We start from the raw sequence: 71,141 nt of genomic DNA, 5'->3' as shown, positions 1-71,141 counted from the left end.
CAGCACCCTGGGATTATGACCCAAGCCAAAGGCAGACGCTTAACAGTTGAGCCACCCAAGTGCCCAAAGTCAGTAACTTCTTATTAAATGAATGATGTTTTAGGGTTCATAGCTAGTCCTCCCAAGGCGTGGCTAGTAGACTGTTTCCCTCCGTTCCACAGCCCAGAAAGGAGTTCCAGCTTCATCCCCTTCTCCTCCTTACCCTCTGGCCCCAGAATGGAACTTGAACTTCTGGGGTTTAAAGACAAACATACCAACTGTGCTCCAATAATAGACACCTGCATAAACTCATGAAAGAGTCCTTGATTCAAATAGCTAGTTTTACATTCTTGGCCAGTTGTGGAACCCCACCCCACCCCTTAGCCGCTAGGCTGTGGCTGGGGGAAATCAGAGAAGGACTTGAAGTGATAGCACATTCCAGATGAAGCATGCGTGCTCACAGGGTCTGTCTTACGGCACTTACAACCTCTCCAGGACCAGGAGGGAACTAACTGCTAGGTTAGAATACCCATAAGACAGATGTGGAGATGGAGATACAGAAGGGGGCAGACCCCAGATGGGTGGACACAGTGAGCTCCTGGGAGTGCTGGCAAAACCAGGCACTCCCTATCCCCTGCTCCTGCATCCTGACCGAGTAGAGAGCTGGATTTACTAGAAAAAAGGGGGACATTGAAACCTCATCAATTAAGCCCAGCAAGGAATGCTTCCTCCTTCAAAAACCAAAATGCTTTTGTCGTCAAAAGACCTTTTCATTAAAGGAGTTATGTCAATAGCCATCTGGGCACGGTGAAAAGAGCTCATTTGAATGTTCGTAAATGCTGTTAGTGTCACAGTTATTCAAACTGTGGCTGACGGTTGTGTTTCAGCAAGTGCTACCTGCATTCCTACTTCTCCAGGTGCCTCTTGGAAACCGGATCATTGTAGCTCAACCTGGCCATTTCCCTAATGAAAAAGGAATTTATGAGGCTGCCTACTTTCCTCAGGCTTCTTATTCAAGAAGAGTTGATCTTTTGTCCTCTTCACCCTATTACTAAATATCAGTTCTGAGTAGAAGGAACTTCTGGAACAGAATTACTTACTAGTATGAGTATTTAAATTTATTTTTTCTGTAGTGCCTTTCAAAGAGCAGATTTTTGTGTTCAAAACTCTAGGATGGCTTCCAAATTAGGAATTTGTTTATTTGAACTCCTTTTCTCGAGAAGTCCACAGGTGAGTGTTCCGAGAAGGGAATAGTCTTCAAGTCTAAGATACTTCCTTACTGGAATGACAGTAGCGAGGGAGCTGGGAGCCAGTCTAGAACAGTCCTGCATGGGAGGAGGGCAAGGACACAGCCTCCCCTGAGATCTGCAGGATCCCAGGTCATTTCAACAACAACAAAAAAGGGAGTCGAAGATGGAGAAATGTTTTTGTCTTGTTCTCTTTTTAAACGAATGGACCCTTCTCGAAAGACATGGAGACCTGTCATCACTGACAATTAGATACTGTGCAAAATAAAACTCCAACAATTCCACACTTGACCAATAATCGCACAAATGCAGTTTAAAAAAAAAAAAAAGAGGGTTAAAAAGGGTTTTTTTAAAAAAGAGCATTTTTAGACATCTGATAAAGCATTGTAAAATGTATTTCATCCATACAGATCCCTAGACATGTCCTCTAACCCTGGAATTTGAGTTTTATGATCTGCCTGTGTAATCGAAGTTTTTGGTTAAGTTTCTAAGGGAGAGAAAATTAAACACCTTGAAAGCCAACACCTTGTTTCTCAAGACATAACCCGGGGCAGATTTTTATGGCTGCACTAGGCTTTTAGTCCCTGGCTGGCACTCTCTTCCTAATTCTCAAACTGCTCCTAGCACTTCCTCTTTATGGCAGGGGCTGGGCTTCCGGCTGCAAGTTCAGACCTGTCCCGCCAGGCTCCCTGCAGAATCTCGGGCAGTCAGGGCCTCCAGGTGGGGGGCTGACACTGAAGGGGACAAGCCCAGGCTGAGCGGTTGGCCAAATTATAAAGTCAAGGAAGTGAGAATGGGAAATACAATCACCATGTCTGAATAAATAACTAGTCTTTCTTAGGCCACAGTAGTCTTCCTGCCAGACACTCAGTGATGGGCCGGGCCAGCTGGTTCCGGCTCCCAAGGATCTCCCAGACCAGTGATTACACAGAGCCATTACTGGTCATTAAGTTATGGAAAGGCAAAGGTAAGACTACTTGAAGATGATCACTTCCCTAATTCGCTTTTACTACATTTTACATTTACTCTGTTCTATAGGTACTTTTTTGGTTTTTTGTTTTGTCCTTGTTTTTCATTTTTTTAAAATGATTTTATTTATTTACTTAAGAGAGAGTGAGAGAGAGAATGGAGGGAGAGAGAGGGAGAAGCAGAACCCCTGCTGAGCCCAGAGCCTGACATGGGGCTCCATCCCAGGACACACCACCCCATCAAGACCTGAGCCAAAGGCATAGGCTTAACCAACTAAGCCATCCAGCTGCCCTGTCCTGCAGGGACTTTGGGTTTCTGTGCCAGTCCGGGGACACACTCTTGGAGGGCATAAAACTGGGCATTGTTCCCACCTCCACATTCAGTGACGTCATGGCAGTCAACTGAAATCTGCCACGAGGGGAGTGTTTACACCATAAAAGTGGGCAAAATGTTATAAATCAGAGCTCAGTTTATTGTTTTGTTGATTGTCTGGACTTAAAGAAAAGGACAGAGAAAAATGCCAGTGATGCCGCCGATGAAACTTACAAGTGTGTCATGTGTTAGTTGCTCAGTTGTGAATAGCTGAAAAACTGAAAATATATTTTTCCAGGGTTTGCAGACATTAGCTGATTTAGCCATCACACACATCTTTGATAAATGGCTGAAGTTTCGGCATCGCCTTTGTCGTTCTATTTGGTCTTACTCTTAAAAATACCAACTAACATTTATGTCAGAACTACAGTTTGTCCTCAGTTGCAACTATAGCTTGGACACAGGATATGAGAACTCAACAAACATCTGCTGAAAGCGAGAAAGATAATTACCATATGATCTTTCTGATATGAGGAATTTGAGAGGCAGTGTGGAAGGGCTGTGGCGGAGAAGGGAGGGAAAAAATAAAACAAGATGGGACCAGGTAGGGAGACAAACCATAAGAGACTCTTAATCTCGGGAAATGGGCTGATGGTTACTGGAGGGAGAGGGGTGGGAAGGGGAGGGTGGTTGGGTGATGGACATTGGAGAGGGGATGTGCTATGGTGAGTGCTGTGAATCGCATAGGACTGATGATTCACAGACCTGTACCCCCTGAAGCAAATAAAACATTATATGTTAATAAAATAAAATAAAAAATAAAAATAATTTTTAAAAACCTCAAAAACATCCACTTAAAGCATTCTGTAAGGGTCATATGGCTGTATGGAATTTCCAATCAATGCTGTATATTGTCTTATTTGTACATTATGGGTCAGACATCTTCTACATCGGTAACATTTTGAATAAAGCTATAGATGAAACAGATCACACACACACACTACCCCTGAGTGTTGATTGCTAAATGTCTACTGGCACACCCACACATACTCAGTGCAATGGCAGTCCAGACTTCTGGGACAGTGAGTGGTCCAGAAACTTTCTGGACAACAACCCACTTTGACAAGCAAAAAATCATGGCCTCCTTACTTCAAACAGTTTCTGTATGGCATAAAAACAGACCTCGTCCTGTCCCTTCCCCGGCAGAGTTAGGCGCATTTCTGATATAGCAATAGGGGCATGGACGGATGATGTTTAAACACACGTGTATTGATGTGTTTCCGTGTAATTACGGGGGGAGTGGAGGCAGATGCTGCACCACTGCACACAGCAGGGCTAATCAAACAACCACAACAAACGGAACTGACAATAAAAAAGCGAAAGCAGCCGGTGAGTTCTAATTTAAAAGCAAGAGAAGCCAGCAATTGCAAAGCATGACCAACTCAAGACAGAGGTTGATAACCAAGTGCTCCTCCCCCCGAAATGCAGGAATCCCAACCACGCTGCTCAGGAAGGAACCCAAGTGAAATGGTCAGTTTCTTCCAGTCCCGGGCTCATTTTGGTTTGAGAAGGATAAATTGCACTGACTCCTAATGACTCACTGCTGAGGTCACAAATCATCAGGCATCAGTCATCTATAAAAATGTAAGTGTCTGGAAGTGCCTGTCATTTACACTTGGGAAAGTTTTCCTCTGTTCCCTGCTCAGCTCGTGGGCTGTACGTCAAGGGCAAGCCCAGGCAGCCCATGTCCTAGGGAGCTCTGTGGCATCCCTTCATGCACAGATGCTCTGTCCACTCTGTCCACCAAACATGACTCGGGCTTTGGAGTCCTTGGGCTAAAGAAGACCCATGCTGGTAGTTACTGGCCAGCAAGTGACGCATCAGATCTTTCATGTCCTCAGGGAGTCAGCTGGGGCAGGGGCGGAGTTGGTCCCAGAATGTCTGCAGGCTACCTTCTTCTCCAGGTGGATGGATGGGCTTCCCTGGCTCTGGTCACTACAAAGGCCCAGGTCCATGCCAGGCACTTAGGCAGACAGGCCCCCCGTCATCCAGATGAGGTCCGAGTAGCCGGTTATCTCTGAGGGGGAAATCCTGGGTCTGCTTCACCATGTGCTTTAAAGAGCTTATCTTTCTGTTTATTTGTTCTCCTGATAGAAACAGCGTTGGCCCAGCAACAGACGGCACCCGGAGCTGACCCAGCAGCCCGGCCTCCTCTGCCTCAGTCCAGGGTTGATTTGGGGGTTAAAGGTTATACTTTTGGAGAAAGGTAGTAAAACATTAATGATGAGTAAAGTTCTTTCTCTTCTCCCCCTTAAGTTAACTGGGTGATCCCGTCTGCTCTATAAAATGAACTGTGTTTGCCGAGGATAATTTGAATTCGGCAGCACGAATGACCTTGATTTCCTCCTGCTGCTGGGCTGTGGGTGGAGGTGAGCCCTGCAGGGTGTTATCAGGAGGCCCTGGTGCCCAGGACAGCTCTCAGTCAAGCCCCCCAGGCAGGAGAGATGCTGCAGGTTTTATGAGAACCCCTGGACTCAAGGCTGGAGTACCCAAAATGTGAGCAAGGCACAAACTTCTCAGAGCCTCCTCCTCACCTGCAAATGTGCTGACGGTGTGCATCACACACACTGGCGCCCAGTGACATTAAAAGCTGGGGAGTCTCACTCACTTTCATCACTGAAGGTTCTGATTTTATTCCCATCTCCAGCCCCCAGAGTCCCGGGTGACCTTGCAAACTGCTTCGGATTCTACATCTAGAATGTGATGAATTTCTTTTTTCATCGTCTTCCCACTGGAATCGAAGCTCGTGAGAGCAGGACCTTGGCCTGTTTTACTCACTGCTGACTTCCCAGGGCTTGGAGCAGTGCCCGGCACGGAGTCCGCGCTCGGTGCGTGTCTGTCAAGTGACCACATGGATCCCATCACCTGTTCTACACTTGTCGCCCGTTGCCTTTGTGGTATTTGGCACCACCCTGGGCAGATGTGGGTGATACGTGGCAGTCGTGAAAGAATGAGACAACAACATAAGACCCGCAGAGCCAGGATCTAACACACAGGCAAGGCGGGCACGCCTCGGCAGGAAGTCATGGGGCTCAGAGGCCCTCGTGGGCTAAGGGCTGAGGTCAGGCAGGCGCCTCTGTGTCTGCTGGGCAAAGATCAGGCTGGTGTGGGGTAAGGGCTGGGTGAGCATCGTTGAGCAGAAATTACATTCTAGGTTGCCCTAAGGACATGGAGAAAACTGCTAGTTTTTAAAAATCGAACTGAATTCTGTCTTCGTGGGCTGGAGAGCATGGTCAAAGTCATTTCTAGCAGATCACACCCCATCTGGTTTGGGGCGGTTCCTCCGTGCCTGGAAACTTCTATACCATGCCAGGGCTCATAGCTCCATTGTTTGTCGTCCTGAGACTTGGCTTTCCTAAACACGGCCCAGAAGTTCTCTTCCCAACGCTGGGCAAGTGGCTGAGAAGTTGCCCATCCAAGGAAACACATAGAGAAGGTGAGACAAACTTATTGGTCATCACATTTAAAAAAAAAAAAAAAAAAAACTGTCTCTTAGGACGACTGGGTGGCTGTCACTGAAGAATCCGACTCTTAGTCTCAGCTCAGGTCGTGATTTCAGAGTCATGAAATCGAGCCCCGCGGAGCTCGGCAGGGACTCGGCTTGGGATTCTCTCTCTCTCTCTCTCTCCCCCTCTGCCCCTCCCCCTGCTCGCGCTCTCTCTCACATAAGTTTAATCTTTAAAAAATAAACAAAAATTTTTAAAATGTCTCTCGCGGTGAGTATCCAGTGTGCTTATGTGGGGCCTGAGGTTTGTACGCAGAAAAGCACACGGACCTCCGCGGTCGCAGCTGACCCGGGCGCGAGACGCTCCCTCTGGGGGCAGGCTGTTGGAACGGCCGGAGGCCCAGGGCAAGACGCAGCCGCCAGCGGCCAGGCTCAGACAGCAGCTGGTCGGCGGTGGGCCCTCTGAACGCCTGTCCCCGACGCCTGGTGTCGGGCTCTGCGCCGTCTCAGGGGTCAGCGTGTGTCAGTGCTGTTTGGAATGTGAGAAAAGTCCCTCGCGAAATGACGGAGGCTTCCAGAAGACAAACCGATACTGCACACCTTGTACCGTCTCGGACAAATTAGGTTTATCCTCAGAACAGAGCAGTGGCCGCCTGGCACGTGGCAGCAATCGGGAGTTTCTTATTTTCCCACGACATAAAAATCAAAACCACGCAACTGAGGCAAAGAGCCAATCTTTCAGGATCACGGTTACCCAATTTGGCTGTTTACTTTAATCAAATCACAAACTAATGATCGAAATTGGATTGGATTATGTACCTATAAAGATAACCAAGGATCCCACGAAAGTGACTGTCAAAGCCTTTCAGACAATAGCATGACAACATGCCAATTACATTTTTATCAGGTAGTTAAGATAATTACCTGTGGTAAATGTGTTAGCGCGACAAGTCTAGATTGCTGTAAACATTTGCCGACCACTTTAAAATGCTGCCCGACCGTATGGGAGGAATCAAGGGTACAATAGTATGCAGATGTATTTACACCGGCTGAGGGCATAGAAAATGCAATGAAGTTTCTTCACCGGAAGCCTGTGTGTCCTTTTGCCACCACAAGATGGCTCTGTACCGTTTCTTCTGGGGAGCAACAGGGGCTCCAGAACCAAATCGCCTTAGCGAAGCATAGACAAGCCCTGGGGTGGTGGGGGGATCATCGAAACTGGACAAACAGCTTGAACCGGTGAACTTCAGCCCCCTTGTCCCTCCCTCTCTCTCAAGCCCCTGATGCCCTGGGTTTTCTTCCAAATGCTGGACCCATGGGGCATCAGCCTCCAATCGAGGGTGCACTGCCTGACGTTCTCCCCCACATGCAATGCTGGTGAAACTGCATACAATTTTTAATATACACTTTATTCCATTTGGCTCTTTGTATTAAGATGATCCTTTTGCCAAACCCCAAACTTAGGTGATTCAAGACTTGCTTTCTGTCAGGAATGTTAGCTGCATTCCCATTCCTTCCTCTCCCTATTTCTAGATGGTACCAACTCCTGCTGGTCCTTTTCTAAGGAAGTCTGGGCATTTATCTCATTATCTCCACAGCATTGTCTTTTTCTCCCACCCTAAGAGCCTCCAAAACGATTTCACTGCATTTGACTGTTCTGAGTGTTTACCACGTATCAACTCCTTCAGTTTCTTAACTCTGCTGTGTCAGTTACCAGCCAAATTTCTACTTTGCAGCCTCCAAAATTTTCCTGCTGCAATCTTGTCTCTTGTTCTTTTGTTCTTCTGGGATAATGTGCTTTGGGGGAACATATCCATTCAGTCTTTTTATCAGGGTTTCAGAAGCAAGCCGTCAATGCTCATACTTAGTCCACCATCTTTATTAAGAAGCCCAAAGGGAGCCCTCAGCGTGTGGGCGCTCATGTCCTTAAGTACTTATCACAATAACCTTGGCCTGTCAATGTCCCCATTTTTCAGATGAGGAAATGGAGGCACAGAAGACTCAAATAACTTGCTCAAGTCCACACAGCTAGGAAGTGGAGAGGAAGCTAGAATTAATTCCAGGCAGCCTGACATCAGCATTATGTCTACTTCTGGAAGAAACAGAACTGACAGTCTGCTAAGAACTGGTCAGACCCCAGGTACAGTGTTGGTGTGCCTGTGCGCATACAGGCGCCACACACACACACACACACACACTCTCTCTCTCTCTCTCTCTCTCTCTCTCTCCTTGCTGTGCAGTCTCCCCTTGCCTCTTCCCATCAGAAGCTTGGAGTTACTCCCAGTGAAGAGAGTGAAACACGAGGTCTTTGGATTGATGGGGGTCTAGCACAGTGGTGCGTAGGGGAGACAGAAAATGTATCTAACGAACAGGGAGATTCCCAGTCTCCTCCTCCGCAAAGCTTCTGGGATTCTAGAACCAGAAGCATTACCTTTTGCAGAAACCTGGTACATGCGACCAGCTGGAGAGGACAGCCCTCAAAACACCAGGGTTCCCAGTGACATGGTGCAGCTCTCAGTCAGCACTCACATGGATGAAACTGGCCTTGAAGGAAATTTGAGGGGGGCTGCCAAGGATCGCTGCACAGCTAAAGAAACTTTGTAACCTAAGACTAGGCTCAACACAAAGGGGAGAAAGCAGAGTGGAGTAACCAGAATCTAGGCAAGGAGGTGAAGATTTCAGAACTATGATCATTAATATCCTCAAATAGAGAAGAGAAGATACCAGATGCATGAAACAGGAACAGGATGCCATTTTGTGTGTGTGTGTGTGTGTGTGTGTGTGTGTGTGTGTGTTTTAAACAAACCCTGAGAACAAATTTTAAAAATTTCAAAACTTGATAGCAGGGGCACCTAGGTGGCTCAGTGGGTTGAGCCGCTGCCTTCGGCTCAGGTCATGATCCCAGGGTCATGGGATCGAGCCCCGCATCGGGCTCTCTGCTCAGCAGGGAGTCTGCTTCCTCCTCTCTCTCTCTCTCTCTTCCTGCCTCTCCATCTACTTGTGATCTCTCTCTGTCAAATAAATAAATAAAATCTTTAAAAAAAAAAAAACTTGATAGCAGAAGATATAAAAACATACAGTTATTGTAGAATATTAAGAAAATTCAGTGTATAGCTTAAAAAATAAAGGTAGGGAAATCTTCCAGAAAACAGAGCAAAATAGTCAAAGAACTAAAAAGTAGGAATGAAAATGTGGGCACAGGGGCGCCTGGGTGGCTCAGTGGGAAAACCTCTGCCCTCGGCCCAGGTCATGATCTCAGGGTCCTGGGATCTAGCCCTGCATCTGGCTTTCTGCTCAGCAGGGAGCCTGTTTCCTCCTCTCTCTCTCTCTCTCTGCCTGCCTCTCCCCCTACTTGAGATCTCTATCAAATAAATAAAGAAAATCTTCTTAAAAAAAAAAAAAAGAAGAAGAAGAAGAAGAAAAAAGACAAGGTGGGCACATAAGGGAACTGAAGGGCATCATTTAAGAATCAGTTAAGGAGAGGGGTGCCTAGGTGGCTCAGTCTGTTACGTGTCTGCCTTTGCCTCAGGTCCTGATCTCAGGGTCTTGGGATCTAGCCCCTCATTGTGCTCCCTGCTCAGCAGGGAGCCTGCTTCTCCCTCTCCCGCTCCCTCTGCTTGTATTCATTCTCTGTCTCTCTATCAGATAAATAAATTTTTTAAAAAATCTTTTAAAAAAGCAGACTCTTTCAACTGCAGGACACAGGTTTCCAGAACATGTGAGTGCACTCTGCCTGGTCCAGCGGTCAAAGAGACCACACCAAGACGCAGCACTGCCTACCCCTGGGAGATCTCAGGACACCAAGAAGGAGAGGATGCTGAAAGCTTCCGGAGTCCTCGAGGGAAAAACAAAATCAATTCATAAATGAGATACAGAGATATAGATAACATGTAATATACAAAGGATGAGGAGTCGAAATGTCTTCAGAATTTTCTAAAGAATGCTAGAGGCAAGAAGGCAATGAAACCACAAATTCCTGAAAAGAAAACATTTCAAACTTGGAATTCTATACTCAGCCAAACAATATAGTGGGAGGGTAGACAAAAGATTTTTTTAAGCACTTCCCGAGAGTTGTTTCTAGGGAAGCCACCAAGCGCTCCACGGATGACAAGCCAATGACACTGTAAAAATGTGATTCGGGGATGTAAATAAACATACCAAAAAAAAAAAAAAAAAAAGCTGAGAGGAACATAAAATGTTTGCTTCTGAAGACGAAATTGGAGGGAGCCTGGGGTGAAGGCGGGAAGGGCAGAAGTATGTTGTTTTTCGTAATAATCCTTGTCAAATGACTTAACTGTCGGTTCCCCAGAAGCAGACCCTGAGACAAGGATTTGGGGACAGGATTTAGCAAGGAAGGGCTCCCGTGGGAGATAGGAGGGGAGGGGAGAGAGGGCTGGGATGGACTCGGGCTGACTCTGCTGCAGGCAAGGTTGCTGGGCCAGCCGCTCCGCACCTCTGGCTGGGGGCCAGGTACACCCACAGGCCCACAGGTAAAGGAGGCTCCCGCCGCCCCAGGGCACCCTGCCTCTGGAGAGATAGTCCTGGGTGCCCGCTTGCAGAAGACTGGTGTCAGGCTTAAGAAATGTACAAAGAAATGTACAAATGGGTGGTGGCCTTTAGTTAGCTAAAGGTCCTAAAAATAGTGTTCAAAAATCTCCAGTTTGTATCTCCAGCCAAACTCTTCCAGACCTCGCTGGGATGGGCAATAAACCCAACTTGTTCAACTCTTAGAGGTCTGTGGCTGGAGGAGGCTGAGATAGCCTTCCAGGGATTCCCCCCCCCCCCCAGTTACCTAAGTTTCTCAGTGTGTACATTTAAGCATGGGGTAGGGTTCTTCCTTGAACCCCTGAAATCCCTCCACGTGGACTGGCACACCTGCCTTGTCAGTCTCAATGCTATGAGTGGGCGGCTGCTCAAGAAATATAACCTTATCATTTATTGGCATCCTCCCCAAAGCAATTTATATTATTTATGTATTTTTTATTCAAATTCAATTATTTAACTTATAATGTATTATTTGCTTAAGGGTGTAGGTCTGTCATTCATCAGTCGTATATCACACCCAGTGCTCATTTCATCACATACCCTCCCCAATGCCCATCACCTGGTTACCCCATCCCTCCACCCACCTCCCCTCCAGCAACCCTCAGTTTGTTTCCTAGGATTAAGAGTTCTGTATGGTTTGTCCACCCCTCTGGTTTCGTCTTGTATCATTTATTCTTCTCTTCCTCTATGATCCTCTGCCTTGTTTCTTAAATTCCATATATCAGTGAGAGCTGATTGTCTTTCTCTGATTGACTTATTTCATTTAGCATAATACCCTTTGTTCCAACCACATTGTTGCAAATGGCAAGACTTCATTCTTTTTGATGGCTGAGTAATATTCCATTATATATACACATATAATATATATAATGTGTATTATATACATATAATTCATATATATATACCACATATTCTTTATCCATTCATCTGTCAATGGACATCTGGGTTCTTTCCATAGTTGGGCTATTGTGGACATTGTTGTCATAAGCATTGGGTGCAGGTGCCCCTTCAGATCACTACATCTGTATCTTCCCCCCCAAAGCAATTTAGACAGAAACAACAGTGTTTAAGTAAACTTTAGGACAATTATAATATTCAAACAGCACTTTTTGGCAAATAAAGAACCAGTAACAAAATATCACCAAAGATTTTTAAATGCTCAAGATAACTTTGAAAGAAGAAAAAAACCAGTCCTTCAACTTTCTCCAGAGGACACTGCCCTACCTTTCTTCCAGATTTACATACTTTCACCGATTGCTAAATAGAAGCTTAATAAAAGAGTTTGTATATGATGACAGGATTAAAATCCATAGGAATTCTTTTTTTTTTTTTTTTTCCCAGCAATCCTATTGAAAACAAGAAGGGACCTCTCACTCCTGTTTTTATATTTCTTACCACCACAATGGCACTGGCCCAGGCATCCTGGTGGTCAGCTGGAAGGCTCTGTGGGACACACCCCAGCATCACGTGGGGCTGGCACAGCGTCTCACCCAGAGATCCCCAATAAATATCTGAAGGAACCAACCTGAAGCCGCTACATGCAGGCTCCCTCCCATTATCAAAGGGACCATAAACACATGTCTGTCTGTGGCAATCATATCATAATACATGGTAAATCTCTGTGGGAGGTGAATAAGCAAGCCATTGGTTTATGGACAAGATTTACAGTCACAAATGATCACACAGGAGAACATGCTCCCTTCTAAGTTGACAGTGCTTCCCTTCCTGGGCTGCCCACCCTTTGGGATGTTGGAGGACACCGCTGAGCTGGAGACAACCTGTTCAAAATCATTGCTAACTCTAGGATTTAAAATGATGACAGCAACCGCAACAAATCAACTGAAAGATCTAAAATTCTAAACCAAGTTGTTGGCTCCATTTCATTTTGGCTGTCCTAAGTGTTACTTATGAAAAATCTTTTTCTACTTACCTTCTGGAGCAGGAATTTTTTTTCTTTTCTTAGAGACAGAGTGTACACAAACAAGGGGAAGGTAGAGCAGAGGCAGAGGGAGAAAGAGAATCTTAAGCAGGCTTTACTCCCAGCACAGAACCCATCATGGGGCTTGATCTCTTAGCCCTAAGATCATGACCTGAGCAGAAACCAAGAGTCCAGTGTTTAACCTACTGAGCCACCCCATTGGCCCTAGAGCAGTAATTCTTAACGTGGGGTCCAAATCCACGAGATTGTTGGACAGTTTTTTTGCTTAGATGTGTATTTTCTAGGGAGAGGACCCTGGAGATGACCTCCCAGTTATAGCAGTAGGCTGGAAGGGTGACAAAGGGAGAGATTTTGGTGCACAGTGGAATATTTTTTTTGTACATTTGGCAGAGGAAGTATCTCCATTGGGGGAAAGAATGACAAAAGGCTAGGAAAACAGAAAAGCCAAACAGAAAAAAAGGAAAGAAGAGAGAAAAGAAAAGAAAAGAAAAGAGCCAAACAACCATTTCATCCACTAGCTGCAAACAGATGAAGGCATTTCTCCTTTCATACAGAGGCAGGGACCCAGATAGGAATGGAAGCAGCTGCTCTGACTTCAGTGACTAAGAAGGAAAGGGGGGAATGGTATTTCAAAGTCAATTCAGAGGCTACAGGGACCCCATGAAGCACATGAGAGAGAGAAAGGTAGAAAGTAAAAACATTACCGGCGTGCTAGAAAGCGACAGTTATATCTTTGTTAAAGGCAAAAAATTCATGTTTTATGTGAAGTGCTTTCTGGACCAATAAGTGTTTGACAAAGTGATAAAAATGTCCGCTGTTATTTCTGCTGTTTTTTGGCAGTAGCAGGAAATGCATTGATTCAACTGAGAAATATTTATTGGCACCTACCATGTGCCAGGCCTTGTGCTAGATGCTGGGGTTACAGTGGTGAACAAGATCCACGGAGCCTGGCCTGCAGAGCTGTCATGCTGCCAAGGACGATGAATTGAAGAATTTCAGTGAAGCGTGTCTGGTGCCAAGAGTGGAGACATGCCAAGTACTGTGGGGTCCAGAGCAAAGCCCCTTGCCCAACTGCAGCAAAAGCCTTTGGAGGAATTGACCCTAAACTGCCACCCGATGGATGAGTTGACATTTGCTGGTTTGGAGGGACAGCAGGGAGCAAGGAGGAGAGAGTGATACAAACTGAGGAGTATCCGGGGAGGCCTGAAGGGAAGCGAGAGCTGGGCAGGGGTGAGGAAGGAAGGAAGCACAGCTGGGGCAGAGCGGAAGTGGCAAGGAATAAGGCTGGGATAATGCCAGCTTCCCTGAGGCCTTGCAAGGGTATTACTAAGGAGTTGGGACTTTGTCCTAAAGGCTATGGGATGCCGCTGTGATCCCTGGCGTTTGGGGAGGATCCCTTGGCAGTGATGCAGAGAAAGGATTGGAGAGAGCGAGCCTAGATGGAGGACGGGAAGGGACCATGCACCGGACTGCAGTGCCAGCGGCGGAGGTGAAAGGAGAGGGATGGATGCTGCCCCTCGTGGAAACCCCAGATCCATTCCGAAGGACTTCCTAAAAGTGCCTGCTCACCTCTGGCAGAGGTGGTGTCTGGTGGCTCAGCGAGAAAAGCTGGAGGAGGAAATCATCAAACACAAAAATCCTCTACGGGCTGTAGGTGGAAACCGCACGCATTCAAGCAGCTGTCCCTGCGGGCAATCAGAGGGTACTTAGGCCGCACTCACTGATGCAATCTGGCCACTCCAGACTAAAATGGAATTGAAGTGGGAGGGAATGGCGAAGTCCAGGCCTGTGGCGGTACCCTGGCGGGGGAGTTCCAGCTGCAGGGAAATGTGATGGTCAGACCGAAGCTAGAGGAGGGCTGATTTGAGAAGCCAGGTTGGAACTGCGCAGCGAGTAGACAACCAAGAAGGACAAGAATACTGGATCTAAGCACTGTGCACTGGTTGATTCCAGGCCAAGTCCTGTGAGACATCCAAAGAACAGGTGTTCAGAGAGGGCAAGAAATCTGCTGACATAGCACAGCTGGGAGCAAGGACAAAGATACAGGTGACAGCCTGGGGGACATCTTTTAACTGGGCAATTAGACAATCAGTGACTCCTCAAGGCTCCTTGAAAGATGGGCCATAGAGTGAGAATGTGGCTGAGGGGCAGAATCTTTCTTGCTCAATCTGAAGGCAAAGTGGAGGGAAATTTGCCTAACCATTGTCTTCCAGCTCACTTTGGACTGACCTTGGCCAATGTAATACTGCTCAGCCATTAATTCATTTTGTTGTTGTTTGAGCCAATATCTGAGAACCTAGTGTCAGTTACAGTTTACAGACATATAGCTCTTCACGGTGTTCACACACACCATGTGATGATGGTGACAAGCACTAACATTCCCTGAGCAACTCCTCTGAGCATGCGTTTTGCTACACGGCTTACATGTTTTCTTGTTCAGTTCTCACAACCTGAGGTACTACTGTCCTAAATTGACTTACAGAGAGGTTAATGAACTTACCCAGTTCTTACATAATACCCACAATAACTCTGTGAAGGCAGTAGAGTAGGGTCTCCTCTATTTTATAGATGAGGCAAGGCAGGTTGGGAAGAGTTGCCCAAAGTCATATTCAAGTAGTAGCGATGGGGGTCCAATCCCAATTTCTTTCTATCACATGCCTGTAAAGGAAAAAAGAGTATGTGGCTCTGCTTCATTAAGTTAAAGGTGTGTTTTGGGGATGATGTCTTGGTTCCTTGTCTGATCCAAAGGGCAAAAGCTCTAGCTAACCACCTTGCTTGTGCTGGACCAACCCACAAGAAGTGAATATTGGAGATGAGAGTAAAATTGGGGTGAAAGGAACTACATGCTGAAGGTCTCCCAGAACTGTACACATTTGAGCTATTTTGTCCAGTTTCCACAGTAACTGCACTAATTTTTGTTGCACTGTGCACCTGACTTGGTTAGGAAGAGACTTGTATAATAGCTAGATGCTGTGTCAGGGTCCCCTTTGCTGTCAGAACCCTCTTTGTTCGCCATTCTGCCTTTAGTGAGAGTTCAGGAGCACCAGGTCTAGCATTACTTTGTATAACGAAAGATACTGACTCTATGTATTACTTATATTGCATAACAAATTATCCCCAGACTTAATGGATTAAACCAACACACATTTATTATCTTACAATTTCTGTGGGTCAGGAGTCTAGGCATAGCTTTACTAAGTGGCCTGCTCCAGGGTGTCTACCTGGTTGTGATAAAGGAGTCAGCCAGGGTTAGGATCTCATCTGAAGGTTCAACTGGAGAAGGATCCACTTCTAAGTCTCTATGGTTGTTGGCAGGATTCACTTACTATTCAGTCCTGCTGGACTGAGGGCCTCTACTTCTAGTTGGCTGTTGGCCAACCAACCAACCCTCAACTGTTTTCTGTGGGCTTCTCCAGCATGGCAGCTTGTTTCATCAAAGTGTACAAGCCAAGAAGAGGAGGGGAGTTGCTAGGAAGATGGCAAAAGCCCAATATTTTGTAACTTAATCACAGCCCATCACCTTTATCTTTTTCTATGAGTTAGAAGCAACTTACAAGGAGAGTCCTCGTCTGCACCCAAGGAGAGAGGTACTTACACAAGGACATGAATACCAGGAAGTAACGATTATTGCGGGCCATCACAGAAGCCTGCCAAACACAACTCTAGCTTGAGAGTGAAAGGCATAAGGCAGCAGCAAATGAGGAAAAAAATAAAGGCTTCTATTTTTTTGCTGACTTGTCATGTGCTGAGCCTTGTGCTGAGCACCACACAAGAATTAATTAATTCTCACAACAACCCTGTGGCATTTATATTATTATTCCCATTGTATTATCCCACAGATAACACAAAATTCAGAGGGATTAAGTAACTATCTCAAGGTCAAATAGTAAATGGTAGAGCCAGGATTCAAGGTTAGATCTGCCAAACTACAAAGCCCATCTGTTACTGGGATGCCTTTTCACCTGTGCACTCAAATGTCTCCTACTTGCCTCCCTCTCTCTGGTCCCATGGTCACCCATTGAGCCTGGACTTCCACTCTTTTGACAGTCCTGTACCTTAGTATGCCTTTCTAATGTTAGGATCCACCCTTCTAATCCTACTATCTACATTCTTTTTCTTTAGCACCATTTTTGTTAGCGTTCAAAGATCTAGGTCTTGCTGGAGTAACTCTAGGAGGACTGGGGAGATCTGGAGCAGTTTGGGGGAGGATAGCTCTGAGCAAGATTCTCTCCAAATGGTTGGGGCGTGGCATAATTTCAACACTGCTTTTCTGATGGTATCACAGCCTGCAGTGGTAACGGGAAGGATCAGGGCCTTTCTTGGGTGTAACTGAAGATGGGGAGGTGAAATCAACTGTGATGGGCCATTTAATAAATGCAGAAGGTGAAAGAAGGGAAGAAGCCACGGGTTCAGTCAGCTGGGTGGAGGGTGGCCACATTCACTGGGACCAGAAAACCCCGGAGGAGGAGAGGGGGGTGGAGAGAAGTTTTGAATATGTGGAGTTTGAGCACCTGTGGGTGTTAGGTGGTTTACAGGATCTACTGTTCATTTTGCTGGGTCTGATAATAGAATGAAGATATGATTATATAATTAGAATTGGCAGTTAGAGCTAATTCTCAAAATGAGATGATGTAGGAGACTGCTTTAAAATATTCTCTTTAAAAAATATTTTATTTATTTATTTGACAGAGAGAGAGACACAGAGAAAGAGGGAACACAAACAGGGGGAGTGGGAGAGGGAGATTCAGGCTTCCCGCTGAGCAGGGAGCCTGATGTGGGCCTTGGTTCCAGGACCCCAGGATCACGACCTGAGCGAAGGCAGACGCTTAATGACTGAGCTACCCAGGTGTCCTAAAATACTCTTTAAAGGAGCATTTTGCTGGACTTTAAAATAGTCCGGGAAAAAAAAAAGAAAAAAAGAAAAAGAAAAAGCATGGGGAAGGTTGGGGATGGAGGCATTTAGAATGAAAACAAATTATTGGTTGTCACAGTGGAGTGGTGGGTCCATGGGGTTTCTCATACTATTCACTCTAGTTTTACATGGTCTGAAAGATGATGACGGTGGCGATGACGATAAGACAAGAAGAGGAAACGAGGAAGAAGGGCACAGACTATCCCTCTCAATAACCTGGCTGGGAAGGGAAACCATGCAGTGGATATGAGAAGCACAGAGACATGAAGGAGTTTTTTGTGTTTTTTTGTTTGTTTGTTTTTCATTTTGGTTTTAAAGATGAGATTCTAGAGCATATATATTGGCTGAGGGAAAGCACTTGAGAAGAGAGTACAACTTAGCCATTGACACAAAACTGCTTAGTTAGAAGCTATCCTACAATATAATGGCTCCCAATCATTTATGGTCAAGATGTGTAGATAAGTGGACAGTCAGCAGACGGTAGAGTGATGGACACTGGCCTCAGCAGGGAAGACTCAACTTTGTTCCTCATGTCTCCCTTCTACCTAGCACAGGCTAAAGCTGAAATGTCCTCGTGGGGCCAATGACAGAAGTCTAAGAGAACAACACACAAATTCTCTTGAGGCCTGGGCTTGGAACCAGCACACTGTCACTTTCAACTCACAAGCCAAAGCAAGTCACACAGCTGAGGAGAGAGAAAATATCTCCGGCTCCCTTCACGGGAGGGAGAGGGTCAAGAGTTGATAAAAAGCTGAGGCTAGTAAATGAAATTTTCTAGCTAGAAGGGGTATATTATAATTCTGTCTATATTAACCTTTTGGCTTGACTTACAAGAGGCACAGTCTTATCCCTTTCAGGCTGAAGCTGTCTGGGACTGGGGAAAAGAGCGTGAACCTCAGGTAGGCCCAAGATTCTCTTTCAGGAGTGATTCTCTATGGGCAATTAAGGAGTCAGATTATATAAAGTCCAGACTGCTTGGGTTGAGCCATAGCCCTTGGAAAACCACAGTCACAAGGGTAGAAACTCAGAATCTCATAGAAGAAGCTAATCTATAGAGAAGAGTGGAGAAACAGGCAGGGATGACCAGGGATCTGGGGCTGTGAGGGCATGAAGCCTGGGAGAGAAGGGGGAAGGGAAAAAACACACACACATGCAGACATACATGTACACATATGTGTACACACAAAAATACGTGCACACAGCCAGGCAAGTAGTTTCCTAGAGTAGTCTAACAGATGCCTGGAGAGAGTTTAAGGAGGACAGCAGATCCAAGTATCGACAGTCAGATGGAGAAGTGGACTGTCCGCAGATGACTGATCCTATCAGGTCTTTCCACAATCGGTGCAGAGAGAGTCCCTTGAATGTTTACCCTAAATCTCTTTTCACGTGGATTAGTTCAAGCGTTCCTTGTATAGAAAGATTCCTTGATGAATACATTCATGTAAAACCTTTTAGGTTTCACACAGTAGTTCAAGGTTGTGCTCATATAACCAAGAAATAATGTGTGCAAGTCACCTTGCTGTTGGGGATTCAAAATATGATCCAGTCTCTGCCTTTATGGAGAGTAAATCAGGATCGGGGAAACAGGAAATTTATAGCCTGCTAGTCAAAGACAACCCAGACACTGGAAAACTTTCTACACAGTGCTATGGAAGGAAAGGGCTGCAGAAGTTCAAAGGCAGAAAAGATGGGTGAAGGCTGCAGTAATCAGGTAAGGCTTATCTGGAGGAAATAGGACCGGATCTGCTCAGAGTCGGAAGGAGACTGCTGGCGGGCTGAGCTCAGGGACCCCATTTCCCACCTGAGTGCTGTTACCTGAGCTGCAGGCACAATAGCCAAGAGGACTGAAAATGCTTTGCAATTAGCAGTCTTGCACACTTAAACTTATACAATCTCAGATGTGTTAGGGAGGTGATGCTGGAAGCCGCCTGACTGGCTGTTTCAGGTGGGTAGGTCCCAAGTACAGAAAAACTAGACAGAGAGTGAGAAAGGGAAAGAGGAAGGAGGAGGATCAGGGATTCAGATTTCACTGGTCGCCCCAGGTGTCATCGTTTTCAAAAGTGAATTTCCTGTGTGCAGCCAGGGCTGAGAACCACTGAGTGGGAGACAGAGCTCATCACTGTTGACAGGGCAAGAGAGGGAAGGAGGTATAGCCAGATGGAGGAAGTAAGATTGATTGCTTGGTGTTAAAGTTAAAAAAAAAAAAATCCACTTGTCATTTAGAAGTATGGGTATTGGAAAAACACACTGTGGAGTAAACTGCAGAAAGAAAAGAGGTGGAACAATGGATCCGTTCACAGGAAAGAAAGAGACAGAAGGAAAAAGGCGTGGCCTGGATCCTATTATCGGCTTTACATGCAGTGTTGTGGGGGAAACTGAAACTGGTGGTAGATGGGCCTAGCACAGGGGCCTGTAATAAATGGAACTGTTGTTTCATATGATCTCATTCATTCCAAAAATTACTATAACAGGTGGGTATTAGGAGAAAAAAGAGTCAAAGCTATCTAGACTCCTATGGTTAATAAACTAGGAACCCAAAGGTAGGTGTAGTAGGAGGTTCTCCCACCACAATACATCACAGCAGAGGGCTGAGCATGAGAATGTGGGTACTGAACTAAGAAGGTGGGAAGAACTAAAGAGAACTAAAGAGACGGGAAAAATCAAGAAGACAAGAGGAGAGCCGTGGGCACACTGAATGGAGTCAGGAGGCTAAGGGAGTATCTTGAAGAGATTCACCCAGTATCCTTGACATGTCTAGGGTACAGTGGGAGTGAGGAGGAGAAAGCCAAAACCCACACAAGGGAAAGCATTTAAGACCCTCCAAGTTGCGGGAGGGTGGGATGCATGTGAGCTTGTCCCACAGACCCCCACTACCGCGGCAATCCAAGAAAAGCTACAGGTGGACCCACGTCCCAGCACCCTCTCTCAGTCTCATGACACCCTGAGATGGGCATTATTATCATCATCTTCACTGTAAAGATGAGGGGATTGAGCTCAAGGGTGAGTATGCTGTGAGGATCCCAGATCAGGACTGGCTAGTAAGCCCTGGCTTGTTTTCGAAACTTCTCTACAGGGACCTGTTCATCACCCTCTGACAAAGACCCGTTTCGATTTGGAATGACGCAGGATATGAAAAAAACACACCTGGCAGAATGTCAGACAATCTATCCCATCATTGTTACCCTCATCCAAGGACATCCTTTAAACATGTGATCCTCGTAAAAAAAAAAAAAAAAAAAAAAAGACACCTATATTCATTTGAGCCTCTGAGCAGCGCTTCTCGAATTTTTATGTGCATCGCACCACCTGGAGATCTGATTCAAGTAGGTCTGTGGTTCTGATATCTATCAATGTCGCTGGTCCGCAAACCATACTTGGAGAGGCCAAGGCCTTAGGGCAATGGTTTCCAAACTTCCATGAGCACTCGAATGCCTGGCGGCGTTTCCAAAACTTCTGATTCCTATGTTCTACCTCCAGAAATTGTGGTTTAATTGGTCTGGGGTATGCGCTGGGTTTGGAATTTGTAAAAGATCTCCACTTAAGTCTAACGCGCAGACAAGTTCAGGAAGCACGTAGAAAGCATACGACCAAACATATCCATAAGAAGCCAAATCAATAATGTAAGGACAAGTTAGTTTAAATTATGCACGACACAGTGCAGAGGGCGGTGGAGGAGATGGGGAGCAGGTCGCAAACCAACCGTGCCTCCTGCTAGGTATGAGGAAGCCACGCCCCCCAAGCGCGGGAGGGGCGCCGGCCCGCCAGCGGCTTGCCGGAGCATGCGCGGATGCGGCGCCGGCGCGGGGCGGGGCCTGCTATCTGCGCGTGCGCCGCCGCTCCAGTCCCGCTCCGCTGAGGTCGCGCTCCCGGAAGTGCGGAGGGCTCGCAAGTAGGGTGCTCCCGGAACGGAAGGCGCAGGGCTGAGCGTCGGTCACGCGCAGCCGTTTGCTGCACGTGTCTCGGCACTTGGCTGACCCACTGTGCGGGGCGCCCTGGAGCCGCCTGCCTCGGTTGCGGAGGGTGTGTCATCCCTGACCATCGCCGACGCCTTCACGGAAGCCGGCGAGAGCCCCGCCCCGCCGCCCTCCGGGCTCAATAGGAGGTTCATCTGCTCCTTCCCTGATTGCAGCGCCAGTTACAACAAGGCCTGGAAGTTAGACGCGCACCTGTGCAAGCACACGGGGGAGGTAACCGGGCACCAGCCTTGCGGCGGAGGGGCGTGGCGTCCAGCCCCAGGGACTCGGGACGTGGAGGCCGGCCTGGCGGGCTCTGTCCGTGAGGCCAGGGGCAGCACGTGGGTGCACATGCCTTTGCAAGACATGTTTATCTTTGGCAGCCTGGATCATAGAGGCGAACCAGCTCTGCCTTAGGTTTGGGAGGAGCCGAGGAGAGGTAGACACGTTCTGAGACCGAGACACTTGTCCTGGGCTCGGGGCTTTCTAAACCAACGCTTCCCTTTTGATCTTGAGCTTTGGCCAGTCATCACCTCCGGGTAATCTGTAAATAGGTGCAGAGGAAGGATACATTTATTCTCATCCCTTCTATATCCCCTATTTTTACCCCCAACAGACACCTGACCTAATCCCTGGCGTCCTGGAACTGGAATGGGGAATGACTTCTAAGTACTGGAGCTTTAGCAAGCAGCATGCGTTCATTCCTTCATAATTCAGGACCTTTCTAGCCCTGAAGAGAGAAGAACAGTCTGGGCAGGAAAACAAAAAAACAAACTGCAGAAGGAAGCGTGATTGAGTGTGATTGAGTTGGGGACAATACAAGAGGAGGTTTGAGAAGCATGTCTGGTGGGCTGATTTTTTGGCCAGGGTACAAATAGGGTTTGGAGTTTGGGTTTTATTTTGAGGGCAATACGAAGTCTTTGGAAGATCATCTCTGGGGAAAGGGAAGTTCACGGAGGCCAAGGAATCTGCCCAATTTCCCAATGTTTTGCAGAACCTGGCTTCACATTGCCTCATATGAAGGCCCCCAATTTCCTCTGCCTCCATCCTTTTTTTAGATTAATTTATTTTGGAGAGAAAGAGAGGGAGTTCAGTGGGGAGAGGGAGAGGCAGAGAGAGAATCTTAAGCAGACTGAGTGCTGAGTGTGGAGCAGGATCTCATGACCCTGAGGTCACGACTTGAGAGGAAATGAAGAGTTGGATGCTCAGCCGACTGAGCCATCCAGGTGCCTCTGAAGGCCCTTAATTTCTTAAACCAGAGGCCTGCAGCCCCTGCTTTTGCACCTAACACCTTCCACACATATAGGCTATTCATTCCGTCACATGTCCTCATGGCCCCCATCCTCCTTACCCTCTCCAGCATTGGAAGGCTGACCATTTCCTCCAAATCTTTTCCTCTTCCTCACCTACTGTTTTCACTGCTCCTTTCTGCCCTTGACTTTACCCATGCTACCCAGTTGTCTTGGCAGTCTTACCCAGTGACTGTCTTCACTCAAAACATCCATTAAGTTCTGCCACCCTGTCCTTTCTGTTGCCCATTCTGTCCCTCAGATTGTGGGTTCTGAAACTTGTATGTCCAAGTAGGGAAGCATGTGGTCACTTTTGTGTCCCTCCCTGAAAACCTTTGGGGCAGCATGAGCCTCCTCTCCCTTCGGTGGGTCACCCCCAGAGCCATGGCCCAGAGGAAGGATAGACTGTCTGTGATCTTGGGACATGAGGCAAGTAGTCTCCAACTCTTCCCTCAGCTCTGCCCTCTAGATAAATAAACTGCCCTCTCTTTAAAACAAGGGCGCCTGGGGGGCTCAGTGGGTTAAGCCTCTGCCTTTGGGTCAGGTCGTGATCTCAGGGTCCTGAAATCGAGCCCAGCATCATCAGGCTTTCTGCTCAGTAGGGAGCCTGCTTCCATCTCTCTCTGCTTGTTGCTCTGCCTACTTGTGATCTCTCTCTGTCAAATAAAATAAATTAATTAATCAAGTAAAAAAAACAAAAACAATAAAAAAAGACTTACAAATACTGTGCAAAGTTCCATGCATTTTCCCCCAGTAATAAACTCTTCTGTCTTCCTGTCTAGTGGCTTTGCTACTAGTACTGATATTTGAGGCTTTGGTACCTCCTTCCTGGACCATCTTGGGGTTACGTTTTTCATAATAAAATAAAACTGGTGATTTGGGGGACATTTTTTACTTTTACTGTAGGTGTAGAATGGAGACCCTTCCTCCCTGGGTCCCAGGTGGTGGTTGCAGTTAGGCTGAGAGCTGATGGCTTTGCTCTGGCACCTGTGAATATCTTCCTGGAGGTGTGCTGGGCATTCTCTTAGCATAGGCATTGCGCTTGTCTGGGATGAGACGGAACCTGCATGTTCCTGTGCCTTAGGCTTCGAATGGATAAAAATATGCTGCGGTTGGAAACATGTGCATGTTGGCCATGCTGGGTGGGGTGGTACCGGTGAAGCCTGTTGTCAGGCTAGAAGTAGGTTAGCAGTGCCATCTCTTACTGTGAAGGCTACCTGCGTATTTCATCTGCTATTCATAGAACAAAATCTGTCACACTGCCTTTGTGAGAAAGTTGTGGCATTTGTAGAACACCATTTTCTAGCCTCGGGTGCTCAGCACTTACTGAGAGGAAACCATCTCTGGAGGTGGCGTCCATGGTTTTGCCTCCTGTACAATTTTAGGTGTTTAAATAATACCAGAATTACTAACTGGGGCAGGATTGACCTGTTTTTTCTTTCCTTCCTGCTAGAGACCGTTTGCTTGTGACCATGAAGGGTGTGGCAAAGCCTTTGTCAGGGACTACCATCTGAGTCGCCACATCCTGATTCACACGGGGGAAAAGCCATTTGCGTAAGTAGAGCACAATTCTGAGGCCTTTGAAGCGGTTGTATTTGGCATATCGACCTGTATTTGGCATATCGTTCCTGGTAAGGAAGTAGATTGTTCACTCCTAAGACCAAGAGCGAGCAGCTTCTCTCCTTTGCTTCTCTGGGTCCAAGAGGAGACTGGGTTTGAATATGTGGGAGAGAAGAGGGGGTTTTGTGGGTCCTTTGTGTGTGATAACTTCAGCAGTGAGTTTATCTGAAGTTGTCTTGAGTTTGCATCCTGTCTTCTCCCTTTTATTTATTTATTGTTTTAAGATTTTATTTATGTATTTGACAGAGATCACAAGTAGGCAGAGACGCAGGCAGAGGGGATGAGGGAAGCAGGCTCCCCACTGAGGGGAGAGCCCAATGCAGGGCTCGATAGCCGAAGGCAGAGGCTTAACCCACTGAGCCACCCAGGCACCCCTCTTCTTCCTTTTACAGTAGATACTGACTGGGAAATCCTCCCCCCAAAACACTCTGTTCAGACTAGATGGTATAATGGTTCTCTGGCAGAGTCTTGCCTCCATGGGTTACAGGGTCTTTATGAACCAGTAAATAAGCTTCTGGGATAAGAGACAGAAGCATGAAGAAGTAGAGCTTTTCATAGTTTTATCTTGTATTTCTTCAAATTAAGCCCTGCACCTCTCCACACCGGGTTCCTATTTTATTCTTCTTGGAGTTACTGCTTGCCTTTTGAATCAGCTACTTCTTTAAAGCACTGGATCTCAGATTTAGGGAGCTGAGAATCACCGGGAGAGCTTGTTAAAACCCGAGTGCTGGATCCCATCCCGGAGTTTCTGATTCCATAGGTACTGGGTGGAGCCAGAGAATGTGCATTTCCAGAAAGTTCCCAGGTGATGATGCTGTTGGTCTGACGTCCATACTTGGAGATCCACTGAACAGAACAGAATGTTCCATGGAAACACTTAGTTTTCATTGAAAAAATAATACTCTATTAGCTGTCCAGAGCTACATACAGGAGACCGGTATTGCCTATGTTGGAATTTGATATCGTAATTGTGTTCCATGAGACATTTCCTTGCGTGTAAGGTTTTCTCATGATCTGAGTTGTTTTCTTTTAGTTTTAAGATGATGGTGAAGGTGAAGTGTCTCATGTCTCACTAAGGCCCAAACAGTCTTGGGGAAAGTGAGTTGTCAGTAGTTGACACGGGATCATCTTCATGTCCTTTTCCACGTGGAGAGCCACCTCTCTGTGTGACCAGCGTGGTAGCAAGCGGGAATGGGACAAATTACTGGGGGGGCAGATGTCTTTATCTCAGCCTCCGCGCAAGCACACGGTGTATCATCAAAATAAATAGCCCTAAGTAAAGCTTAATGGATTTCAAAATGTAGTTCAGCTAGCCCAGCAGAGAGTAACTAAGTATGGTCTGGAAAATAGAGCTGGACTATAGTTTTTGACCTGGAAGTTTCACGTTGGGGGATTTATTCTGTAGGTACCCTCGTGCCTGTATTAAATGCATGTATGAGGTTATGCACAACACTATTAGTAGGATCGGAGCATTGGGATCAACCCACCTGCTGGTCATGAGGGACTAAAGAGCATAGCAACACAGTAGAATAGTCTACAGCTGGGAAAACGAGTGCAGGTGTTGTCTGGGAAACAGGATCTCCAAGGCATAGTCACTGAAAGACCAAAGTTCAGAAGAGTGTGTACGGAGAACTGCCTTTTTGCGTGTAAAAAGGAGGAGGGAAGAGGGGCGCCTGGGTGGCTCCGTGGGTTAAAGCCTCTGCTTTCGGCTCAGGTCATGATCTCAGGGTCCTGGGATAGAGCCCCACATCAGCCTCTCTGCTCAGCAGGGGGCCTGCTTCCTCCCCTCTCTCTCTGCCTGCCTCTCTGACCTCTCTGACTACTTATGATCTCTGTCTGTCAAATAAATAAATAAAATCTTAAAAAAAAAAAAAAAAAAGGAGGGAAGAGTGGACAGGAAGAATCTGTATTTATATTTGCAACGTTAAAAGTTACTTAATAAAACCGAAAGTGTCACCTCTCCTAAGAGTGGTGGGGCGTCACGCAGCAGTGTCCCTTTTCATGCTTTTTGGTTTCTGAGCTAAGATACTTTGTGCTATTTAAAAGATGAAATCTTCAAGGAGAATGAGCTGGGTACAGATGCATAGGGGGACCAGGAAAGCTGAAATGTTCTTCCCTCTGGACCAAGGCCACTCTGTGGTAATCCTGGCCAGCTCTCTCCCTCGCCTGACCCGTCTTCAGTTCCAGGCTCCCATCTGGACAGTGCTGCTGGATGTCTCTCTGACTCCTTAAGTTTCCTGTGGCGCAAATCTCTCCCAGTCAAGTCTGAGCTCTGCTTCCTTTGGTCTTCACCTGCCTGGTCTTCACCTGCCTCGTTCTTGTCGGGTGGCATCTGTGTCTACCTGATGACCCATAGCAGAGACAAGGCAGCTCCCCTGGGTGCCTCACCCTCTTAGCTGTCCCTCAGACCCTGTCCTTCAGACTCTGTCCCTCCGGCTGCTGTGGTCTTACTCCAGCCTCTTAACTCCCACTTGAATGGTGTTTTCTTTGCCTCCAGACTGCTTCCCTTTTTAAGGCTGGGCACGGGTTTTAAGTGTGGCTTTCATAACCAAATCTAGGATCTTAGTATGTTGTGTAAATGACCCTGGTGACCTCACCTTTTCATGATCTTGCCCTGTTTGCTTGACTCTCTGACATGAAACTTTGGTCCAGCAGCACTTAACTGACCAGCAGCCCCATCTGTGACGCTGCCTGCATCTACTGGGTCTCTGTGCCTGCTCCTTGCTTCCTGTCAGGACGTTTCTGGGCCCTGTCCTCTTGCCCCAACTTGTGTTGGGTTAGATGCTTGGATCAGGATTCAAGGCCAGAGTGACAGAAAACCCAGCACCCTAGTGGCTTAAACAAGACAGTCTCTGTTTTTCTTGCTTAACTGAAATGCAGGAGTGGACAGTTGAGGGGTGTGCCACAGTCAGGAGACCTGGGCTCTTTGTAGCCTGTCTCTGCCATCTTCATCTTGGGGCTTCAACATCATGCTCCAGGAGGACTGCTGGAGCTCCAGCTGTCACACAGGCGTTCCGCCACCAGGGTGGATGAAGGAGCAAAAGAAGGTGTGCCCCTTCTCAGATGCTTTATGGTTGCTTTAATTGGACAGGCCCAAAAGAGCCATGTGGCCACCCCTAATTGCAAGGGAGGCTGGAAAAAGCTCTATTTCTGTTCATCGTGTACCCAGCTAAAACTGCGTTCTATTCCCAAAGTCAAAAACAACCCCTGTTGAAATTCATAGTGGTCTCTGCCCCAGCGCCCCTCCTGTGTGCTTCTAGTGCCATCGATCGCATGGCCCCTACCTGTGTGTCTCCCATCTGTCCCTGTGCCCGACGGGACTATTACCCAGTATTTATCAGTGAGTGACAGCTGAGATCAGGGCTCTCAGGGAGGTCCTGCTTCGTCCACCAAGCTTTGGAGAACTCATCACAAGAAGAGCACACAGTAAAAAACGCAACCGCCCAAAGAATTTAGGTAATTCAAGGGTGAGATATAGAAGCACTCATTAAGGGGTGGGGGACTAGAACGGCTTGATGATATGCGAGAAGCCATATGGTTTGTGGTTTTGCTCTAAATATCTGTTTTTACCTCTGATGGTAAGCAGAAACTAGTATTTTTGAGGTTTTTTTTGGAAATGCAGCTTATTGTGACATTTCAAGCAAAATTAAGGTTATTCAATTCTAAATTGAGAACAGTTTAACTTAAATACAATTTAAGCCTAAGCAGGGTTTGGGCTTTTGGGAACTAGTATTTTCCACTTTCCCTCTGCCCGGTTCACAAAGCATGTGTGCTGTACTATGCCTGATTTCAGAGGCCTCACATGAAAAACGCATCTCCGTGCTTGGTAATCATATCAGAACTGAGAGGCTGACACTGACTTAACACTTTGGAATTTGTTAAAGACTATTTCATACTGTACTTGGGAAAGTACTTTTATAAAGTTGGAGGATATATGCATCTTAAAAATTCTCTTCCCTCGGCTTGTAAATATTTTGATTTTTACAATTTCTTACAGTTGTACAGCCAGCGGTTGTGATCAAAAATTCAACACAAAATCAAACTTGAAGAAACATTTTGAACGTAAACATGAAAATCAGCAAAAACAATATGTAGTAAGTATGAATGATTTTCTGTGCCTAAATTCTCTATTTTTATGCTTATTGTCCATGTTTCGAAAATGCTTATCAACCAGATTTTGTCTGCCAAATACCTGAATTTAGCCCAACTCCTCGCTAACATAACAGCGGCTTATTTTGAAAGCAAAACATTTTCGTGCTGATGAGGTTTATTATGGGTAGGCTGCACCAAACGAAACTCTTAAGCTGTTACAAATGGGTTCTTCTTCAAAGCTTCCTGGCCTAGAATTTGACAGTAACTCAGTGGAAGCAAGTAGCAAGTATAAAGTTTCCATAATGTGTTTATCTTGAGGGAATTCTCTTGTGAATGGTTCTTTTTTTTCTTCAGACTAATGAACCTTTATTAAACAGTGCACTTTTGAAGGTTGCAAGAAGGCCTTTAGGAAACACCAGCAGCTGAGAATCCACCAGTGCCAGCACACCAACGAGCCACTGTTCACGTAGGTGCTTCCCGCTCCTGGGCTCTCTTACAGTTGAGGGGGGGATAAGATTGAAAGGCGGAGGTTGGGTGCAAGTGTTCAGAAACCATTTCTTAACGTTTTTCTGTACCGTGAATGCCCATTGATATAGTGGGGCATTTCAAAAGTTTGATTGTGCTTTTCCTTTCCAACAGAAATAGTTAATGTATTTCTAAATGATTTGTAAACTAGTGCAGTTGTGGTGAAGCTCGAAGGGAGAACTAAGAAATTACTTTATTTAGTTAGAGCTCATTTATTTTTATTTTTATTGACAATTTTATTTATTTGTTAGAGAGAGAGGGAGGGCGCCTAAGTAGGGAAAGCGGCAGACAGAGGGAGAAGCAGACTGACTCCCCACTGTGCAGGGAACTCCGATATGGGACTCGATCCTAGGACCCTGGGATCATGACCTGAGCCAAAGGCAGACGCTTAACTGACTGAGCCACCCCCGCGTCCCAGAGAGGCTGTTTAATTGTGTGAACTGTCATTATACAGACACGAAGCATTCCTTTGCTACAGAGCAGAAGTCTACTTTAGAGTGGCCTTCCTGAGGAACAGGGATGGTGACTGGACACACGGGCCTGGACTTGCTGAGGGTGTCAGGGAGCTCCAGCTGCCTGCTCGGAGGTGCATCTTCAAGGGCACTAGCCAGCCTCTCTGTGGGCCACCATCCTGCCCAGTGCCTTCCTGGTCCCCCCAGAGCCGTGGCTTGCCTGGGGTCACTGCAGGGCCTGCGTCTCCTCGCTGGCAGGCCTGCCACCTCTTGTGCCACCCGGGCCTTTTGCACGGAAGCGGCTATGCCCTGTGTGGCTCACCAGAGCCCGTGCGTCTGCCGCTGCTTTCCTTCCACACCGTCCCCAGGTGGCAGCGTGAGACCCAGGAGACAGTTGAGAATGCCTTAGTGGTTTACCTCAGCTGTCACGTAGCCATGAAAACAGCCCAGTCTCAGAAGGGTGAAGATGAACACTTTAATATGATCACAATGCCAAAAAAAGAAGTCATGACTCTTAGTTTGTTTGGTCTCGAGGCTGGTCAAGTCACTTGAATTTCACTTGGGATTTGGTCTCAATTTCAAATATCCTCTTTATGATTGGTTTGGTGGTGGGGAGAGACTTGGGTAGCAGAAAAGGACAGAGTAATACCTTCAGCAGATGCTCCACAAAAGCGGATTGGCTCATACGGGACCTGTTGTTAACCCAGGTGTGCCCAGGAAGGATGTGGCAAACACTTCGCCTCACCTAGCAGGCTGAAGCGACACAGGAAGGTCCATGAGGGTATGTCTGGCGCTCCCAGGTGGCCCCCGCTTTGAGGAGACCCCAGGAGAGATTTTGTGTGTGTGTGTGTGTGTGTGTGTGTGAGAGAGAGAGAGAGAGAGAGAGAGAGCGTGTGTGTGTGTGTATGTGTTGTGTCAAGTTCTTTGACTGTAAGATGCTCTGTTCTGTGCCGTGGTCCCGTAGCACCCAACACGATCTAGGTGGGGACCGCGTGCTGTAGGTTCAGGCTTTAGACTCGACCAGAGACACTGCACGCCCTCGTCTGTTCTTCCACTCCTGTCATCACTGTTTACAGCCGGTGTCTCTTGGTCTGCCACAAGTGCCTGGGGGTTCTCTGCTTCTGAGAGGGTTAGCGCTCCGGCTATGAAGTGCTATGGTTGGCTTTTTCACCGCTGTTACCTCTGATGCCTGTGTCCTCCTTCTCATTAGGGGCATCCTCAGGGCTTGGATAACAGTTTGAGATTTTGGAGTTAGCAGATTGTAACTTTTTCCAGAAAGACTTGATTAAATTACTTGAATCTTCTCTCTATTTCCTTGAGGGCTTTGTTTTTTTTTTAAGAATTTATTTATTTGACAGAGAGAGAGATCACAAGTAGGCAGAGAGGGGGAAGCAGGGTCCCCGCTGAGCAGAGAGCCTGATATGGGCCTCAATCCCAGGACCCTGAGATCATGACCTAAGCCAAAGGCAGAGGCTTAACCCACTGAGCCACCCAGGTGCCCCTCCTTGAGGGTTTTTTTATTCTGTATTCCAGTTTTCTAAGTATTGAGTATATGGGGGTTTTGTTGTTGTTGTTTTAAACATTCCACTAGTAGCTGAAGAGTAAGAGGTACCCTCATTCCTTTTAGTTTCTGTCTATTGAGTTGGTGAAATACAGATTGGCTGTTAACAGTGACAGATTCTTCCAGTTCTGGTGCTTCGCATGATGTCTGCTTTTGTCTACAGTGTTTCCTCTGGGTTCTTATTTTCTCCCTTAATTGCACCCTGCGTCTTTCCTGTATTTTATAACTAACAGATAGTAAGACTAGAGGCCAGGCGTAGGCACACAACCCCTGAGACGTAGTGTTGGTGGTGTGCCAAGCCCAGAGGACCAAGGAGCTTTCACGAGGAACACAAGAGGCAGGCATAAAGCAGGGAGGGGCAGGGCGCTGCAAGCCATGGCAGCTGGGGAAGGGCAGCAACTTACTGGGAACAGTGTGCTTCTGTGAAGTGTACAGACCTAAGACACTACGTGGACTACCTTGCTACATGATTATTAGGTTTCCCTGCAAAACTGAGTTTTTATTCCCACCTCTAAAGACTAACTGAACATTACTGGGAGATTGGAGAAAGATTATGTAGGCTTACAAGTTTCCTTTCTAATTATGTTTGGTATTTATGCTGAATATTTATGAAAGGCAATGAACCAATGTATTTTTTTCTCAACAGGCTATATGTGTCAAAAAGAATGTTCCTTTGTGGCAAAAACATGGACAGAACTTCTAAAACATGTGAGAGAAACCCACAAAGGTAAGGCAGACGTGTATGGCACAGTGTAAATATTTGTCGCTATAGAACTGCTTTTAAAGAGGGAAATATTAAACATGGGCCTTAAAATAATAACTTTTCCATGTCATGTTTTGAGACGTGCTGGGTACCTCAGCCATTTGGCACATGAGCAGACAAAGCTGTGGTCCCAGGTTCAGGAGGAGCTACGCAACAAATTGCTTGTGCACACTTGTGGTTTTTTAAGATGTTATTTATTTATTTGAGAGAGCGAGCGCAAGGCAGGGAGGAGAAGGGCAGAGAGGGAGAGGAGAAGCAGGTTCCCCACTGAGCAGGGAGCACAATGTGGAACTCAGTCCCAGGACCCTGGGAACATGACGTGAGCTGAAGGCAGAGGCTTAACAGACTGAGCCACCCAGGCACCCCTAAATTAGTAGTCAAGAACTTTGGGAGGCACTGGTGGCCAATGGGACAGTTTGGGAAATAGCGCTTTATGTATTGGCAGACAAGGAAAGAAACTGGTCGTCTCAATCTCCCTTTGCCAGCAGCTACCATGCTGAGAACCCCTGCTCCCTGGTAAGGGAAGAGTGACTTTCTGTAATACAAGAGCATGGGAGAATTGAGACAGACTTCCAAGCAATAAAAATTGGACTTCGTTTTCTGATTTATGATAATCATGACATTTTCAGCATCAAATATATTACTTCTATATTGAAGTAAATTTTCTCTGTATGGTCATACCTGGGGAAATCGGTTAAGTTTGTCTGTCTACTCCACCAGAGGACATAAAATGTGAAGTATGCCAGAAAACATTTAAGCGCAAGGATTACCTTAAGCAGCATATGAAAACTCATGCCCCGGAAAGGGATGTATGCCGGTGTCCGAGGGAAGGCTGTGGTAGGACCTACACAACCGTGTTTAACCTCCAGAGCCACATTCTCTCATTTCATGAGGAACGGCGCCCATTTACCTGTGAACATCCTGGCTGTGGCAAAACCTTCGCAATGAAAGTAAGTATTCGCCCTCCCGGATGCTGTCCTTTAGGTCTGGGGCTTCCCAGCTGGGTTCCTGGGAGCTCTGGATTTCAAGATGGTGCCCCAGGACCTACAGATGGGGAAAACCGGGTACTCTGGACCTTCCACTCTGGCTTCAGCAGGAGCGGTTCTTAACTCAGGTCTGCAGAACCACCGGATTTTCCTATGCCAGTGGCTCTCAAAGCATGGCCCTGGACCAGGAGCATCGGTGTCACCTGAGAACTTGCTAGAAATGCACATCCACAGGCCTTCCCCGGACCAGAAACTCTGGAGATGGGACCCAGTAATTTGTTTTAACAAACCCTCGGGTCTTCATGTCCTTGAGAACCAGTGGCCTGCAGTACCACATGCTTATTAATTATAAGAGTATGATAATACTTGGGTGTCCTTTTAGACTGTCGTCTTTTAGGGGTTGAGAGAGTGGGCAACAAGGACATGAGGGACTATAGCACTTGGGGATCGAGTCTGGATCTTGGTGTGACTTGAATAGGTAAGAACGGGACACTTACCAGATGACCCGCGCTGCTCTGTGGACCCTCAGTCTGGCAGGTGCTCCTACAAGTGTGAACCATGAGTTACAGCTGAGTCTGAAGAGACAGTGATGCGGGCGCCGAGTGCGTCCAGACCGTTAGAAAACCACCTGGGGCTGACGATGGTCAGCATTATTGAGGACGGGAAGGCCTCGGTCAGATTTTCCACTGGGGTTTCGGAATGCTGCTGAGGTTCACCTAAAGGTGCAGCTAAAAGAACCTTCTTCGGCTTGGAATAGCTCACTCAGAACTGGTTTCTCCTCCTCTTACGAACAACTAAGAAGCCGGTGGAGGTTGAGACTGTGTAAGTTCCTAACCTGGGTCCTTCAGAAAGGTAGTGATTTAGGTCTAGGATTTGAGGAAGAATTCGCTCTGGTGGGGGAATCTTTGTAAGCTGAGGTCACATCCTTCAACGGGATGTAACAGAAAGAAGGTGGACAGTTTATTTAAGTAAGTCATGGAGTTTTCCTATTAAGAGATACCAAAATGGCAGTGTTCTAAAGATGTAACTGTTTCTTTCTCCTTCATTGTAGCAAAGTCTCACTAGGCATGCCGTTGTGCATGACCCTGATAAGAAGAAAATGAAGCTCAAAGTAAGTTGAGTCAGGCAAGCTGTTGATTTTAAACACCAGTTACCTCAGCCAGATACAATCTAGAATGTTTCAGCTCCTTAGTAGCGAGTGAGCCTGCGCTGCTGTGGAAGGGAGGGCACGACCTTCACTGTTCTAAAGGAGCGCTGTGTGTGGGGGTGGGGGGGGTTACAGCTAGTAGAAGATCGGTTCACACAGCTTGATTTTGAATTACCATTATCTTGTTTCCTTATCTCCAAAGGTAAAACCCTCTCGTGAAAAACGGAGTTTGGCCTCTCGTCTCAGTGGTTATATTCCTCCTAAAAGGAAGCAAGAACAAGGCTTATCTGCACCTAAAAGTGGAGAGACCCTGAACTGTACTGAAGACCAAGTACTCTCCACTGCTGCGGCCCTCGCCCTCAGCTGAACCTCACCCTGCTTTGTTTAAATGACGCACAGCAGCCATCTCATTGACTTCCACTCAGAAGCACATTTTTCTTTATTAAAATCACTGATGCACAACATCTGATTCTTGATTGTTTCTGTCTTCTTTATTCAAAGCGTCTCCTTTCTGGGTTCCTTGAGCTTCTCTCCAGGCATTCTCTTCCTTTTTGCTCAAATGACGAAGAACACACATTACAGCTTTTCCTCCCCGAACAGGCTGTGGCCGGGATGAGAAGGTAGCTAGTCCAGGCATGGTCTGGAGTATTTGATTACAGATCTCCTCCTAGAAAGGGAAAACACCCAAAGATAAATTTAAAACTGTCTTTGATGCTTTCTAGTGTTAACGCTCTAATACACATAAAAATCAGCATTCCTGAATTGCTGTTAAGTGACTGCCTAATATCAAATTGTGCCTATCTGGTTAAGCTGACTGAAACCTGTACAATAACCAGGAGTTTTACAAATGCCACATAACTAACTGATGCACTGAAGGTTGACAGTTTTAAATTCCCACTCTGTCCTGGCATTGTGGGACTGTGTCTGGGCCCTTCTACCATCTCCAAAAAAGGAGGTACAAAGCAGTGGGTTTCAGTACTGACAGAGGACCTCTTTATCCCCCAAGCTGTCAGTCTAGTGCATTTCTTAACATTGGTAACACAGAGTCACTGGGGTGATTAGAAGAATACACCCAGTTCTAGAGACTCTGGGCTGAAACCTAGGCCTAAGTGATTCTAACCTGGAGTGAGGGCGGAAACCACCAGACTAATGCTGCCTTTTAGCTGCTAAGGTCTTGGACTCTAAGGACAAAACAAATATTCTAGAAACTTAGCCTGGGAATATAAACTGCTATTTTCCAGAAAGGCAGTGTGACTTTATATATAATGCTTCTCAGGGGCATTATAAATAGGAGACTTTTAAAAATGAATCTTATGTTTTTAAATTATAAATATTGTGCAGTTTGTAAAAAGAATAGTAGATAGCCCTGCGATTATGCAGTGCAATGTTTTCACATGACAAAATACGCTTCCATGGAAAAAGTGATGTACACAGAGTATGCTTACATTTTGAAAAATGAATTGGAAATCTACTGCCATCACTGGATAGAATTAGCCATTACTCGTCTTTGCCTTTACATTCTCCAGATTTTCTACAATTATATCTTTAGATCAGAAAACAAAAACCCATGAGCAGTTCCTCATACCTGCCTGTACTCACCATCTTCTGTTCTGGTTCCTCTGGGTTCTTCCCTTTCTTTATAGTAATTTGAACTTTGTACTGTTTCTCAATCCACTGCTGAATCTGTTTACTCTTTGTATCCAAGTCATGTTGTCCAATATTTGAAGAAAAACTGAGTTCCTTTGTCAGGGTAGATCCTAGTTTGAAACAGGAAGACTTGGTGCTAGGACTGCTCACTGGTCTCTTCATGGGACCTGAGCCGTACCACACACTTCAGGAGAGATCAGCTTGGCACGGGGGCCCAACACTCCTCTCTGACTTAGTTTCAAATGTTTTTTTAAACAAGGGAGATGGACAGATTTAAAGGTACCGATTTTTTACCTGCCAAGGAAGAGTATATTGGTCTCAGCCTTTAAAAGTAGATATTCTGTAATGTACAGAATGCTTCCAAAATCCTTACCTTCACGTGATGAAAGAACAAAAGAATGGTCCTTTTTATTAAAAGGAACGAGTCTAGCTTTATGATAAAACTTGACTATCCTTATTTTTCCTTCTGATTAAAGCAGCAGCTGGGAAGTCCTCTTCTCATCTGACTCCTTTTGCGATGGCCTCCTAGTGACAGTGGGGTCATCCAGACTGCACGAGACAAGAGGGAGCTCCCTGTGTCCTGTATTCCGAAAATGGAAACCCTGACTTTTCGAAAATTATTTTACAGGGAAGGAACAAACTACCTAGTAAAAGCGCTGGGACAATTCAGGGTTTTGATACGGGAGAAAAATTGGGTCTCAACCCATACAACAATCTCCCTAGGAGGACTGACTAAATGTGAAAAAATTACAACTTTAAAACAGGAGAAAGGAAAGTGTGTGACCTCAAGACGGGAGAAGGATTTTGTTAAGAAAAAAAAACTGGTAATTTCCTTTATCAAAACACTACTGGTAATTTTAAAAAGGGCAACCAAAGAAATCGAACCGGGACAAGGTTTTGGCATCACACAGAACAGAGAACCCTAATAAATCGGGGGTGGGGGAGGACCATACAAGTAGAAAAACAGGGACGATAAACTGGTAATTCACAGAGGAGGCAACTCAAATGGTGAAAGGAAACACAAATCAATAAGACAGGCTTTCCTACCCATCAGCGTGACAAAAATGAGAGGAGCGGACCAAGTGTGGGTGAGGATGTGGGGAAAGAAATTGCAAACACTGCTCATCTGCCCCACAGGCTCAGGACACTGACAGGCGCATTGTTCTCAATCAAAGACTGGAAACGAGCCCAGTGTCCACGCAAAGGCACTAAAGCCATGGTATATGGTATATCCTTAGGATTCAATTTAGTAATTATAATAAATCAGCTACGGCTGTTCTATCAACATGGCTCTTGAAAACAGCAAGACGTAATTTTTATGTGTATAAAATCCTGCTCTACACTGTTTCTATGGAACCAAAGCTTAACAACACAGATCTACTACACCCAGAGTCCACGATGGTGGAAAGGGAGGACAGCACCGGGAAACAGCGCCAGGGGACTTCCAACTTTTCTGGGATGTTTTATTTTGTTTAAGAATCTGAAGCACAACAATGTTAATGCTTGTTCATTCTGGACAGTGGATAGTAGGTATTTATATTTTTCTGTATGCTTTCCAATTCCCAAAATAAAAGCAGTGTTTCTAAAAAAAGAAACCCCTCCTTGCTTCCCTCAAGCCCCTACAGCTGGTTCTAGGTCTCTCTCAGAACAAAATAATGCCTTTAACACCTTAGCCCTCCAAGTAGCGCTCACAACAGCAACGGGTCTTCTCCAAGCTTCTCTGGGTTGTTCAACGACTTTTCTGGGATACAGTTTGAAGCCTTTACCATCCTAGTTGGCCTCTTCTGAATGCTCTTTGTTTTCTAGTCAACATCTTTGCTGAATGTGGGCTTACAAGACTGAGCCGCAGACAGTGTGTGGTTTTCTTAAGACACACAACCTCGCTGTGGCGGCTTCGGGACCAGTGTTCCTGGTCCCTGTCCCAGGCTGTTTAACAGAAAACACTCTTCCGTAATGATCAGCACTTCGCAGGAATCGTGACTAATCCAGGTCTATTCAATTCATGGTTCCACGAAGGCATCCGTGACAAGGGCATTGGACGGTGATTGGCAAAATGCGTAAATGAGCGTTACTTACCAATATTGTAACAAAACACTGGGGTGGGAGAGCCTAGGAGGTTAGAATCACCTGAATCACCTAGGAGGTTAGAAAGTGCCTCCAAGCAATTAATGAGGCACCGCCACTTTAGAGATGTGGGGGGAAAGGCGGGGAATAGAATGGCCCAGCCCTGGAACAGGGACTCGAATCCGCCCCCTCCGAGTCTCCTTTCACTCCCACTGCGAATGGTTCTGCCACCCCCAGATCAGAGACTGAGCTAAGGACCACAGGGAAAAGTGATTTCATCACTTTGGGGAGTGTACCTTATCCCCCACCCTCCACCTTTTTACACAGGCTTAAAGGAAGAGATGCTGTCCACAGGGCATCCAGGAAAAAATGGAATGGCAATAATGGAAAGCTGAAGAAACATGTGAGCAGGGGTGGGGAGACCGTACACTTCCCTGTTTTTTCACATCCCCGAGGTCACGAGGAGCCGTGGCAGATGCTGCTCTCAACTGCTGGTCCACGGTCCCGAGGACTCAGTCTGCAGACAGCACGACACCTACCAGCTTTGGGGTTGGCCTTTTCCAGTTCCCGAAGCCTCAGTTGCTCCTTATGAATCTGTGCCCCCGTCAAGAGCTGGTACTGGGGAGACTCGGTGCCGCTGTCCCGTTTCACAAGCTTCAGGTCCCGCTCATTCATGAGCCTGATCACGTCTGCTCGGTGCATGTTTCCCAAATCATTGCCCGCCTCATCCAGCACGTGAATGACTCGCTCGTGAATTTTTCTCCCGATGCTATTAAAAGCCGGCTCGCTCTTTTTCTTCTTCTTTCTTTCGTCCTGGGGGTCCGCAACAGTACTGAAAGCTTTTGCATGAACCCAGGAGGACAGTCTTGGGACAGAAGCTCTGAGGGACCGCTGCGCTGAGATGGTCTCACGCAGGGTGCATTTACCAGGACATCGGCTGATGTAGTAACTTCCAGTCTTTATGGTTTGTGATGTTAGCCTCTTTAGAAGAAGGGCGGCCATCCTAAAAAGCAGAGAGAAGGTTTGTTACAATTCCATCAGTTCCTTGCTGTGCTTTGAGACAGTCGTACATGGAGGGCGTGTATGAGGCTGCAGGCCTAGGTCACCTGCGAACGTTGTGGATCCGTGCCTGGGGAATTTACGCCAATGACATGCGCTGTCAGGGGTCTGAAGTCATATTAAGTGGTGGATGTACTGTCCCCAGCGCAAGTTATTGTGAGAATAAACCGTACCTGCACATGCTGTCATTTTCCGTCGTTTCTTCCCCCAATACTAGCTCATTTGACCCTATTTCCCAAGGATCTTGTAGTGCCAACTCTAAAACCAAGAATCATCCTAAAGGTTTATTTAGGAGAATGCATATATAAAATCCTTGGTGATTCATAAACACCAACTCATAAGCTTTTAATACAATCAACTGCTAAGACAATTTATCAATACATCCACTGGTACACAGAAGACAAGAGCTCTATTCTGGGGAAAGGGACCCCCACGAAGGAAGCTGACCCCGTGGGAGCACTGATGGAGACTCTCAGGAAGGAAATATCCTGTCGTAAATCAGAGTGCTGAGCTCATAAACTGTTCGATGACCCACAAGGGAAGGCAGGACAAGCCAACGTTAATGAAGCATTTGGTACACACGGTGATTCTGGTTTATTTCATAGGAATAACCACTGTTCTTAAAAATGGCATTTTGATTTTGAACTTGCTTCTCTCCCCCAATAAGTCTTTCTCCTTCCATTCATATGCTGGGCAAAGCCTAGAGGGGCAGGCTGGAGGAGGAAAGAGAGGGCCCAATCATGTCATCTGGGGTGGGCAACACAAGGACTCAGGGAGGTGGGCCTGTCCACGACCAAAGAGGAAGGGAGAGGGGCCTTCAGCGGTGCTTCTCAAAGAATGGTCCCTGGGTCACCTGCAGGAGAGTCACTTAGAATGTTTGCCAAAACTGGAAGTGCCCTCTGGTGCCTAGATTTGATCCCACGGAGCTGTACAATCACTGACGCAACCTCCATCATCACCCTGTCTCGGGCCTTGGGTTGGGTTGACTGCAGCCCAAGCTGTCCTGAAGAGGCCCACAGTGGCCCCCACCCACCTCTGCCCACTGCGCCTATCCCACCTCTTCCAGCTCTGTTCCAACCTCACTGGCCTAGGGGGTGTTCCTGGCACATACCGAACACAGTCTTCCTCTGGGTCCTTCCACCCAGGAGGTCCCTTCCCTCGGCTGCGTGGTTCATTTACCTCAGGCCTCCCTCGGCTTAAGGGTTACTGCTCAGCGAGCTCTCCATCCATTCTAAAGAACATTGTACCCTCGTCACTTTCAAATCCATTACCTTGCCTTTGAAAGAATCCACATCCTGCCATAGTCTATAGCTACTTTGCACACATGTGCACAATCTGTCCTCACGAGAATACAAGTTCCTAACACTAGAGCCCAGAGCCCCTATGAGCACAGACATGCTGAGTGAACCAATGTTTGAGCCAAAGGGAATAGCCAGGAGGGAAGGTGGTGTCTGCTGGTGTCTGACCCCTGGGTCCTCAGATGCGTCATTCCTTAGCAAAACACACAAATGCAGGTAGCCCATGTGCTTCACGTTCTGGCTGGCCTCCCAAATGTCACTGGCCTCACTGAGATCTAAGGGCAGATGCTCTACCCACAGGGGAGGAGATGAACTCACAGTCGCTACCAGTCAGGACTCCAGCTGCAGATGTGGTAAAAACTCAAGAACAGGTGCTCGCTTCGGCAGCACATATACTAAAAACTCAAGAACAGGAGCAGACTGGATCTTTTTTTTCTTTTTTCATTTTTATTTATTTTTAAAAAAGATTTTATTTATTTTTTTGAGAGAGAGAGAGAGACACGGAGACAGAGAGAGAAAGAGTACTAGCAGGGGGAGCTGCAGGCAGAGGAAGAAGCAGACTTCCTGCTGAGCAGGGAGCCCAACGCAGGACTAGATCCCAGGAGCCTGAGATCATGACCTGAGCCGAAGGCAGATGCTTAACTGACTGAGCCACCCAAATGCCCCCCAGATTGCACTTTAAGTAGCTGAGATACTCCTGTTTAACAAAAGAAGTCAGATATTTGTTGGTGGAGGAAGCCCCAAGACCAAAAAAGCAGAAAAGCCTGAGGAGACCAGAGAAGACTGTTTTCCATTTAGCATCAGAAAAATAACAGCACTACCAAATTTCACCAGGAGTTAGGATGGCGCTGACAGTAATGGAAGACAGCAACTGCATCCTGGGTAATGAATTCTCAACACATTAAAACAGAGAATATTATTTCAAAATGTAGGATTTTTTTTTCTCAAAATGTAGGATTTTCAAAAACAAAAAAGTATATAAATAGACAAAGCATAGGAAAAAGAGAAAATAAAATTTATGAAAACCCTGGTTGTTTGTGGTAAAGGACACAAGTGATTTTCCCCCCCATCCTTCCTAATTGTCATTTTTCCTCCATCTTTTACATGGAAGAAATACTTTTTACCAATAAATGAAATTACAAAATAAAGATGATTTCAGAAAAATGATGTAGAATTTTTTTTTTAAGCTTTAAAAACACTTTCCAGGAAAAGGAAAAGGAGTAGAAAAATACTGTAACTATATTTTTCTTTAAGTTCTGCACCATTTTTAAAATTTTAATAAAGTTTTCAATTTTCTTTCCTTTTATTAATTTTTTTAAGATTTATTTATTTGACAGAGAGAGAGATCACAAGTAGCCAGAGAGGCAGGCAGAGAGAGAGAGGGCTTCAGGCTGAGCAGAGAGCCGGATTCGGGGCTCGATCCCAGGACCCTGAGATCATGACCTGTGCTGAAGGCAGAGGCTTTAACCCACTGAGCCACCCAGGCGCCCCTTATTCGGGAATGTTTCAAACATGTTCAGGCAGAACAGTATAATAAAGCCTCAAGCACTCATCACGCAGCCTCTTAATAGCATGTAGCCAAACCAGCCTCCTCTCTGCCTCATCTACTCTCCTACAACCCCAGCAGCCCATAAACTATTCCAAGGTCAATCCTATCTCACCAGCATATACCTCAGTAAGTCCTCTCCAAGAGGTGAGGCTTCTTTTGTCTTTTAATGACCATAATGACATTACCCCAATTAATAATCATTCCTTTATATTACCAAATATCCAGTTTTCTGGCTTCCCCCACACTATTGTAATTTCATTTGTTTATGTTTCATTCACAGGTTGGGTGCATGGACAGGCTCCCACTGGCCCAAATGTGTGGTAATCACAACACTAAGGAACAATGGCAGAAAGTTGTTTCAACACAAGGAATATGCAAAAATCTACAAAAAAGAAAGATCATTTGCCAGAACCGCCATGACTATTACCCGGATTCCCTACCGTTAAAATTGGTAAAGAGAAAGGACTAACCATTCACCCTACCTTTTTAGGAAGAACTGACATCAGCAATCATCCCCAGTGGGTAAAGAAAAGCTCTTCATTAGAGGAGAATGCCAGCTAATAAATGAAGAAGACAAGCCATTTAGAAATCACCATTTTGCCACCTTCAATCAAGTAACAGGTCCAGGCAAGGGTGGATACGAAAACCATTAGATACAAAGCTAATGAAGAAACAAGGTATTTATTATAATGGTGCCCAAGGGTGACTCAAAGGTTACCTGCAAACTGAAATGGGAAAAAACACACTTTGGCTGTCATCCTCCTTCACCTAAGGTCAGACAGCATTCCAGCGATGGGACAAACTGACATCCTAGCGCACACTTCCTCCGGTGGCATGGCATGGGGGTGACACCTTCTGTGAAACAGTCCTGCCAAAAAAGCTTTAACCAGAATCTGGTCTGGCCTCTAGATGGTTTCCAGTTTCCAGGGAATACAAGGGCCAGACTTGGGAACAAATCAGACACCACCACAAGGAAACAACCTGACAAATGCAGACTGTGGCTTGTATCAAAAAAAAAAAAAAAAGGTCAATGTAAAAGGGAATGAAAAAAGAAGGGGGCTATTCTTGAATAAAAAGAGGAGACATAATTGTAAAATGCAATGTGTTTGGGAAAAAAAATAAACAACTACAAAGAGATGTTGAGATATAGGGGACAAGCTTTTGAAAAGTAAGAAGACTGCTGATGGACCAGGTACGATCTGAGAAGTATTTTGACTGTCTCAGGTGGGAAAATGCCGTTCTTGGGAGGGGACTCTGAAGTATTCAGGGTAGAGGACCATGACATCTGCCACTTGCTTGGACAAGGTTCAGCAGAAAATACATGTGCAGCATGGCAACATTTGTTGAATCTATGTTATGGTTATGTGGATGTTTGATTATTGAGCCTTAAAACTGTCCTATAGGTTTAATTTTGTTCATAATTAAAAAGTTAAAAAGAGAAGCAGCTACCCGAAGAAAGGAAACAGTTCACTAGTCGTGCCAATAGGACTGTTTCAATCCATATAAGTTAGATACGTCACTATAATTTAATAAATTGGCATTCTGGCTTTATATAGTCTTCAAAAAAATGTTCTCTTCATTAGTTTTAAGGCCTTATCTAGATGAATTCTATGTCTACGGAACTTTACAGATTGCAAAGTCTGAATTGTTTGGTAATGCAGATCACCTTTATTCTCCATCTAGCTTTCATCAGTCTAAAAGTATCTCCCCATCATAAATGAAGATGGTTTCATGTCCAAGTAGGACTTGTGCAATGTTTGGCTAACTCGTGGTTAAAAGGGAACATGTTTTGGAGCAGTGGTTCTCAGAAATTGGAGGCCTACCAGCATCATCTGGGAATGCTTTTTCAAAACACAAGATGTTTCCTTGTTCCTCTATTGTTAAGAACCACTGGGTGAAGACCCTCTCAAAAAAGGAAGACATAAGAAAATAAATGATGAAACACTGTAACATTAGTGGGCGCCAGTGGTTTAAGCTAGGCATTCTGGGGAGTATAAGAGCAAAGGTTAAGAAAAGGTTAAGAAAGCTTTCCAGGGGATGCCTGAGTGGCTCAGTCAGTTAAGTGGCTGCCTTCAGCTCAGGTCATGATCCTAGTGTCCTGGGATCGAGTTCCACAGAGGGCTCCTTTCTCGACAGGGAGTCCACTTCTGCCTCTGCCTGCCTGTGCTCTCTCTGACAAATAAAATATTTAAATAAATAAATAAGAAAGCTTTCCGGGTGGATGCAAAACAGAAAGCCTTGCTCTTCATGAAATTTCTCCAATTAAATGTGTTTGATAACTGTCAAACAAATAGTCGGCTGACTGAGCCAGCAGTCCAAACTGCAGTAAGTTCTCATGTTCTTATGACAATATAGGTGCCTTTAGTCACTCACTGCCACAGCTATCCCTTCAGAGCCATCCAGAACTATTTGAAAAGCCAATTATCTTAAAGTCATTTACTTAAAATACGTAATTGTGTAGTGAGACAGCCATATCTGGTTTCACAGAAACCTGGATCTGATCGAGATCATCCCAGGCTGCAGCTCTCTGCACCCACTGGGAGTTTTAAATTCCGCAGCTGACTCCACATTGTGGGGAGAAAATATAATATTTTTTGTTGTTGTTCCTTAGTTGCATGAGATTGGTTAGGTGCGTGGAAAACTCCATATCCCCAAGCACTGGAGGATAAACGGACAAGTGCCCTCAGAGCCCCCTCACTCTTCTGTCTAAGCAAGTCCCACTAATTTCAGTCCTCACTCCCCTGGCTTGGCCCTCTTCAATACCACCCCTAACGTGCCTGGGACCATGTAAGAAAAATGACAATGGCATTATTCCAAATGCACACAACACAGAGTAATTTTAATGTTTGACCTACATATTCCATAAGAAATTGAAAGGATTTTAAATAATAAGCCATAAAGTGGGAAATTACAAAATAAATACATGGCTACTTCCATACACAGTATTTCGGGAGAGCTTGGGGCCATTCTTTATACTTTCATACTAAGTGTACAGTTGTTTAAAATGACTAATATTCTTTGAGGACTATTTCCCCCAACTTTTACCATGGAAATGTTTAAATATACAGAAAACTTGAAAGACTGTACACTGAACACGCCAATACCCATTCATCTAGATTCTACAAGTGGCTATCTTTGTTTTATTTACCCATCTATTTATTCCTCTTTCTATCCATTTATGTTTCGATGCATTTCAAAGTAAAGTTGCAGACACTGACATCTTCAAATGCTTCATCCTCAAATACTTCAGCATGCATTCCATCAACTAGGGTTCAGTATTTGGACTCTTTCCATTTTGAAGCAAAATTTACATATAAATTTGGGCTCAGTGGCTCAGTGGGGTAAGCATGTGCCTTCAGTTCAGGTTGTGATCTCAGGGTCCTGGAATGGAGCCCTTCGTCAGGTTTCCCACCCAGCAGGGAGCCTACTTCTCCCTCTCCTGGTGGCCCTCTCCCTGGCTCATATTCTGTCTCTTGCTTTTTCCCGCAAATAAATAAAATCTAAAAAAAAAAAAAAAAAAAAAGTTTGAATCTTAAATATACCTTTTAATTAGTTTTGACAACCACCCACAACTCCTCTTAACATACAGAATATTACCATCACCCCAGAAAGTTACCTCATGTCTAAGTTAGTCTCCAACCCCATCCAGAGGCAACAACTGTTCTGATATTTTTCTATCATAGTCTGTTCTCAGATTTCATACAAATGTAATCAAGCCTATGTACTCTTTGTTGTAAGGCACGTCAGCATATTTTTGAGATTCAATGGTTGTCGGGAGCCAGTACAGGAGGCCTACTCTAAGAGCTGTAAGGGACTGAATATGATTGGCTGTTCATTTAGGTCCACTCTCGCAGGAGGTGCATGAGCACTGCATTTTGATTGGTTAACACTGCCTGTATAAAAACGCATGCGCCGAGGGTAGAGGGGGGAGAAAGAAAAAAGCGATTAAAGAAGAAGGTTCGCCGCTACGTGAGTCTCTGAGTCGTTCTTGCGGGCCGAGAGCGACAAATGGTGTTGTTGGAGGTGTCACTCGTTTGTTCCTATTTCTCAGAACTGTCCCAGTGTATTGATATACTACAAATTTTAAATCCAGTTTTCTATTGATGAACATTTAGAATGTTCCTAGTTTGGGGCTGTTATGAATAAAGTTGCTATAAGCATTTTTGGTTTGGGGTGTGTGTGTGTGTGTGTGTGTTTTGCTATGAGCATTTTTGTACAAGAAAAAAAAAGTAATCAAATGATTACTGCTCCAAAAGACAGCTGTATCCCCCTTATGATACATTATTTTGCATTACCAAGTACTTCTTCAGGAGGTACGGATAATGTATTGTAATGAAACTTCTTGGAATATGATTTAAATATGTGGTTATGAGGGAGTCCTGTCCTGTAAGAAATTAAATTGTTTGCACGCTCACTGTTCTTCTTTCCTCTATAGCTGATATTTACAAGCTCATACTTACTAATACTTGTTACTTCCAGGGAGGTTGGATCAAAGCTACATAGATTCTAGAGTACTAAATATTTGTGAAATTAATTTTGCCAGTTCCTATGACTTTAAGATCCTTCCTCACACCTTTCAAAAGAGTTTCACAAAATCCTTGCTTCTGCCTGCACACCTGCCAACAGGCCATGTGTTCTGTTCCAGTGGGCTCTGCAGCCTTAATACCAGAGGACTGAACCATGGTCACTGAGCCTTCACGGTGCTCTCCCTTGGCTCCGGTTTTGCTCTTCCATAAGGAATACAAAGTACTATCCATACTCAGGTTAGCTTTTTAAGAGCAATAACGCCAATTTACAACACTGAAAGAAGCTGACATATATCTTTGGTCAATTACTTAACCATATTTTTTTACCTATAAAATATTTAACTTGCTTTATATTTTACTTATCTTCTTGAAATAGCTTAATGGCCTCCAGGAAATGTTTTTTAAAAAGCTTTTAAATCCAGAGCTACAGACTCAGTATTAACGTTGGACTTATTCCAGCACATGTATCTTCTACCTGGTCCTTTGCTCTTCCAGAACTTCCTATCTTGATGCCCAGCATCACAGTCCATCCTCCAAAAGAGTACCCCTCTTTTCCATCTCTGCTCTCCCTCACTCTCCTAGCTAACCCAACACCAAGTCTCATAAATTTTCTTCTAATTCCACTCAAATCCAACCACTTCTCCCCACGCCCATTGCCACCACCGGATTCCCACCAGTAACCTAACTAGGATTTACACACTTGGAAACGCAATCTGTTATCCCTGCGCGGCTGTCACCACACATCCCCACCCTCCCCACCATAAAACTGCCTCATATTATGACCAACATCTTTCATGAAGCCTAAAGGGTCGTGCCACCTCTCCAGCCTCGTTCTATACAAAACTTTCTACTTCCCTAAACCACACTGGCCGTCCAAATTCTTGAAATGCTCTTCCCTTAAGTTTAGGAAGCTCCGGATTGTTGCTTAGTGCTCCCTTTCTCCAGGCATTCTTCTGATTACCTTCCAAACGAAACCGATCAGCCCCTACTTCCCTTGCCCCCTCATCTGTTTGTTGAGCTCAGCATTAATGCCCAACATTAAATGCTCGCGTAGTATAGTTTATCTTTTTCCCTTTTAGTACTAATCACAATCACAATCACAATCTGGTGATTATCTGATTGCTGTTTCTCTCCTTCAATAGGTGGTAAGTTCTCTGAAGCTGGGAACGAATCTGATTTATCCTTTACTGTCCCGTCCCTGGCATACTAAGAGGTCGCTGACTTTGCAAACGCCCCTCCACTCTGCACCTTCTTAGACTGCGAGTTTTCTGTAGGAAAGTTTATTTACTTCGTTCAAGAGTCTTGTGCCATAGAGCCTATTAAACTGTGAGTAGGGAAAGAAGAAATCCCCCAATCACTTAGCAACCCTCCCCGCTACTCCTCTCCCCGCCGGCGGACAGTCACGTGTGTCAGCCGCGGCCACGCCCACAGAGGGAAGTGGTCCCCCAGCATCCTCCGGCTAGAGAGGGACGTGGGGACGTAGGGCCGGCGTGCGTGCACGCGTGCCCGTATGTACGCCGCGATGGCGGGGCAAAACGTTCAGAGGCCGAAGGGCCAGCGTCGGGTCTAGCTCCTGCGGTTCCCGGATGCAGGGTCAGCATCCCGGACCCAAAGACGGTTCTAGAGACCGGCCGAATCTCCCACCCCGCGGCAGGGTCTGCGGCGCCTCTCCGCGCTCCGTCCGGCGGCAGAGGGGGCACTGACCTTCCAGGGACACAGCTGAGCGCGAAGCCGCTTCCTCCGCAGGACTGTGCCTAAGCCCACGTCCTCCCGCGCAGGCCCCCCTCGCACGGCGCCCCTAGCCTTTGGCTTTACCTACGCCCGGCCGGCGATTGTAAGGTCTGGCGGAAGAAGCCAGGGAACGGCCCCCGCGTGGAGCCCCCTTCGCCCTCCGTAGTGGGCGGGGCTTCGGCTCACGTCTTCTAAAGGAAAGGTGACGCAGGGAGGAGCGCCGTCTGGCTGGAAGGCGGAAGTCCTCCGCAGAAGTGTGGAGGGCGGAGGGCGGTTCTTGTCGGCGTTCTCTTTTATTAATTTAATGTTGAGTAAAATACTTCATAAATGTTCTTATGGTTCCTGTGGTTTAAGAAGCACTGCCTCCGGTTTGCCGGTGAGCAGACAGACTCAGGAAGTGAAAGACTGCCCTAGGTTCCCGAGCGCGGGGCCACCTGAGATCTGAAGTGGGTTCAGGCGTGTAAGATTCAAGAACTGTCGTGACGGGGAGAGCTTCGAACAGGCCGTCAGTTGCACGAAGGCGAAAACGGGCCGGTGGTGGTGAAGTGGTTTGTCAGGAGTCAGTAGGGCAGTTGCAAACCTCGGTGCTCCTGGCTGTCACCTGCCCGTGCGGGGGCACACCCCTGTTGCGAGGCTGCTGTGCCCTCCGTCGCACTACTGATGTCAGTGACCTGACCTGTCACCTCGTCTTCAGTGGGACGACCCAGTGGGAATCTGCAGTCATGACGCAGCGAAGCCACCTAACGAGAGAATTTACCATATGGGAGGAACCGGCATCTACGGATATAATGCGGCTGAACACCTAGCTTTATTCTCCTTAAATGACCCCGTGAATCAGTTTTTACCTGCTTTGTTACAGATGAAAACGCTAGTTTAGCCTTAAGAGCTGAAGTCCCGAGTTTCTCTTTCCTCATCGAATCCCAGTGTCCGGCGCATTAGGTGCTGACTATTTTGTTGAAAAAGTGAAGCAATCAACTCAGAAACGACTTGTGTGTATGTGGTCCATAGTCCGAGGTTAGTATTTGTGTGTTGGCCATTTACCAGTTCAGCAAGAATTAGGCCACCCAAATTATTCTTTAATACCAAGATACAAGTTTGTTTAGATAGGGGGTAGAGTGACCAGCGGATGCGGTAGGATCGGTGGGTGCTCAACAGTTACTGATGCGTGTTTCTAGTACATACCTGTGTGCCTGCCAGGCACCCTTCTAAGCGCTTTATTTCTCTTAGTCATTTAGTCCTCAAGACAAGCTTCTTACCCTGTTTCACAGATGAGGGAACTGAAGTCTGAAGAAGTTCAGTAATTTGCCCAAGGTCACACAACTAGTGGCGGAATCCAGAATAGAATGCAGGCAGCGTGGAATCAGAGTTTGTGCATTTTTTTTTTTTTAAATTCATTTGAGAGCGAGAGAGAGAGCACACAAGCAGGAGGAGAGGCAGAGGGAGAAGCAGACTCCCTGCTGAGCTGGGAGCCTGACATGGGCTTGGTCCAGGACCTGGAGATCACGGCTGGAGCTGAAGGCAGACTCTTAACCATCTGAGCCACCCAGGAGCCCTAGAGTTGGTGCTTTAATGCTAAATGTTCCTTACGCTGTTAGAATAAAGTAGCTAGTGAAGCAGTGGAGTTACAAGTCTGCGAGGATATTTAGTGCAATGTGAAAAACTGAAGAGGTTTCACACCCAAACTAAGGGCTTGAAATTTGGTAAGACTGTAATTTGAATGAATTCATTCCAAGTACTTGTTGGTAGCTGGAGCTACCCAGCCAGCACCTGTGTGTGGTGGTTGCTCTTTGAGGCCTATGTGTCCCAAATATATGACCTGGGCAGTTTTCCAGACGGCTGTCATTAGCTATCTCAAGAAGGGGGTGCTTTACTGTTCCTGGAAGGAGATGAGTAGAGCAAGGTGCACAGAAGACATGCCCTCAAAGATACATTTTTTAAAAAATCTCTTACTTTGAACTCTGCTTTGACCTCCAGCTGAGATGGGACATGGCAGCTTTTAAAGAGTCATTGAGAGTCTTGGATTCAGCTCCCTTGTGGTGGATTTTGAAAGCCCTTGAGTAAAGATAGTAAAGCAGGCAACTGGATCTTTTGGATCCCTGTCCTGTATATATGGCCTCAACTTCTTGGTTTAGGGGAAGTATTATACTGTGGCACAAATCCTCTGTAAACTAGTTGAATACGTGCATAGAACAGAACTCTTGGAAATTTACAGAGCTTTCCCAATGGCTATTGTTTCTACCTATAGTTTACAAAAACAAAAGCAAACAAACAAACAAAAAAAAAAAACACTCCAAAATATAGAAATGTGACTCAGTAAGACTCAAATACAGGTGACTCTAAAACTTGTACATTTTCCTCCATAGAATAAATTCCATGTTAATTTCCATGGTTGGTCCCCAAATCACACGGTTTCTTACACAATGCATATATTGGTGTTTTTCTCTCTGGAAGGATTAAAGGAAATATTCTGTTCCCCCCTCCCTTACCTGTTAGCTTCCAAAGTCCCCTCTCCCCACCTTTGGACCAGGGAGGCCCATTAGACACAGTCTTAGTCTAGTTCATTGAGATACAATTCATTGTTCCACAGAGTTATTACTCTATGGGTGATTTCTTTAAAAAGTTTTTAACACTAGGTTGTATCTTCATGATGCCACAGTCAGTACAACAGTTACTTTAAGAGGCTAATCTTACACTAATCAAACCCTGTGTTTGTTTTGAAGTTACATAGATAAGTCAAAGCCTGTGTGGCTTCACATATTCACTGTATTCCTCAACAACTAATTGTTCATGAATTATAGCTAGTTTTACATACCCTGTCCAACATTAGACTGTAAGCTCTTATCAGGACAGTTTTGCTAAAATAGGGAAATTGCAGTCTATTATATGTGAGATGCTACGCAGTACCAAACTAAATCTAGCTGACAGAGGGTTCATGCTCGCTCACCTTAGTCTATGTTTACAAGCTTGGCAGCAGGGACATGGAAAGCAGGGTGTGTGGGGAGCTATGGCGGATTGTGGGATAACTTCTCAAAACATCCTGAAGTTACCCTCAGCCCAATACCATGTGTCCGTTATCATAACACATGAAAGCTGGAAGCCTTCTTATGGAATTTCTACTGTTTTTCCTCAGGCAGATCTGTGATTAGTCTATTCCAAACACGTAAGCATCCACACACTTTAAAAAAAGAAAAGAAGGGGCGCCTGGGTGGCTCAGTGGGTTAAAGGCTCTGTCTTCGGCTCAGGTTATGATCCCAGAGTCCTGGGATAGAGCCCCGCATTGGGCTCTCTGCTCGGCAGGGAGCCTGCTTCCTCCTCTCTCTCTGCCTGCCTCTCTGCCTACTTGTGATCTCTGTCTGTCAAATAAATAAATAAACAAAATCTTTAAAAAAAAAAAAAAAAAAAAAAGAAAGAAAAGAAAAGAAAACTCTAGGCAGGGAGATTTAGCTTTCCCTAAGTAGCCTATTTCAATGTTTCGCAAGAACATTGAAAGGGAATGTTCTGAGGGAATCGCTTTCTACAACCTAAATCCATCATGTGGCTGCTTGTGCCAATTCCCCAGAAGCTGGAGGACATCTGATGACCACATCTGTGTTAAAACCCTTCCCGTCCTCCCAACTGGTGGTTGTGAATGAGCAAAATAAATTAATCTAAAATGAATGACATTGTAACATATATTTTTGAAAACCTTTCATGTCTGTGAAATGGAAGAGTAGTTCTACATGGAATGTCCATTTATCTTCCGTGAAAAGTCTTGTACAACTGAATGAAGCAGAAAATGGGTTCAGAAGTCTCCATTGGAAAAACAACAGAGCTGTGTGTTACCTTTCCAAAGGTAGTAAATTTTGGGGGGTGATTCAGTTAACTTTCATCATTTTGAAACCCTTAATAAAAAGGATTTCCATCACCATTGCGGAGTGTCCTGAAGAAATCTAGAGAGCTAGCAGAAGAAACCCTAAAGCATATACAATGTGTACTACTGTGTAACTCAGAGCAAAACAGAAACAAGTTAATAGCATTTCACATTTTGTAAAACCCAATAATGTTTTTAAAACACCTGAGATCTGCTAGTGACAAGGCCCTTCAAGGAAGGCAGGACTGGCCACCAATATAATGTTCACAATACAACAAATTTGTACTGTGTCGAGAAGCATCTCCAGTGCGGAGTTCTACATTCTTCCTGTATCGGGAAGATGTCCCACTGTACAGCGCTGGCTGCTCCTGTCCCCTCCCCGAAAGTTGCTCGGTTCTGCTGCAAAGATTTCCAAAGCTTTTTTTTGTTGGCAGCTTAGGACGCATGCGTGACCTTACCAAAGTGGAAGTGAAAGCTCTCAGTTTTTCTTTCTTCTTCCTTTTTTTTTTTTTTTGCAACAGTAAATCTATTAATTTTACAGTCAGTTGAACAGCAATAGATTAATTTGTGTAAAGTCTGTGTTCACAAAACCTGAACTGCAGGGGCTTGAATGCTTGAAACCACAGCGTGGTGGCTGAAGGCTGGCCACTCTTACAGCTTGCTGGGGAAGGATGAAGGCAGTCCCTTGTCACCTGCTTCTGTGCACAGGTGCTGACCCCTCGGTCGATCCAGGGCCTCCTGGTGGGGTAGCAGGAAGGCTGGGCCTTTTGTGTGCTACAGAGAACGCTTTTCCAAGGACTGGGCCCGTTTTCTCCAGCAGCCACAGGAAGCAGAAGAAAGAAGAGGTTAAGGGCCACCACAAGGGTCAGAATGGGTTAAATTTAGTTAACATCAGAGGTTATAGCTTTTAACAACAGCTTCAAGAAAACTTATTCGAAGATGCAATTTGTTTCTTCTTTGTCAACTGTTATTTTTTTTCCCCCTATTGATAGTGACAGCTTAACAAAGTTGTTATATGCTGGAGGTTTTCATCCTTTAGAGAATAAAGGATTGTGTTCCTAAAAAGAGGTGCAGGTGGAGGACGTTATAAAGCTTCCATGATTTTCGAATTGGGAGCTTTAAAATAGACCTCCTGCTTGGCTAAGTCAAAAATAATCTGTGAGGGATGCGGGGTTGGGGGGGAACCTCCACTAGAAATGGAGGAATGCTTCAGCAGTCAGATGCAGGGGCTCAGATTTCTAGAAGTTTCTTTGTGTGTATTTTACTTTCAACCACCAGTTGTTTTTCAAAATGACCAAAGAGGCCCCCTCTTGGGTTTCCATACATGTGTTTCTCTAAATTTAGAACTTAGCACTGGGCATAACTAGTTGTGTATTGTTCCTCTATTTGAGAACAAAAAACATGGCTGTAGATTTCTGCATATGTCCTTCACGCTCTGCTCATTCTAGTATCCATATTTTCTGTTCAAGGGCCCAACTCTTGGTCTTTGGAAAGAGAGGTCAGCTTTAGCCTCTCAATTGGAAACTCACACTTCTCGATAGGTATGATTTACCTAGAACTGATGTTGAGTGTCTTGCTGATCATAGGAAGGCTTCAGCCGCATTTCTAAGATAAATACACGGCTTGACTTTTTTTGAAAGAGTTTTATACATTCACATGGTTGAGGTTTTAGAATGCTGAACCTGGGTTTCCAGAGCCATGGTTTCTATCTGACAGTCAGAAGTGTGAGTGTAATCTGCACATCTAAGTGCTCGATGATACTGTGCATTTGACAACATGTTTGCTTCAGATACAATGAAGACTCATGTAATTATTATTTGGGAAATAAGATGTTTTGTCTAAGAGAATCCTCCAGATGCCTATACATACCTCTCAAATGAACACAAAGTGTCTTACCGTTTTGAGCAAAAGTATTTTAAATAACTTATTACAAAGCATTGCATTCTGAAACATGGTATAATGAGTTTTTCTTTTTAAGAGCGAGGGCATCGCTATGACTCTACATTATTATACAGTGCTGTGTGATATAGTCATACCTGTACCAAATACCACTGTCCAAAATGCTCTGCTTTTTGAATTTGTAATTTCTACTCGTCATAGGTTTTCTTACTTTTCTCTCACCGTTATACTGCTAACTTCCCCTTCTTGTTGCTATAGTCACTTACCTAGCTTTATATTTCTCCCCACTTTCTAGCATTCTGCTCAAAGTCAAGTTCAGCCTCACCTGGCCTAATGCAAGGGTTGCTTAGGGGACTTCTACCCTCCATCTGTCCTTATTCCAAATCCGCGCGCACGGCACAGCCAGGCTAACCTTATGTTAGGCAAGCTCCCCCTGCACACTTTCCTTGCGACGGTTTTCCTCGTCCCCCCTGCTGACTTGGATTGTGAGGTTCCGCTCTGGCACTCACTACCCTCTGCATGGATCTAAAACCTACTGGGGTTGGCAAGCGAGTCAGTTTGCTTGCTCTGCCCAGGCCCCTTCCTCAGGGGAAAGGGGAGCTTTGCAGAACAAAAGTCCTGTCTTCATTCCTTCTTCCTGTTCAACAGCTGGTTGGACCAGAGGAGAAGACTGCCCTGCAGGAGTCCAGTCCACAGACTGTGACAACTTGCATATTCTGACTGGGACATTTGCTGGATGTCAAATGCGGCAGGAGATCCTAATTGGATATTCATTCTGCTTTTTCCCAGGTTTTAGCTGGGCACAAAGTTGCACAGAGTAAGGACAGTGTGTGTAGCCTCCCCCCAAAATAGGTGTGGCCACGTGACCAAGTTCTGGCCAGTGGAATATATGTATACCTACTCCCATGTGACGTATCCCATAGTTCCGAGGAGTCCTCGTTTATGCCTGTTATCCCAGTATAATTATTAATAACATTCTTTTCACTCTTTCATGGCATATCACATGGCCACACTAAAAAAATCAGCTGTGGTACGTGCAACTTCCAGGATGTTCTCTTAGAAGGAGAGTGTGCTCTTCCTCTCCTTCCTGCTTTCTGCCAGCTGAAAGGTGGACAGGATGGCTGGAGCTTGGTTGGCATCCTGGAGCATGAGGGGCTCCTGGAATGGAAAGCGTGCATGGCAGAGCAATGAGATAGAAGGAACCTGGGCCCTTATATGCCAGCACATGGTGCTTCTAGATTTACTGATTGTACGAGAGAAACAAGCTTTTATATTGCAGCTGAACCTACCCCTGCAACATGTCACTCAAACAAAAAGTCATATAAAGTTGTTTATTTTATGATTCAGGCCAGTGACGCACACTGGAGTTTTCATGCAGCTGAGCTGGTCTGCAGAGAGAGGCAGGAGAATAAAACAGACATGCGGAAAGAACCATGCAGAAAAATAGGAGATTGTGGGGCTGGGTGAAAAACGGGGTAGAAGCTTTCATGTCTAACTTTCTGATTCCAGTCTCCATGGAGTCCACTGGTCTGCATTTCCTACCTGTACATACCTCTTAGGTGGATTATCTCACAGCATCTATCAGTGCCACCAAACATCATTATAGCTCTAACTCTCTCTTCTTCCACCACTGCCAAGCAGCTAAATGACTACCTGCTGTTCCCTAACCATATTTTGTGCTGTTCTGTTTTTGCCCTACCTTTTGCCTGGAACAGAGCCATCTTTCCAGCCCTAGCCCAAATGCCACCTCTTCCATGAAGCTTTCCCATACTTAGTCTAACTGGGTGAATTTCTCCCTTTTTCTGACCCCTGTCATTTTATATATGTTTATTCTGTGGCTTTTCTTTTTCCTCTGCCTCCCAATATAGTTGCCTGAATACTTGGCATGTCCTGCCTTCTGCATTGCCAGCCCCTTAGAGGGAGGGACTGTACCCTTGCCAGTTTGGTTCTAGCAACAAACTGCATACCTTTAGTGTACATTAAGTATTTGCTGAAGAGTTGTGGGCTATAGAGTACACAGCTAAGCCTTTTCTAATGGTCTCTGAAATAAGAGAAAGTGAACTCTCTTGGTTGAAGTACATGAGGTTTCGGGTAAGACTTTGTATGTTGTAGAGGCTTCCCTTACTGTTTTTTTTTTTTTTTTCTTGCTTTGAGTTGAGAGTGCTTAATAAGAGACCTCTAGGTATCTTATTATGGTTTTAGGATGAATCTTTTAATCACTATCGGAAGTTTGGTTGAGGTAGGCATCTTTTATTGAAGCAAACTTCCATGCTAAGTACTATACTTGTGACTCTCATGATTTACAATTACTGAATGAGACCTGCAGAGAGTCTAAAAAATATATAAAAAATATCACAATCTGTCTCGTAAAGGAGTAATAATGAGATCTTTGTTTCCTTTTATTAATTACTACATTATGGACTCTATAATTGCAACCTGCATGGCCTATAATCATTATCATCATTTTCAAAAAGATTATCAAATGATCACACATGTGTAACATTGGGTTAACCTTGCTACCTCTAAGGCAGGAAGGTCACAGCCCAGTAGAAAATCCAGTCTAACCATTTCTTTAATGTTCTGTACATAACTGATGGATTTTGTGACTGGCTCAGTCAAAGGTTTGGGTATTAATGCTCAGAGGAAAAAAAAAAAACAAAACCCTGACACCATAAAATAGATCCATATGTAATTATAACTGTAATTTTATTATAGTCTAGAAGGATGCATCATAAATGTGAGGCATGCAACAGAGTAATGGGGGATAATGAAGAAAAAGGTATGTGTGCCTCACATTTATGATACATCACTTATAGTCTATAATTGATAGCCTTTGACTTTCCTAAAACCCCTTTCACACTCAACCATCATATCATGACACACTGATAGGCCTAAGTTTATATTAATAAGAGCACAAGTCACAGAAGTTGGCACTGATTTCACTCATTTAATATTATTTTTTTACCAATTAGAATGGATTTGAAATTATTCTTTTTATAATTGGCCTCTCACTCACCTGCTTTCTGGAATGGGGGAGAGAGCTGCCAAGTTTGAGTTCGTCTAATGGGACCTTCATTTTAGCCAAAGTCTGGGTCAGCCAAGCCCTCGTCGCTTCCTGGACATCTAGTGTGGCTAGAGGGCTTGCACACCGATGGCAAGGCCGAAAGGATAAAACAGGCTGAGAAACACATTCACACTGTTAATGCAACAAAGCCAGAGAAGGAAACACAGGGCAATAAGGAATTAATTCTACATGTGTAAGGACACCTGGAGAGCCACATGGCCAAGCGCCAGTTACCCATAAGGCTCAGCAGCAGGAGTGCAAACCAGGAGCTGGGACCTCAGGTCCCACTGGTTTGGTCACTGTGTGGCCTCGCTCACGTTACCCTGTAGAGCAGTTTCATCGTCTCTTACATGGGGAGAGCAAAAGTATTTTCTGCGTGGACTTGTGAACATTTAAAAAATACACACGACACACATGCAAACTTGGTCAGTTCCTGGCACTGAGGATTGCTCAACGAACGTTAGTTATAAAAGTCATACATGGAAAACAGACCTATGGAAAGTAAGTGTGTCATTCCCAGGAAAGACCCAGACTAGCCTTCTGGGACTAGCAGTAGATTAGACTGTGTTGGCTGAATTCTCCTCGATCCCAAACTGATCTTCTTCTACCACCTTTTTATTTTTTTGTTGATAATGTGATTTAAAACTGGATTATAAAAGTAATCTTCCTCATTTTCTTTCAGTTGAATTTATTTTTCTTATACCTTGAGCATACTATATGGCTTCATTGTCTTAGGCTTCTCTGATTGAGTGAATCTTAATGACAAGTAGCCTATGGCTTTTTATACATCTTTCAGTTGCCACCATTTCAAGGCAACAGAGTTGTTGACTTCAAAGTCATTGACTTTTTTGATCAGAAAAAGGCATAAAAAGTTTTCGATGTTGACCTTGGGCGAATATAAAGATCTTTAAAATCGAAGGAGAAATACAAATCAAAACCACAATGAGATCCCACTTCTCACCCCACTGCAATGGCTAGAATTAGAAAGAAAACAATACCAAGTGTCAACAGGGATATGGAAAAATTGGTAGCCTTTATAAATTGCTGGTGGTGTGACTATTGTGGAACACAGTTGAGGAGTTTCTTTAAAAGTTAAACATAGACTTACCACAGGATCCCAAAATTCCATTGGTTAGGTACTAACCAAGAGAAATGAAAACACATGTCCACACAAAGACTTGTATTTGAATGTTCATAGCAGTATTATTCACAAGAGTCATATGTGGAAATAACCCAAATGCCCATCAATACCCATCAACTAAAGAATGGTACTGATCCATGCTACAACACAGATGAACTCAGAAACATTCCATTCGGTGCATGAAGCCGGACATAAGAGAGCACTTACCGTTTCTCCATTTATATGAATTATCCCCAAAGAGCAAATCTATAGAAACCAAAAGTCGATTCATGGTTGCTTAGGACAGGGATGAGAATTGGGAATAATTATCAAAGGAAAAGGATTTGGGTTTTTTTAGGGTAATGGACATGGTCTAAAATTAGATTGTGGTGATGGTCACACAACTCTGTGTCATTTACTAAAACTCATTGAATTATGCATTTAAAATAGAGTGATTTTATGGTATGTAAGAATTATGGTATGTACCAATACTATATATCAATAAAGTTATTTTTAAAGAAAACAAAGAGGGGATGGCTGGGTGTTTCAGTTGGTTAGGCCTCTGACTCTTGATACCAGCTCAGGTCTTGATCTCAGGGTAGGGAATTCAAGCCCCTCATTGGGCTTGGGGCCTACTCAAGGGAAGAGAGAAACAGAAAGAAAGAAAAAGAAAGAAAGGAAGAGAGAGAGAGAGAGGAAAGGAAGGAAGGAAGAAGAAAGGCTGTTTTAATAATAAAGTAATTAAAACACTTGTAGGAAAATCTTATATAATAAAATGGTCATTTTACCAAAGTTCTATTCTCAGTGCTGCATTTCTTTTGTATCAGTGAGTACTTGCTGGGATCATAACTATGATCAGCATTTCTATTTTCTCAAGTTATTATCGTGCAAAAGTGCAGTTTGTGTTTATTCCAATTTATGTGGTCGTGAGTAGACATGCATTTTCCCTAGTATGTCAGCATCTCATGGGATTGAGGGTGTTCAGGTTTTATACTTTGCCTCAGTAATTAAAAAATACAATTATAGCAAAATTTCTTTGAAGCTTATGTTTAAAAGCTGTCATAACTTTATGATATCATTTTGGTTACTGCTGATAGAATATTATGTACAAGAAGAAGAGAAACACAGCTACGTTTCGCATTAGACTGCACACGAATCACACTTTTAGTGACAGATAATGTTACAAGTTCAGGCCGTGCATAAATGGAATTTCTTTTATAAATTAAGTTGTATGAATAGCAAAGCTTATTATTCCATTATCCCAATAAGAATAGAGATTTCTTATTTTTGCTGATTGTCTAAAATATTTGAATGAGAGGAGGCCAGGTTAGAGCTGACCCTTCACATTCAAAGTGCTTGAGGGTCTAAGGTGTCCATAGAAAGAAGCTGTATCGACGTACTCCTGAAGATTCCAGAATTTCCATTCTGTGGTTAGACACTTTCATGAACATCTTGCCTCACTGGCTTAAGGGTTTCTGTCACAAAATAAAGCTACTTATTGAATCATTTTTATGGCCTGAAGATACTGTACTGAACAGGAGTCAGGCTCCAGGGTAAGGGAGCCCAGTGGTGTGGTGAATTCTGTCCTTAATCCCATGACAAACGACCTGGGTTTCCTGAGGGGGGGCAGCACGCATAGCCGCCAGGAGAGCTGCAAAGGAGAGATGAGTGCAGGAGCCCAGTTAACAACGGAAAGGATGTGCTGGTTGGAGCACGAATGATGATCAAAAGGTCTCCAGGGCTAAGTGAGTATGGGAGGGGCTCAATCAACCTGGGGAAGTAACTTCCCAGAGTCACGTCCCTGGGGTTTGCTCGACACCTGGATGGGACCAGGGGCGTGCCCTTGGTGGCAGCATTGGCCACTTGGGGTTGCATTCCCCAGCTGCCTAATTTTCAGCCTCAGTGCCTTCTTGGAAATGACACTGTAACAGCCCCAAATCCAGGTGACCCAGCCAAGTGTACATATAGAGGCAGGGAGTTGGGGGAGGGGGGTAAAGGGATGGGGTGCTCAGCCAGCAAGGCTGCCCAGCATTTCCCATCTTGCTCCTCTGGCAGCAGTCCCACACTCACTTCCCACAGGGACCTTTGGGCTCTTCCTGCCTCCAAGACCAGGCCTGGGTCTGGGATGCTCTGCAAGTTCTTCCTTGATATTCCTTTTCGAGAATTCTTCTTCTCTGGTCTTGGGGATGGAGGGATTCTATCTTGTTTTGGATAAAGAGAATTCTGGATCAGATAACTGAGCCTCAACACCCAGGGGTCTCACCCTGAGTTATGACTTCCCATATCTCCCACTTGACCCCAGCCTAAATGCTAAATACCTTCAGTGCATTTTGTCAGTGATAATGATACAATAGGTAATAACATGTACACACGTACACGGATATAGAGCTTACCACGTATGTCAAGTGGCTCGACATATATTGACTCATTTAGTTCCCATGAAAGATCCTATGATTAAGTACTGGTATTGTTCTTCTATGCCTTTCGTAGATAAGGAAGCTGAGGCAAGAGAGGTTAAATAACTTGTCCAAAATCACACAGCAATGGATGGTAGAGCTGGGATTAGAGTGTAGGAGGTCTGTCTCCAGAGTTCATACTCTTAGCTACTAAACCAGAAGTGATAGCTAAAACAATAATATTGTTATGTTATTTATGTAATAATAATCAAATAGTAATTTTTTATTGTTGTTAAACTAAATATGGGACTAGGTCTTGCTTAAAGTGAATTATAATTCCTTTCCTTCTCAAAAACACTGCCAGGAAAGCCATAACAAAAATCATGAGGTAATCTTTATATTACTGTTTACTTGATGCTAAAAATTCTCTGCGTTCAGTGGGGAGGACAGAGCTTCATAGTGAGAATCAGGGGACCTTTATGTATTTCCTAACTCCATATTTTACCTGCTATGGTTCCTAGAGCAATTAATTTTGATTCTCCGGACCCTTGCTTCTTCCTCTGTAAAATGGGGTAATGGTGTCACAGGCTTGCAGGGGTCAAACAAGATGTATTAAAATATTTTTTAAATTGTCAAACAATATACAAATATCTAAAATTATTCATCTCCTGATCCAGGTTCCCTCGAAATATTTTTCTCTGAGTATTTTCTGACTTCTGGGCATAAACTCAAGAGAAGATATGACGTAAACCAGCACTACTCAGAGTAGGGTCTGTGGACCAGCAGCAGCCCCTGGAAGCTTGTGAGAAATGGTATTTCCCGGGGCCCCTTCAGAGATCTACTGATTCAGAAACTGTGGGCCTGGGAACCAGCTACCTGGCTTTGACAATCTCCAGGTGATTTTGATGTGTGATTGGTGCGTGTGAGACGCACCAATGCAGACAGGTTTTCTTTCACTCACTCATTCATTCATTCATTCGTTCGTTCATTCAGTACTGGTGGAGTATCTCTAGAAAATATTTTTCTTAATGAACTCCTTTTCATTCTTCAAGATTCTGTTCAATGCCCCCTTGAGGGGCTGACAGGGGCCCCAAACATGGGCTGTTTCCACTAAACCCTCCTGAGAAAACAAACACCAAGTAAATGGCAAAGCGCCCATCACCGGAGTTTGCTGTGTACAGTGGTGGTTGAATAGGTCGCATGGTGATTAGTAGAACTCAGTCCACAGCGTATACTCCATCATGCTCACCAATCCTTCATCAACCTTTGAAGGATGACGGCTAGGGACCCCTGCTGAGGACTGCTAAGAGTCCCTACCTAAAACTGACGACCTGACTTTGCTGATTGCTGCCAGAATAGGGCACAGGGTCAGGAAAACAAGGTAAACAACATTCTTTCCAGACTATTGCTTCAATACAGCTCCGTTTTGATGGTGGGCTCTATGCATCACCTACTTTGCAGTGACTCCCAGTGTCTGCTGCTGTCCCCCGGGAACATGGACAAACTCAAATGACAGGGTATGATCACAGATTTCTTAGATGGGGAGACCCTGAGCAATTCTCCTGGCTTGGCATGTTTCCCAAACAGAGGCCACCTGGCAAGGTGAAAAAGAGCCTAGGTTTGCTGGTAGGTGAAACCTTGGCCTTGCCATTTGCCAGTGGTTACGATGGGCATGGTGTTGTACTCCTCTGCCCAATGGGGATAAATAATTTTAATGCATAGCTGGAACATAGCATCTATATTAGATACAATTTGAGTGCTGTTGTGCTTTTATGATAAAGTACTTCGTCTAGGGCTGGAGGGTGGGCAGGTTTGGGGTTTCCACAAGCTGGTGATATTGAAACTACTAGAACCATTCATAATGGGTCCACCCGAGAAGAAAGCCTTCAGCAGGACAGCAGCCAAGGTGGCCATCGCTGGGGCTCAGAGGGATGCAGCCACATGTGGTCATCCCTGACATGGCCTCACCATAAGGGCCACAGATCTTCTCCCCATCTCATGGCTGTCTCCCTGCCCCCTAAAACTTATTTCCACCTTCTGTCTACCCTTCTAACACCCAGGGAGAATTTCGGGTCAGCATGGGGCAGGGGACCATGGGGAGAGATGATTGTTTGATGGGTTAATCATGGGAACTCTTCCAGTGGCATTCTTAAGCCACTGCTGACTTCTAAATGGAGGGCGGATGCCAGAGCCCTCTGTGAAGTCCTGCATTCCTTCCAGAAGTTGTCACTGAGAGCCATGCCATGGCGTGCTGCTGGAGACCTTCTGCAATTATATTTTAGCTTCTGCTCTTTTGTTGGGAGGTGGGAAGTGGGAGGACGCTGGTGAAGGGGATGGGTGGAATGTGGAGGGAACGGCATGGCGGAGGGTGGGGATGGGGCCCGGCTGATAAGACAGAATTATGTTTCCAGAAGCGCTGAGCCTCATTGCAAATATTGATTCCTCCCTGGAGGTCACAGCCCAGGCTTTGTTGTGCCTTCAGAAGGGCTATTTATACATTTGGTCTCCGTGCCAGCTCTGTCGAAGTGGTGTTTAAAAAAGAAAGTAGTAATTATTAACTGCACACCCCAATGTGGGTATCAGAACCAATTCAGAACAAAAGCTTTCACATAAGTGTTGTACTCCCACTGCTTCAGGGGGAAGCTGGAATCCTCTTCATTTCTAGCTAGAGCAAGGTTCTTGGCATAACTTAAATAAGGACTTCCGTGTCCTTGAAATCCAGCCACGTTTTGGAGTTTGGGCCCATGCTCTGACTTGCACTCTGATGCTTTATCCTTCCTCCCTCATGCACACCTGGGGTGGGGAGTGAGGGAGAAGGATAGATTGAAATGTTTGATCTTAAAAGCAATCTTTCCTTCTCATGCTTTTTAATTCTCAGCCTTCCTATCCATGCCTAGCTCAGCAGCTTATTTGCCAGAAGCCTGAAGATTTCACTCCAAAGTCTCAGGATGTGCCCAGGTTCTTACTGACTACGCTGCTGAAGGAGAGATCCCAAGTGAGACCAGCAGAAGAACCGGCCAGCTGAGCACTGGTCAACACTCAGAACCACAGGAGATAATGAAATGCTGGTCATTAATAAGTCACTTATAAGTTATGGGGGTCAGACTTATATTAAGGAAGTGGGAATATTACTCTTTTGGAAAGCAGAAAAGTAATCCTTAACCAAAATCTAGAAAGGCATTTTGAAGCAGATATCCTATTCTTTATTATCATAAAAAATGTTCAATAAGCAAAAAACCTTATGCCTAAAAAGTGTTCATTGTTCCATGATTTTTAAAAATTTACAAATGATATAAAGGAGCAGTAATGACAGCAAAACCCAATGATGTACTAAATTATGATACAGGGGGTTATTAACTTGCTTTTGGAGGTGATACAAGGGAATCCTTCCTGTGCAATTCAGTTGGAACCAGTGATTTAAAAAAACTGTACATATATCAGAGATAGTATTTATTTTTACCTTAAAAATACACAGTTCCATTCCTTTTCCACCTTTTTCTGTAGACTAAGGTTTTTTTTTTTAAAGATTTTATTTATTTGACAGACAGAGATTATAAAAAGGCAGAGAGGCAGACAGAGAGAGGGGAGGAAGCAGGCTCCCTGCTGAGCAGAGAACCCAATTCGGGGCTTGATCCCAGGACCCTGGGATCATGACCCGAGCCGAAGGCAGAGGCTTTAACCCACTGAGCCACCCAGGCATCCCTAAGGTTTTTTTTTTTTTTTAAGATTTTTTTTTTTTTTTACAGAGAGAGAGAGAGACGGTGAGAAAGGGAACACAAGCAGGGAGAGTGGGAGAGAGAGAAGCAGACTTGGTCCCAGGATCATGACCTGAGCAGAAGGCAGATGCTTAATGACTGAGCCACCCGGGTGCCCCTGGATTAATCCTTCTGAGTGTGAGTCCCCACTGCCTCAAATGCCAAATAATGTTGTGCAAGTCATACCCACTCCACACTGTGCTGTCAGGAATTAAAGACATCTGGGGAGCAATAGGAATGCAGAATCATCTGGATCCCCCTCTCCACCCCAGGTTTTTATACTTACCTCCTGACATCGATTTCAAAAGTCCTTATTTTTAGTGACTCATTCTGACTGAGATTTTCAATTTGGTTTTTATTGCCTTTTCTGCAATCCTATTTCAATGGTTTATGTCATCTTTAATTTGATCATATGATTATCACATCAGGTATAACTGGCAAGGATGGGAATGGGGCCAAACCAGCTACCTCTTGTCATGGTCTTTGCAATATGGTGGCAGTAACTCCGGAGTCCTCTGGGTTGCCTAGACTCATCTGGGATTCTCAAGGAAGAGCCGGTCTCCCCGGATGAGGGCTCTGGGTCCAGAGCCAGGCTCTCCCCCAGATCTGCAGAATCAGAATCTGCTTTTTGAGTGTGAGGAAGTCTTCCAGGGACTCACCTGGGAGGTGGGTCCTGATCTCCTGGGGAACAAAGCATAGTCCTCTGTGTGTGGACGACAGCCACATTCTTCCATGGTGGTCACCTGACCTTCCAGATCGGCCATCTCTGGGGGCGGTTGGATGACCAGACAGTTATCTCTGTAGGAACCCCAGCCCCTGGGGGGTGGCCACACCACAGGTGGGGGAGGCCCCAGGTATGAACCCTGCCTTGTTTATTGGGATCAATCCACTCCTTCTGAACTGGCTACTCTCAGGCTTTCCCTGGGAGCCTGGCTTTGTGGGCATAGAACCCAGGAGCTGAAGCAATCTTTTCACAAGAGAAGACACTACGATTAATGGCTAGAAGGGGCTTTGGATCTTATCTGCAGAAGGATTATCTATGTAAGTAAAATCGCTGCTCCCTGCGAATTCTGCTCCTTTGGATTAAGTTTCCTGTGCCCTATCTTTGTAACTCAGAGCTCTGTAATGCACTGTGATTTGTGACTATATTCCTCAAAACCCGCTTGAAAACAAGAAGCCCCTCTTAACCCCTATGTATTGCCAAAATCCCACCCCCAACAATCACTAATAATAATGATGATTCTTATTTCGTGCTTGCCCATGACCTCCGGCCAGAAGTGATGGAAGTGCATTGAAATCCAAGTCTGTCTGACCCCATAGGCTGAGCTGGTAGCTATTAGGCTTGAAGATGCTGTGTGTCCACGCTCTGCTGGGTGCTCATGTCATTTCTCATCCTAACGACGGCCTGAGACACAGCCTTTTGTCTTCATGTTCCAGGTGAGGAACTGGGGCTCAGATGACACATAGCTCAAAGCCATTGGCTCAGAATTCTGAACCCACCTCTGTCCAGTTCCCCGGCCAGGTCTTTCCCACTACCCCACTCCCACTCCTGGGAATGTGGGCAACCACGTGGAGACTCGGATTCGCCTGGCACGTGGAGGAAGTGAGGCCCCTTTGGAGACAGACTCAGGATGTCACAGCTGGGAGAAAATGATTCAGCTGAGGGTTTCCCAATGTCTGTGTCTCTGGACGATCAGCTGGCTTGGGGTGGGTGGTGCAGGACCCCTGGACACAGAAGAGAAATTGAGACCCCCAATGTGACTTGACCTACTTGTGGTCCCAGAACCAGCTGGTGAGGGACTCAAGCCCTCAGACTCCTCTGCCTCCTCAGCCAAATCAATCAAGAAGAGCCCCCAACCGGAGCCTGGAGTCCAGGGAACTGTCTCCAATTGCTCACGTTCCTGCTAAATCTGGTGATTATGCCTGCATTCTTCATGACCTTGGCCTTGATGCACAAATGCTTTGGTTTCTGAAATGGAAAGGCAGGCACAGACTCCTTAAGTCTGTGCTCTTCTGCCGGATCCTCCATCCCTGAAACAAAGAGAGCCTTGTGGTTTTGTTTGGATGGGGAGGGGCGCAGTTGGGAAAGGAATTAGCAAGACCTAGGAGCGTGCTTGTTTGTGAATCAGAACATTATTCTTTAAGAACAGGTCTCATAGGGGTATTTACGCCCCACCCTTTCATAACCGCCTCCCCACCAGGAGACCAGCCTTGGAAGCTCCTCAGTGAAAACATCCGAGGAAGAGCAAGCATCAGGACACACCCCACACCTTGATCAGCCAAAGTACAGGGGAGGGAAAAGAGCTGTTGCCCTGAGGGCATCTTCCTCCTGGACAGAGACCCAGGAAGGCCTGGTGAAGGGTGGAGGAGCCAGTTCTCTCCCACGCCCACCGCGTGCTGGGTCCTGCCCACAACTAGCCTCATTCAGTCATGGTCATGTTTACATTTACAGAGCCAAAGCTTGAAAACCCTAGAAAGGACTCACCCCAGGGGACTCCCTGGAGATGGGAGCCGCAGTCCTGCTTTCATCTTCAGAGGCCCATGACTCAAATTCCACCTTGTCTGTGGGCTTCACGCCAAGGGCACCCCCCCCCCGGTGGGTCTGCACGGGGAACCCACCACTGTCCTCACCGAGACAAACACCAGCCAGACATTCTGGAGAACGAAGAGAATTCCCCTGGTGAGCGTGAGGTGGGGATGTTTCCCTCTATCGGGATTAATGAAGCGGCACCTCTCAGGGGGTCCACTGAAAAGCTTCGTGTCTGTTCTATTCCCCATCTCATTGTCCTTCTAAACTGCGCTCTGCTGGGCAGCTGGCATGGTCTCGTGTGTGTGTGTGTGTGTGTGTGTGTGTGTGTGTGTGTTAAAATATACATAGCCTAAAACTTGACGTTCTCATTATGTGAAATGAAATGCGTAGACACATTCACAAGTGTGACCAAGGCCACCATCCGTCTCCAGAGCTTTTTCATCTTTCCACACTGAAACTCTGTCGCCAGGAATCGAGGACTCCCCATCCCCTTTCCTCCCCAGCCTGGCAACCACCCATCCCTTTCTGTCTCTATGAATTTCCTACTCTGGGGACCTCATCCGAGCATCTCTTCACTTGTGATGGGTTGATTTCACTTAGCATCATATCCTCCAGCTTCCCCATGTGGCACGTTGCAGACTTCCCTTCCTTGGTAAAGCTGAAAACGTTCTGTTGTATGATAGGCCATATTTTGTTTATCCATTTATCCACCAGTGGACATGTGGGTTGTGTCAGAATATTTCTTTAATGCTAATCTGATTATACCCCTGCGGGTGAGATGAGCCCTCGAGTCTTTAATAAGCTGGCAAGCCTGTGCTCCCTTTCCAGAATTGTCTCACTGCCCCACGTCCCTGGGGCCCCACGTCACCCGTGGGGACTGCTGCTGAGCTCACACTCCTCCAGAGGCTGGCTGGATCTCAGTCTGGGAGGCTGCTCCCACCCTCATCTCCTGGGTCAATCACCCCACAGTGTCTGCCTCCTCTCTGCCTCCAGGGTCCCATCCAAATCAGGAGGGCAGCTCTCCTCTCTCAGGGCCCCTTCGGGTTTCCTCCTGGTGCTGTGCACACCTGTCAACGTTCTGTGTGACACTGGTTTCCACTGCTAGACTTCGAGGTAGTGTTTTGTTCCCTTCTGTATCCCTAGCACTTGGGGAAAGCCTGGCTGGCAGTAGGGGCTCAACAGATGTTAACATCATGAAGGAATGACTGTGAAGCAGGCTGATGCAGACCTGAACTGCGAACCATAGCTTGGATGACCTTGAGCTTTCCTGAGTTTTAGGTTTCACGACTGTGGCAGGCTCCTGCATCAAGGTGGCAGGTGTGTTGGGAGGTTCAAGGGAACCAAGCACCAGCAACCTGCCCAGCATACAGTAGGTGCTCAGCAGTGGCACTGCCCAGCTTTTCTCTTACCACAACTCCAGTCCGGGTCAGGACGCGTTTGCTTCTATAAGCATTCCAAATTGACCTGGCTCCCAGAAAAGGTGGTGTTTCCTGCAAAGAGAGGGTGGTGGGAAGGTTCTGAGGCTCCGGGCACCTTCTGAGGTCCAGACACCCTCTTTGCAAGTCCTGAACCCCCTGCCTGGCCTCCATCAGCAATTCCATGGCCAGACTTCCTTCTTAGCCCTAGATGCTGAAATCAACAGGGATGGGAATTGGGAAGTGGAGGATGGGAGGGCAGCTGGAAATCCTCCCGGGGCTTAGTAACTCGGCATTTAACTACTCCACCACGAGGAAGGCTCATGCACTATAAAATAACCAGCAGTTGGTGACACCCTTCTCTGGTCTGCAAAGACACCTTACTCTGCCCTCCGCAGGCTGTACCAGAGCCCAGGGCTTCCCTGGGCTCCATGGGGAACGGTGCCCTGGAGGTGTAACCGGACATTACTAGAGCAAACATTCGTACAAACACAGAGACTATCGCAGACTGATTGCTCCGGTTGCAAACGCTGGCATGGAGCCTTGCAAGCATGGGCTGGAGGTGGGGGTGGAGGTGGGTAGGGGGAAAGGCTGTGAAGTTGTTTTTCTGGATTCAGACACTTCTCCCTGCTTCAGGGCTGACAAAGGAAGGCCCATTATGTGGGGCATCTCCACTGGGACTTCCTCTTCAAATATCAGCCGGGTCAGGTTCCTTCTATGCAAATCATTTTGAGCATTTATCCTGCTTTTCATTAACATAATATCTCCTGGGTCATCACCCTGGCCTCTCTCTGAAACATTTCCCAGGCAAGAAAAGCTCTCAGCGGGGGAGGGGTATCCTGCATCTTTGTGAAGGAGGTGGCATGTTTATTCCCATTCCCTCTGCTGCCGTGCCTGCATTACTCTATGCGATAGCCACTCCGAAGAGGCTTTATTTTTTCAATAAACAAAACAAAACAAAATCCAGCTGAGATTAACTACTGGATTAAGAAACCAGGGAATCTCAAGGGAGTTCTGAATTCTCTCTGCAGCTCACTCTAGGCAGTGTTATGCTCCCTCCCCAGATGGGCCAGACTCTAGGTATAGAACACAACACTAAATTGTGCAGACCATGCGATTATTGCAAAAGACACTTATTACTGAGGACGAATGTCCTCCAGATGCAGAATTTACTCTGTGTAGGAGAGGCTGGAGGCCCATTTTCCACGCCAGCCTTTTCTTCTGGGAGAGCATGTTTGATATCTCAATTAATTATCAGCTGAGAACGCGGCAGATAGGGGGTTGGGCACCTCCGTGGCCATGTTCTGCCGCTGCCCGCTGCCCGCTGCCCACAAAGGCCGTGATTTTAGGTTGTCACTTGATTTGCACGCACACACGGGCCATTCTTCTGGATTGTGTAATGTGGCTCCTGTCAGCCTGTCTCCAAACCCATCCTTTCCTGTACCAACACGATCCTGGCGCTTAGTAGGCAGACGTGGGAGAACACTCAATCCGTGTTTGTCACACAGAGTGAATTTCACGTGTTGGAGAGGGAGGGAGGGAGTCTCTGGCTTTGAAGAGCCTTTGTTTCTGAAGTGATGAAAGCGATGGTACACAATCATACACATGCTATACATGATCTCAGCCACGAACACACATGCACGTTTGTGCGCATGCGTAATTAGAGAAAAAAAAAAAGACCACGTTATCACCATAGTATTGAAAGAATTTGCCTCTGAACAGTGGGAATTATAATTGTTTTTAGTTTCCTTTTTACATTCTTTCAAAAGATCTGTAAGACTCTATATTACTAATCGGTGGGAAATTTTTTTTTTTTAATTTCCTCTATAAAAGTACCCTGGAAACTGGTTAATTCTCAATTAATTATCAGGCAACATTTTCAGAGGAATCAATGAACAGGCAGCTCAGAGCAAGGCCTTGGAGAAATGGGAGGAGGTGGGGGGGAGGGGAGACAGTGGTGACAAGGAAGAACTGTCACAGCTTTCTAATGATTTGGGGGGTCTGTAACCCACAGCCCTCTGCCACATCCTGGGTCTGACCGAGAACTCAGAGCCCCTGGAATGCCCACACTCTTGGGCTTTAAGGCGACAATTTAACTTTATTATCAGGCAAGATCCAACTAGGACAATGGAAACATCTCCTAGTATTGCAAACAGAGGGAAATAAATATAGGAGACCGGTTTCATAGAGGAGTGGCCAACAGGGGACTAGGAAGCCCCTGGAGTGATTTGCACTGGCAGGAAGTCACCACCACCTCTAGTTTGCAGGGACAGGGACAAAGTGGGTGACTTACCTTTCATTCTTCTGGTGAATCCAGGGTCTTGGAGGAACATGCAGGGCAGGGGAGAGAGTCTTGGCTTCCCCATTTCTTTCTCTAGTCTCCTACCATGACCTTCTGAACCAACAACCACCCCAGACCCCCACCAGAAGTAGGTGAACCTGATGCTGGTGGGTTTCAGCCCCAGCGACACTGAAGGGAGAAGGAGAGCAGAGAGGAAGTCACCTGAAGACAGAGAGGCTGCAGATGAGCTCACTCTCTGTCCTTGGGCCAAAGGGACTGTGCCACCCTGCCCACCCCCACTTTCCCACCTATTAGCCGGATGTATGGGAGTCATGCCAGGTAAATATTTCCTAGTCTTCATAACCTACCAATTTGCAAAGATGGAAACACTGAGTTAGTTTAAAAGGACCTCCTAGATGTTTAATAAATGACAGCATGGTAGTTGCTGGGTTCACATCACTCCTGGCCCTGGCTTCTAAGTTCCACTCCTCTGAGAGTGGCTACAGGGCCAGAACGTCAGAGGATGAGCTGTAGAACAACACAGTTGGCTTGAAAACTTGTCCTGGACAGAAGGAGGACTTTTCTCTCCCTTTCCTAAAGCCCCAAGCTGTCCATCCCTGCTTAGCAGCTGGTGGAAGAGCTGGGAAGGCAGGACCCCACTCAAGAGGGTATGTGGGGGGGGGCGCAGGAGGGCAGAAACCAAGACTGAAAGAACACTTCCCTTAGGGCAAACAGAGCCAAGGATCAGGCCCCAGGTCTTGCTTTGGAGTAACAGTGACCTTACACTTACTATTAACAGTCAGATTATTGCTTCTTCCTGTGGAGGCGTGGAAAGGGGGTGAAGCATCCCTTTATAATACCTCCATGAGTGGTAAAAATGTAGACAGAAGATCCTATCCTGAGTGCCAAGGTAGGAAGTGAAGGGAAGAAGGAGGAAGCATGCCTCCTCCTACCCCTGCTGCAAACTGTGCAGAGAACGGAGTGGTTGGGGTGGTTTGGCCATGGAGTCTTGGGTGAAAAGGGGGCCAGTGTCACGACATAATCTCTAATTAACCTCTTGTTTACATTTACTTTCAGTTTCTCCTATGATCCTAGTTTTGATAGATAAAAGTAGTAAAAGTGATCATACGTATATACAGCTTTATATTCTGCTTTCTAAAA

The 71,141-nt window shown here is 45.7% G+C and overlaps 2 protein-coding genes and 1 long non-coding RNA gene across 7 annotated transcripts; 2 read left to right on the top strand and 1 right to left on the bottom strand.

The window, feature by feature from the left end:
• Window positions 1-4,980: 4,980 nt before the first annotated feature.
• LOC131814098 (uncharacterized) lies at window positions 4,981-10,159 on the top strand. Its single transcript, XR_009347124.1, has 3 exons — window positions 4,981-6,003; window positions 7,989-8,152; window positions 9,711-10,159. It is a non-coding gene; the product is annotated as an uncharacterized LOC131814098 (long non-coding RNA).
• An 11,028-nt stretch (window positions 10,160-21,187) lies between these two features.
• On the top strand, window positions 21,188-34,265 carry GTF3A (general transcription factor IIIA). The gene is given in 11 exon segments (XM_059144789.1): window positions 21,188-21,265; window positions 21,302-21,595; window positions 24,104-24,204; window positions 28,268-28,364; window positions 28,740-28,828; window positions 30,047-30,120; window positions 31,547-31,627; window positions 32,384-32,613; window positions 33,701-33,764; window positions 33,999-34,051; window positions 34,053-34,265. Coding segments are annotated over 11 exon segments (1,272 nt in total). The 3' UTR covers window positions 34,164-34,265.
• MTIF3 (mitochondrial translational initiation factor 3) lies at window positions 34,207-47,869 on the bottom strand. 5 transcript variants are annotated; one of them, XM_059144784.1, is made up of 5 exons: window positions 47,755-47,848; window positions 41,896-41,970; window positions 38,047-38,510; window positions 35,396-35,553; window positions 34,207-34,463 (listed from the first exon to the last, which is right to left on the bottom strand). In XM_059144784.1, the coding sequence occupies exons 3-5, from the start codon at window positions 38,507-38,509 to the stop codon at window positions 34,245-34,247; spliced, it is 840 nt and encodes a 279-aa protein (XP_059000767.1). In that variant the 5' UTR covers window position 38,510; window positions 41,896-41,970; window positions 47,755-47,848; the 3' UTR covers window positions 34,207-34,244. The 5 variants fall into 5 exon arrangements, with proteins under 5 accessions (XP_059000767.1, XP_059000766.1, XP_059000765.1 ...); XM_059144783.1 differs by having other exon boundaries at window positions 47,644-47,829; XM_059144782.1 differs by lacking the exon at window positions 41,896-41,970 and having other exon boundaries at window positions 47,755-47,869.
• Between the last annotated feature and the right edge of the window lie 23,272 nt (window positions 47,870-71,141).

Source organism: Mustela lutreola, chromosome 13 (assembly GCF_030435805.1).
Source record: "Mustela lutreola isolate mMusLut2 chromosome 13, mMusLut2.pri, whole genome shotgun sequence".
Taxonomy (NCBI): Eukaryota; Metazoa; Chordata; class Mammalia; order Carnivora; family Mustelidae; genus Mustela; species Mustela lutreola.
Note: the sequence above shows the minus strand (reverse complement) of the source record. Positions and strands in the feature narration are given on the sequence as shown.

Bases quoted from the DNA above. Each gene is read 5' to 3' on its own strand.
- MTIF3 (XM_059144782.1), bottom strand. From the start codon at position 38,509: ATGGCCGCCCTTCTTCTAAAGAGGCTAACATCACAAACCATAAAGACT. The intron at 35,554-38,046 runs GTAGGTGTCGTG...GTTTCAAACTAG, and splicing joins AAAGGCCAACCCCAAAGCTG to GATCTACCCTGACAAAGGAA. The intron at 34,464-35,395 runs GTGAGTACAGGC...TTCCCTTTCTAG, and splicing joins AGGAACCAGAACAGAAGATG to GAGGAGATCTGTAATCAAAT.